General features: G+C 41.0%; 2 protein-coding genes across 2 annotated transcripts in view; both read left to right on the forward strand.

The window, feature by feature from the left end:
• Positions 1 to 9,729: 9,729 nt before the first annotated feature.
• On the forward strand, positions 9,730 to 40,873 carry LOC308406947 (suppressor of tumorigenicity 14 protein homolog; the record flags this gene model as incomplete). The annotated part of the gene is made up of 21 exons (XM_080898278.1): positions 9,730 to 9,792; positions 11,146 to 11,245; positions 12,326 to 12,456; positions 13,372 to 13,442; positions 14,211 to 14,404; positions 15,562 to 15,597; positions 15,803 to 16,031; positions 16,558 to 16,691; positions 17,093 to 17,190; positions 17,365 to 17,465; positions 19,434 to 19,567; positions 19,659 to 19,763; positions 19,938 to 20,045; positions 21,530 to 21,634; positions 34,058 to 34,162; positions 35,546 to 35,662; positions 35,748 to 35,931; positions 37,597 to 37,868; positions 38,094 to 38,230; positions 39,119 to 39,290; positions 40,061 to 40,873. 20 exons carry the CDS (start codon positions 9,730 to 9,732, stop codon positions 39,278 to 39,280), a joined length of 2,586 nt encoding a protein of 861 aa, XP_080754404.1. The 3' UTR covers positions 39,281 to 39,290; positions 40,061 to 40,873.
• An 18,779-nt stretch (positions 40,874 to 59,652) lies between these two features.
• Positions 59,653 to 72,089, forward strand: part of LOC308406948 (suppressor of tumorigenicity 14 protein homolog) — a gene marked incomplete at its 5' end in the record, with an annotated part of 23,436 nt that continues 10,999 nt past the window's right edge. Inside the window, 11 exons of the mRNA XM_080898279.1 lie at positions 59,653 to 59,737; positions 60,764 to 60,894; positions 61,969 to 62,039; positions 63,399 to 63,592; positions 66,388 to 66,423; positions 66,612 to 66,840; positions 68,142 to 68,278; positions 69,151 to 69,255; positions 69,583 to 69,687; positions 70,532 to 70,636; positions 71,891 to 71,995. Of these exons, the coding sequence (XP_080754405.1) occupies positions 59,653 to 59,737; positions 60,764 to 60,894; positions 61,969 to 62,039; positions 63,399 to 63,592; positions 66,388 to 66,423; positions 66,612 to 66,840; positions 68,142 to 68,278; positions 69,151 to 69,255; positions 69,583 to 69,687; positions 70,532 to 70,636; positions 71,891 to 71,995 (1,303 nt within the window). The remainder of the gene's footprint in view (positions 59,738 to 60,763; positions 60,895 to 61,968; positions 62,040 to 63,398; positions 63,593 to 66,387; positions 66,424 to 66,611; positions 66,841 to 68,141; positions 68,279 to 69,150; positions 69,256 to 69,582; positions 69,688 to 70,531; positions 70,637 to 71,890; positions 71,996 to 72,089) is intronic.

The following is a 72,089-nucleotide window of genomic DNA, read 5'->3' on the forward strand; positions in this document are numbered from 1 at the left end:
AAAATTCAGCTGTCTTTGTGTGTGTTAGCTACATTTAGGAAATGATACTGTTACATGGGGATTCTAATTCCACATTGCATCCAAATATTACACTACATTTGACCTCTGACCTCACTTTTACATTTGACATTTGCCTTTCTTTCAACTTAACGCCAAAAAGCATTTCGAGTATGTTTAAAGATTTTACTGTGTGATGAGCTGTGTGATGATTTAGAAATATCCCGTACTGTACTGTAATATAATAAGCTCAGCTTAGTCATGTCCAATTATTTACAAATCAATAATAAGCAATAATAATGAAATAGTAGAAATAGTCATCTGGCACTGATGTCAAAATTCATTTAAAATTATTTTTAAATTATCTGTACGTGTGTGAGTAGACGTGGGGAAAGAGGCATCCGTCAGTATGAGTGTGTGACAGGACTAACTTGTTTTACTTGAAAACTTTACTGTGTTAAAGTTACAATTTTACTGTGTAAAACTGTAACCTGGAAAATTTCCCTAGTATCAGTTTTGTTCCTCTTTGATTTGATGTGGTTTGACACTTTGACCTGGTGGGAGAGTCCCAACTTTTGCACCAATTAGCACCAGAACTGCAGAGGAAAGTTCAACAGGAAACAGTTCTTTTAACAGTTTAGCAGTTTAACCTCGTTGCAGCTCTCTTGCCCTTTTTTATTCTTTTATCTTCCATATTCAGCTATGACGAACCACTAGAAAATAGTTTCTTTGCACAATGACATTAAATAATCTGTCTATACCACATAGTTTAAAGCTTTGATTACTTATTATTTTACAGAATTCAAAATATAAAGCTACTCATATACAGTGCTGTAATATTATAGATCAGACTTAAATGATTAAAGCCATCTCCAGCTGCAGCTTTACAGTGAAATTCATATTAACAACCTACAATAAACAGTCACAATTTAAAAAATTAATATTATTGATATATTATACTAATAATCGATGCCTTTACTGTACTTTAGCTACTTTAAGGATATTTTAATGCCAATTTTTATTTCTCTCATTGCCTGAGCACAATTATTACTTTTATTTCAGAGTCCTTAAACTTGTTTCAGTACTTTGTGAAGCAGTTTTTCAATTAAAAAAAACATAAACTACATAATGAGTGATTCTATTGGAGCATCTTAAAAGAAATGCAAAGTTTGTCGAGTATTTGGAAGGTGCTGGTGTGGTTCTCACAGGTTCGGGTGTAGACAAATGATGTGCAGCTAAAACCACATGCAACTGGAATGGAAATTCAAAACGCAAACAAACCCCAAAAAGTTTCCTGTTGAAACCACGATTGTTCACAGGTGCCAGGCTGCAGGCTATTTGCTTCCTCAGCAAACTGACACCTTCGACCAAAACATACAGTCTAAAAGTCACAATGAATAATGCAGTGATACAGTCTGTTAAAACAGCCAGCATTGTTGCTTTATTCACTGCTTTATTTCTTACTACGTTCTATTTGAAAAGGACTTTGTGTGGATGCAAAGAAAAAAAGCTGTGACTGGTGGTTACAGTATATATGACTCTGCCTGCATGTATAGTGGTTGTCTTACTGTTCTGTGGTCCAAATCTTTCAGAGGTTCTGGAAACAGACATGCTTATACTGTTCAAAAAGATATGATGGATGAATCTTTGTCTTAATCTTTGTTTTTTGCAGAATGTGGTATGGTGGAATAATTAAGATTTATTCTGTAATTCAGCTCTGTAATTATGAGGTGACCAACTGAGTGAAATCACCTAAGACCCAGAGAGGAAGCGCTTAGGAGTCCATCTGCGCTCTCCCTAAGAGATGAGGGGGAGGAGCTTGGTCATTTGGGAGGGCTTCAGAATACAGCTGCTATTACGCCACATAAAAAGGAGCCAGGTGAAGTGGTCTGGGCACCTCTATGCCCTACAAGAAGGAAGCCCAGGATATACTCAGGACTCTCTAGAAAGATTACATCTTTTAGGTGGGTTGAGAAAACCTCAGCGTGGAGAGGAAAGATTTTATTTTGAGCCGTGTAACCATATTTAAAAAGGGAAAAAATGGATGGATCGAGATATCATGGAACATTAGTTAATTCACTCTAAGAATGATGATTTAATTTGTAATTTTCACTTTTTAATGTTATTCTGTTAGTTTTAGTTTCCTGTTATTATTACTTTTGTTCTTACAGATTTTTTTCCTTTGTCATGAAGATCTGAGCTGATCACGAGGAGTTGCCGTGCACCGACTCTTATCTGCATGCATCTTGCATGTCTCGTGTTGCTCGTTTTCTAGGCCGTGCTTTGGTTCAGAGTCGCTCGCGGTATTTCCACTTAAAAACCACTGGATGTGGTCCGGCTTCCGTCATGTTTGAGAAGTTGAACCTGGTCAGGTGTTTTCAAAAACCCGAGTACAGATCCCTCCAGGTCTAAAGAATATACAAACATGGCAGCAGAATGTATCCGACAAAAAAATAAAACAACGAATAATCCAAGACTCTTCTCCTCAGTAACGAGTCATGAGCTCCTTCTTTATGTACTCATTACCACAAAACTACATCCTCGTCATTAGCTGATTGAAGCGGGCTGCTACTGGATAATTCCTTTTAAGTTGGTGAATTAAACTTTTATGTTTAATTTGCTTTTTTTTTAAGTCCTTTTGCAAATGGAAATTACTGGTGGTTTCTTCCAGTGTTTTTAAATGAATGATGAACCAGTACTCAACATAATGTTTTATACAAGTATAAAATCGTCATATCAGTAGTAGATACCATTGTTTCCATCTTCTCATGTGTAAATTGACAGAAAATTGAAGTTTTTAGTCTTTGCTTTGGAAGCCTTATGAATGTTTTATCTGCAAAACAATGTTTCTATTACTTTCAGTATCTGATTATTATGATGTGGTTTTGAGGGTTTGAACATTAATTGAATTGTGTCTGATTGTCTCACACCAGTTACCATCAGTAGGGGAGACCGGGGATAGTTGTAATATTTTTGACATTTCTGTCTGTAAATTGGAGCTCTTTTAAGGTAGTGGATTCAAAATGTAATGCAAAGTATTTACATGTCTCTGCTATTAAATAGTGCAGCTATTTTCTCTGCAGCACAATTACCCATTGCATGGTATGGCCTCAAACACAAAGAGTGAAATGTTACAATTAACCCCATAGTCTGGGTTAGTTGTAACATATCCTGGGGTAAAATGTAACACAATGAAATAAGGGTACTAACAAAACATTAACATGTAATCTTTGTTTATTCAACACATGAATGCACTTACAGCCATTTATGTAGCTGTGTGTGTGTGTGACAGAATGCAGAAATCTAGCTTTTGAACATATTCCAACCCCCCAAAAAAGACAAATTATGGAATTTTCTGCAACTGAATATTTCATTAATTTTGGTTGGTCTTCCTTGAGTTTGGCCTCATTGGCTCAGTGGGCATTATAACCTACAACTCTTGCACCAATTTTGAACATAACAATGAAGCTGAAAAAATGTAGTTGTTCACCAGCATCGCAATTCCATTACTTTTATCATGGCTTACCTTGGTGTGGTTTGCAGAGTGCTTCAGAAAGATGAGGAAATCTGTTTCTTGCACCCATCTGATTTATTTCCACTACCAGTACTTCCTACTGGTCCATCTCTGACACAGTGGTCTGCATAATGTGTGTGTGGGAACACAAACAGTGGAGGAATTGTGTTGCCAATGGCATTAACCACATATACAAATGCGACCAGTGAACCTCTCTCTGCTGATGTCGTTGCCCCAACTTGTTTAATATAAGTTAAAGTAATAGTGTGGTAAGTTGTAACATCTGCATTATTGTTACAACTAACCCAGACTGTTGCTGTTACAACTGACCCAGACTCCTATAGCCATGGACTAGCTAACATTACAGCCAACGGCTAAAACATTAGCACTAAAGACCTACACAGAATATATCCCCATAGACATACAAATAACACAATTTAAGTTTGATGAGTTTAACTGCAAAGCAGATAATGCTATTAGAAATTGAAATAAAGTAGAAAAACTTACTTTTTGGCATACAAATTACTTTTTTTCATGTTAAATTGTCTGTGTTTGACGAAATGTGCTGATTTTTCACATGTGATAGCAGAACTGAATTGGGCATGCACAGGATGAGTCACATCATTTGAAACTTAGCCCTGATTGGAGAAATTGGAAGTGTTACAACTGACCCATGTTACAACTACCCCCGGTCTCCCCTACTACAGAAAACTGTAGCTGAATATTGCTTTACTAAAGTAGTTTCACATTCACTTGTTTTTTTGTGGGTTCTTTTAACACTGGCAGCTACTGGTGGGTGGTGAGAACTGGTTTCAACGTTAGTCACTCCCTAAATAAATACTTAGTTTCCTATTGGTTCAAATGTCAAATGTGGACAGTTTTAAACATCTGCTGAAGTTTGCTAAAACAACCGACTGCGTGTGCAGCTGAAAACCACGTAAACACCTCTGAGCTGAAAAATAAGTCAAAGGTGAGTGTTTTCTGTCTTCATACAAACTATTCTAATCGTTTTTGTACATGCAGTTGAATAATCTGGCGTTTAACATGATTACATCTGTTGTTCAGCATTAAGGAGCAATATTAATTATTATATACTGTCCTGGTCAAATATGCCATGTCTGTGCAAAGTTTCATGGATCAGTGGTGAATTGAATTAAGTTAAATAAATTTTTGAATTCAAGGAGAACCTTGCCCATGTCCCAAGAAATGTTCCCACCACCTTAATCCAGATTCCCAGGTTCAAGGGTTCCTGCTGCTTTTTGCCGATCATGGAGGAATCTCAATAGTAAGCTGTGATCACGTATAGCGCAAAAGTACATTGTGTCTTGTGTCTTGTACATTGTGTCTTGAGGCACAAGATGTGCTACAGTAGTTAGCACTGTCACCTCACAGGATGTGATATAGATCAACTTTTTGAAATTTAGAATAAAGTGCTGCAAGGATGTAACTGGTCAGTGAAACTACGCATTACTATATAAATGTCAGTACGGTAAATGTGGATCTGCAAGCATAACATAACTAAATCATCAGAAAATGAACAAATCAGAATCTCTTTATGCTAACTGAAGTTAAACTAACTGAGATTAAACCACATCAAAACACACACACACACACACACACACACACACACACACACACACACACACACACACACACACACACACACACACACACACACACGCACAGCTTTGAATGAACAGATTAGTCTGCAATAAACAGGTTTTGTCTTCAAGTGTCAATTCAACTTGAATTAATTCTTTTCTAATGATATAGCAGTGAGAACAGTGTTTCACTGATGTAATGGTTTTACATTTTTATATAATGAATCCACTTTTCATTTTCCTTTAAAACAATATTTATTATTATTTAACAACCTTCATGTCTGTTATGTTGTTTGATAGTCAAAGGTGGCAAAAGTGTTCATTACTTAAGTAGAAGTGTTCATGCTCTGAGGCAGTTCTCTGTGAGCGGTAGGACTGTGTGTATTTGCCGTCCTGGCTCCTGGTTTTCAGCTCAAGGTTTCTGAAAATCTAGTGAATTCGATAACTAGTTGATATCATAGGTGTATCTAGTAGGAGGCTGCAGGGTATCACTGGTGGTCGCCAGTATTTTTAAACGTTTGAAGAGAAGAAGGTGTGCAGGTGGAGCAGGTACAACTTAGCAGCTGAGTTGCAGCTGCGCACTCAATATTATTATGTCGTTTATTTTTTGTCCCGCCGGCTGAATTGAAGGAAAATTTTTTTTTTAACTTTAAAAGAGGTGGTGAAAAATTGCTGCGGTGTGCTCAGCCCTGCTGCCTTTTGTGAATACTGGTGTATCATTGTGACATATTGGGATACTTAAATTAGCTGAGCCAAAAGTTCTATTTTCCCACAGACGGTAAAATAAACTAAATTGTTAAGTTATTCTGACACATAAAACTACTGTGGTTGTTTAAATCACTTTTGCTGAAGTTGCACTCAGACACAACATTAAAGACTCTGTGCTGCTGGTCCCACACTGACAGAAGCAACGGACAAGTAGGATATTTAAAGCTTTCAAAAGAAGAAAAAAATCAGATCTTCAGTTAAACGAGTTCTTCTCAAATACAAATATGATCTCACAGCGTTACTACATTTATCTCTTATATTTGGATTAATATGCATTATTGTTGTTTTAATTTTTAATGAAATTCAGCTTCTGTTAGTTTCCAGAATCATTTTGTTGTTTATCATCTTTTTTTAAAAAGAATTGATTTTCTTTTCTCAAGTGCAAAATCTCTGCTAACAATCAGATATGAGTTTCCATGATGCGCTCTGGTTTAGAAAGGATTATGGTGTGAGGTAAAATAGTGATGACATTTAGAAAATAGATATATATCTGGTCATGTCAGCATTCTTAGAAAAATGTTTTTAAATTACAGTTTTTTCTGATTGCTTAAGCACATTTTTTGTAACTATTGGCTAATTTTGCAAAACTCTTCACACAAATAAGAAAACCTGTCACCCAATAATCAAAACATTGTAGTTCTCTTGCAAAAGCAAACACAGCTAGATTAACTCTTCACACCTTCGTAAAAATGGTGTTTCCGTATCAAACAGTACACACAAGCCATCATCTACTAAGCACACAATGCGCCAACTGCACACTGATGGTATGAATACAAAACACATCTGGCTTTTGCTTTCTCTGTGCACAAGGTAGGCTATGTCAGTTTGAGCTCATACTTCTGTCATAGATCCATAAGCATAGAGGGATCCAAACTTCAAGTACTGGTGTTTATTCAAACACATCAAAACAAACACAAGTGTTTATTTCCAAGTATAGGATTATTTGCAATCGCCATAATGACTATATGGGTTACTTGGTCTGCAGTGAACATGCTTCCTCTGCCCCAGCATCTGGTCATCTAGCAATTCTGTAAAGTAACAATTTCAGTATTTTTACATCAATGGTATTGGTGTGTTTCTCATTGGCATATGGCAGTGCTACAAATCTTTGTGCAAAGTGACTGTACTAACCGATTCTCATTTCAAGATGTCCTTATGATGCTTGCTACAGTGTAGCGGCTCGAGTTAGGCTGGACCCGTTGGCCAGCTACCCTCAGGGTCATTCCACGGTTGATTACATTGTCCACTATTGTAGCTCTGATGTCATCAGCAATTCTATTTCTTACTCTTCCTACCCTTCCTCTCCTCCTCATCTTCCTCTCCCCCCTCCTCGTCTTCCTCTTGCTCCTTGTCCTTGTCGTCCTCTTCATCCTACTTCTTCACCTCCACGTCCTCTTCCTCGGCCTCCTCTACTTCTCACTCTTTCTGCTCCCTCCATTGTACTCCGCACACACAGCTTACCTGGATTATAGTGCTTAGGCTGATTGCAAAGTGAACTAATTATCTAAAAAAGTTTTCACATGTGAAAGTGTGCCAGACAGTTGGCAAATTAGTGTTAATGATAGCCATACATGTGTATACTTTTGCTAGGAGTGTGTTGGAAATTTGGTAATTGAGTGTTGTGCAGTGAATTGTGCCTACAGTTTTGCAAAGTGTGTGTTACAAAATTGCAAACTGAGTGCAAAGCAGTTTTTGTGCTTTTAGTTTTGCAAACTCAGTGAGTGGTTTTGCTATAAGTCTGAATAGTTTTAGAAATTGTGCTACAGGAATCACAGTTAGGGTTTAAGCATTCAGAAAAAACTGTAATATGTTTTCTTTTAGTTCTTTTTGAACAGACCACACACATCCTGTGGGGGCGGGGCATCAGCAGAAATGAGTGTGAGCGTCAGTCAGAGGTTTTGGTCGCGGCACCAATGACAAATATTTATTTATTTGCAAATAACACTTTTTGAAACTCATGAAGTCCCTGTGATTGTTCTTTACTACATCATAGCAACATGTAAAAACAAAAACCAAACTAAAGTGTCAAAGTGCATGAAAGACAAACTTTGTACAAAAAGGAGAAAACTGTTGCTGCTGTACTGTTTTCTATAAAACCACTTAAAAAAAAAAGGTACTTGTTGTCTTTTGCCCAAACATGGGTCTGACTTATGTATCAACCATCTGGTACTCAGACTTTTTTAGTGCAACTGTCCCAAATTAAACAGATTTATTTAGAAAAGGACGAGCAGTGAAAATGTGATCTTTTTAGAGAGTTTTTGAGATATTACAGTTTTTTCTGAATGCTTAAACCCTAACTGTGATTCCTGTAGCACAATCTCTAAAACTATTCAGACTTATAGCAAAACCACTCACTGAGTTTGCAAAACTAAAAGCACAAAAACTGCTTTGCACTCAGTTTGCAATTTTGTAACACACACTTTGCAAAACTGTAGGCACAATTCACTGCACAACACTCAATTACCAAATTTCCAACACACTCCTAGCAAAAGTATACACATGTATGGCTATCATTAACACTAATTTGCCAACTGTCTGGCACACTTTCACATGTGAAAACTTTTTTAGATAATTAGTTCACTTTGCAATCAGCCTAAGCACTATAATCCAGGTAAGCTGTGTGTGCGGAGTACAATGGTGGGAGCAGAAAGAGTGAGAAGTAGAGGAGGCCGAGGAAGAGGACGTGGAGGTGAAGAAATAGGATGAAGAGGACAACAAGGACAAGGAGGAGCAAGAGGAAGACGAGGAGGGGGGAGAGGAAGATGAGGAGGGGGGAGAGGAAGGGTAGGAAGAGTAAGAAATAGAATTGCTGATGACATCAGAGCTACAATAGTGGACCATGTAATCAACCGTGGAATGACCCTGAGGGTAGCTGGCCAACGGGTCCAGCCTAACTCGAGCCGCTACACTGTAGCAGGCATCATAAGGACATCTTGAAATGAGAATCGGTTAGTACAGTCACTTCGCACTAAGATTTGTAGCACTGGCATATGCCAGTGAGAAACACACCAATACCATTGATGTAAAAATACTGAAATTGTTACTTTACAGAATTGCTAGATGACCAGATGCTGGGGCAGAGGAAGCATGTTCACTGCAGACCAAGTAACCCATAGAGTCATTATGGCGATTGCAAATAATCCTATACTTGGAAATGAACACTTGTGTTTTTTTTGATGTGTTTGAATAAACAGCAGTACTTGAAGTTTGGATCCCTCTATGCTTATGGATCTATGACAGAAGTATGAGCCCAAACTGACATAGCCTACCTTGTGCACAGAGAAAGCAAAAGCCAGATGTGTTTTGTATTCATACCATCAGTGTGCAGTTGGCGCATTGTGTGCTTAGTAGATGATGGCTTGTGTGTACTGTTTGATACGGAAACACCATTTTTACGAAGGTGTGAAGAGTTAATCTAGCTGTGTTTGCTTTTGCAAGAGAATTACAATGTTTTGATTATTGGGTGACAGGTTTTCTTATTTGTGTGAAGAGTTTTGCAAAATTAGCCAAAAGTTACAAAAAATGTGCTTAAGCAATCAGAAAAAACTGTAATGTTCAGATTGGATCAGACTTTTCTGTCTTAATAATTTGATGTGATTAAAATTAGGATGATTCATACATATATCAGAATCTGAATACGGTTTAAAGAACAGGCCACCAATCTCATCTTTCATCTCTGTACTCAGTCTTTTTCCAGAACTGAGCTTCGAATAAGAACCAACACAAACCCGTCGGTTTCTACCCAGAGAGGGAGAGAGAGACCTGCTGATCTTTAAATAAAGAAAAATAAAAAAAAATAAAGAGGACAATAAACCACACTGAATCTTTTTTTAGGGCCCCCTGGGAACCATGAGTTGGGACACTGACACTGTGGATTTACTGGGTTCACAGGAGAGTTTAAGTACCAGACAGGTGAGTCCAGTATCTGTAATGTTAACCTGCCCATTATGTCACATCAGGAACAGGTTTGTTGGTTTCAGCTTAGATTAAAAAACAGAGATGTTCTTGTTTTATATTAATATGTTGTTAATGGTTCCAAATTCTGTGCACCGCTAAATAATCTGTGCACACAGTCTTGTAGTCTTTCTCTCACCACTGTTTTCTCTTTAGAAGAGACAGAATCTCATTAATCATTTTTCATATTTTCACCCTAACGCTAATCACAAAAAGTAAAAAAAAAAAAAAAAGAGAAGGAAACGGTTGAATTTCTGCCTTTTGAGAAACCGCCCACTTATAGCGAGAAGTTGGGGTAATTTCTCAGGCTGTCATCAGAAGGCTGCCTAAAAATAGCATTAATGAAAACAGTGACTAATCCAGATGGTGGACATGAGTCGCAGTAACTGGTTTTATTTCATAAAAATAACCCTAACCATTTTTAGACCACTTGTTGGTTTGGATACTCTTAAGGCTTGAAGCTGGGAGTGTGGCTGTAGCTACAGCTGCTAACTGAAGTCACTGAACTGGGAGAAATCGGACATAACGAGACTCAAGGGAAGCGAAACTCAATACATTCACGTAGGACACAGACCTTCAAAGTAAAACAGGAAATGTAACACAGACGCAGACTTGACTAGGGGAGACAGAGCAACTAAGAAACACAGAGAACAATAACAGGGAGACACAGAGGGCGGCTAAATACTCAGAAAACTAAAGAGAATACAAGAAAGCCAAACTAAGACACTAAAGAATAAACTGGGGCAACAAAGAACTAAGATCCTAATACAAAAACTCAGAGACACAAGAAACTCAAAGCACTGGGTCACCCACCCAGGACCGAGACATGTTGAAATGTATTAACAACAATGAGCAGCTGTCTGTATGTGTGTAATTCAGCTGTACACTTTATGGATGCAGGTGCTAGCAAACCTTAACTAATCTAGTGTTTCCCAGTAACTTAGCACTCCACCTTCTCCTCTTCAATATTTTTACTTCTGACTTGACAAAAATATATAAAATAAAATGTTCCTTAAGTGTCGATTACAATTCACTTTCTCTGCCCTTGTCTCATTGCCAGCAGCCAAAAGCTTCCTCTTATAGTTCATATTTTCCATAGCTTAAATGTTTGTCATAGAGAATCCTTGTTTGTGTGTTTCTTTTAATGCATCCTTGCAGGACTTTGTTACTGACTGAGTCAATTTGTGCTGACTCCAGTCCTAAGATGTTTCTTGATCAATGTCATTGTCTTCCTTATAATATATTGTTTGATTCTTTAAGTGACCAAATCTGCATCTTGAGCAAACTCTAACAACAGTCTCCTGTCTGCAGTATGGTGACCGTTGCACAAACTGCAGTCTGTCCAAGAAGAGGTTGTCGATAGGAGTCGGTCTGCTGATAGTATCCTTTCTGGCTTTAGTGACGCTTAATCGTAAGTAGACTTTATTAAACTTTACTCCTTTGTAAAGGTGTGCAGTTCGTTCAGCTCAGTGGAGTAACAGCAGGTATCCTTCAAAGACCCAGCAATTCTTTATGAGTTGGAGACCTCTGCATTCACCATTTATACAATCTATATCAGTCCTACTGTGCTGTCAAGAGGACATTCTGTCAATGCCACAGTCATGGTTGGGCTAACAGAGCACATGAACTTTCTTTTCAGAATGATGGGAGTTGTTGCTTCTATTTTTTACAGTTACAAGGATTAGGGTTAAGTGATGTTTTTTTTTTTGCAGATTTAGTGATTGTACTGCCAAAATTCCAACTGGGTCTTCAATCTGAGAGTCTGAACTTTGATTTAGTAGGATTACAGAAATGTAGTGGACAGTGAAATTGCTTTTCTACTAATACTACTACTTTGTGCACTGAGATACACCATTTCTATTTCACACACACATTTATATGAGTGCTTTTTTGCTTCTAAGTGCTTTCTGTCTAACATTCACACCCTGATGAACAGCAACCCAGGGTTCAGTGTGTTGCCCAAAGATATTTTGGTATGTAGACAGTAGCAGCCAGGAATCAAAGCACCAAACATTTAAGTCATTAGCAAATGACCTGCTCAACCTGCTGAGTCACAGCCACAAACTATAAGGAACTTTATATATTTTTTTAGTTAATTTTATAATATTGCTTTTTTTGTTTTCCCCAAGTACTGAAAAAGTTTACTTCTTTCACCTGTTCATCCTGCTTCATCCATGAAGTGAAAACATGCAGACACTTGTTTTGATAACACATCAGCTTCTTTATTTGATAATATAATATAATATAATATAATATAATATAATATAATATAATATAATATAATATAATATAATATAATATAATATAATATAATATAATATAATATAATATAAAAATAAACAGAAACTTGGTTTGGAGTAATTGGTATAACACCAGGTGACTTTTCTGAATTGGACTTTCACAGCTAGTTATGGCTTTTTCTATGCAAACAGTTGTTTGAAAATTTTGGTAATTATATATTCAATATTGAAACATCCATATGTGTCATCAGTACACAACGATGACACGGTGCAGAGAATTTACATCGGCTCCATGGGAATCAGCAACCAGCGATTCCTGCCAGAGCATGAAGATCCCAGCAGCTCAGAGTTTACTCAGCTGGCTGCTCAAGTCAGCCAACAGGTGAGACCTAACAGACTCACAGCATGATGGGTGTTCTCCATGTATGCTGTATCGCATGTATCACTTTAACCACTGGTTACAACCAAGGTTTGCAGAACAGCATCTCTGAATCCACTTTGGGTACGTCTCCTGTCGGCTGGGAACAGGAAACTGTGGCTGTTCAGTAACATCAAAAGAACTGTACAATATAGGACTGCAATGATTTGTACATTTCATAAACCAATATTTTATTCACAATAGAAGACAGAAAACATCTCACATTTTTAAACTAAGACTTTTTTCTATGTTATGAATTTTTTTTTCCATTGCCCAGTTTTAAGCGTCTTGACTTCTGCTACATTTGTATGGTAGGGTCAGTATTTGCAGGAAACCATGGCCCTATCCTGCTTTGTGTCAACAGTTCATCCTGGTAGTGGTGGTGTAGTGGTGTAGGGAATATTTTGTTGGTACACTTTGGGCCTCTTTGGGCTCGATGATGATACTCAACTGCTCGTGGCTGCACCATGTCACTGGTTTCTTGAACATGACATTGACTTCACAGTAGTCAACTGGTCTCAACTGGTCTTTGTCACATGCACAGTCTCACATGTCACTGTGCATGTGACAAATCTCCAGCGACTGTGTGATGCCATCCTGTCGAGATGGATCAAGATCTTGTTGTTTAATCTGTGCCACAAAGAATTAAAGCAGTTCATGCATATATCCACACAATGAGACCTGATTAAATTGCAGGGTTAACTGCTTAATGATTCAGTTACAACATGGTTCATTTTGCTAAATGACTGCTTGCTATGAATCTGTATTGTAATCTTGATGTTATCACAAACCTGTGGCTTCCTCTGTTGTGTGTTTCTGTCTTTGTTGAGGCAATTAAAGGAAGTCGCTGCAATGATGTGTGACTTTTTTCTCTTTCAGCTGAAACTGATTTACTTCAAAAACTCAATGCTGGCTAAATACTTCAACTGCAACACCGTCCAGGCTTTCAGGTACTGTGAAATAGAAACTTGACTGCCTGTCAGGGGCCATGGTGTCATGCTGACTGTTAAATGTTGTGTGTTTGTCATTTGTTCACTGTGATCAGCTTATCTAGTTGAAGATGTTAAGGTGCTGAATCAACAGTCAGTTCATTAGAGTCGGTGCAACTGTGACATGGATCAAGATGCAATGGCCTCCCGGGGTGGTCAGAAGGCAGCCATGCCCAGCCATGCGCACACGCACGCGCATGCGCATATCAGGTGTTGCTATCCTAGGGGGGACCTGTCTTTGACACAATGCTTTCCTTAGCCGCTTACCTTAACCATCAGAAATGAATGCCTAATCATAAACCTCAGCCTAAACATAACCTTGTGACCCTGACACTAAAACCACATGTGTAAGACTGGGAGGTATGAAAAAAGAAGGGGTATTCAAAATTGGGTCCATATTTACCAGCAATGCACATATTAATATTTTGAATACATAAATTAGGTTTTATAAATATGGCCAGTTTGGTTTTGAGGATGTCTGGGATTATGATGTTAAACGCTGAGCTGTAGCCCTTTTCTGTGCTGATTTTTATGTCACAGGAGGTCTGAACCTGATTATTGATTCAATTTTTTTGGACTATGTGCAAAACTTGCTAACTCTGTACATCTGTAGAGTATTCAATGGTTGGTTTTAATATGGTGGGTTGGTTTGTACCTAAAATACTGAACTCTCTTGTTCAGTGGGGCACATAAAGTCTGTATAAATCCTTTCTGTGTCTTGTGGAGCAGTGAGGGTGACAGCGGTGACGACAGCATTGTGGTGTATTATGAGTCGAAGTTTGATGTCCCCGTCCCTCAGCAAACCACTGTGGATGAAGCCATTGAATCTCTGGAGCCTCCAGCAGAAAGTGAATGGAGCCAACAGGGACAAGGGCTGCTGAAACCCAGTGACACCCTGAACATCAGCAGCATCATCTCACAAGGTTTGACAGCTCATAGATCCATGCAATTTACACTCTTTTACAGGTTTGTTTGTGGTTTGTTACCCAATCAATTGCCATTGTAAATGAGTTCCTGGAGTAAATGTTGCTTTCTGGTCAAGCGGTCGTTCTGGCCAAGGAAGTAGTTCAGACTTCCAACAGGTATATGACTCGGCAGTGACTAACAGATGGCAGCATGAGACAGGAAGATGCACATAGTCCATAAGAGGACACATTTCTTCAACCATCTCAAAAGTTCTGAAAAGTGCAGGAATGATCTAAGTTAGGTTAATATATGAGCCTTTGAACTCAAAGCACCATATTTACTTTTTTTAAAAAATATTAAGTTAACATATATCTGAGATCTTCTGGTATCCACTTCCCTCACAGCGGGATTTTAGTTGATTTAAATGATTCAGAATATAACAGGGATTCCTAAGTGGTTGCACGACTGCTGAAAATGGCTTATAGTGTGTGGTACATGCAACACTGATGTTTGCTGGAGACCACTTAGAATAACATATCTACTTCTGTATCACTGTTGTCTCCCAGTGGTGAGAAACTTTGAAGTCTTTGAAACACTGGATTTGCTCTAGTGGCTGCTAGACTGCTGCGTTGTATCTAATAAGGCAATGGGGACTCAGGCTACGTCCACACAAGCCCGGATAGATTTGAAAACATGCGTTTTTTGAGAGCGTTTTCCATCAGTGAAAACACCGTCTCAGTGTGGACGGGAGGCCAAAACGGAGAGAAAACAATTAGTGTGGACGTAGCCTCAGTGTGTGCTGCTACTATTGCAAAAAAGTTTCAGGTGTCATGCTCGACAGCTGATGTGGCAAAAAAGCTCACAAAAGTGCTTTTATCTGAAAATGCAAAAAGTACACTATTTGGGACTTTATGAGACTGTTAAAGAAGTGTGTGATACAACAAGATATCATTATTGTCATAGTTATGTGAGTTTTGATGTGTTTAACTGAACAAATGCTAACCAGAGTGACCTTGAATAATAAATAATTACATTACAGCAAAATAAAATCATACATGATTAAAAAAGAAAATTCCACCAGTATTTATCTGAACATTTTCAGCATCATGACATTTGAGTTAGTAGTGAAGAACTGATATGTGGTGTCTTAATAAATGTATTTTTGTGTTCACAGCTATAGATCAACGCTTGGCCAGGACCCCATTAACTGGTGAGAACTGGTTTACCTGCAAGCATTTGTGTAGTAAAGTATATAACTTTATTAAAATTAAAATGTAAAGAAGTCTGTTTATGGAGGTAAATAGGTTACAAAATATAAAAGCTTGTATCTTCATATCCTGTTGGGGAAAAAAAGTGATGCATTCATGGGAGTGCTGGTGTGGGTCAAACAAGAACTTTTTTCAATGTATTTTCAGAGAGGATGTTCTTCGACATCCACGTCAGAAACCCTGGATTTGTTCATTCTCCAGGGTTTCCCTATTATCTTTATCCTCCAAATCTCAACTTGCAGTGGAGGCTTCGTGCGGACCCGGGCCACCGAGTTAGGCTCGACTTCCACAGTCTGATCTTGGAGGACGACTGTCAGCACGACTTCATCAAAGCCTATGATTCGCTGGCTCCCATAGAGAAACGTGCTCTGACAGAGTGAGACAAATAATCCCTCTCCCAGAATTTAAACTGTCATCTACCTCTGTGTGTTTGAGATTTTAGCTTATTACAGTGATGGGCAGATATACTTCAGGGGTGGATGCATGAATTTTTGCAAATTCACAGCTAAAGCTATGTGTATGGGAAAAGGCAGAAAAGTGTATGAGTGTATACACTCGTTCTTTTTATTGTTGGATTTGTTTGCAAAGAAGTTTTTGAACGCTAAGTTTGTAATAATGTAGATAGATGTTTTAGTTTGGTAAGCTACCTTAATTCCTGCCTAACTTAAAAACCAAACTGTGTAGATCTGGTCTGAGCTATATGGGAGAGCTGTGTATTTTTATGACACATTCTTCCTTTATAAATGCTTGGGATGTTTTTTCTTTTTTTCTTTTTCACATCTTTACATGCATCCAGCCCCAGGACTGTGGTATCACTGCTCTGTGTTATCAGAAATAAAACAGGCCTTTCAGGCTTCTTTAAAGTTCCTCTGTAAAAGTTAATATATCCGTTCTTTTCTCAGACAGTGTGGTCATCCTCAAAAATCATTATCCTTCATCTCTGGAAACGTCATGTTACTGACGCTGGTCACAAATGAGGAGAACAACTTCCCTGGCTTCAAAGCAAGCTACTTCCAGATTCCTGTGACTAAACTAAGTAAATGCAGACACATTGTGAACAGTTATCACTTCTTCATGTTTTTTTAAGGAAAAAAAGAAACAATTGTTTTCACTGGGTCTCAAAGAATTTCATGAAAATAATATTGCACTTATATACATAGATTAATGTGTAATTTTGTCTTCCAAGAAACTGATGCATTCTCAGAAATGTATAATTATTCAATAAAAAAAACCCCATAAGTTTGAGCACACTGGCAAAAACATGTCACTGTAACTGGGATTATGCACTTGAATGTGTACGGAAATAGAATTCAGTTGACCTGCAGGATTATGTTGTGTCAGTGTAAACGCCATCTCCTGACATTTCTGCTGATTCTTGTGACATTAGAAACTTAATAAATGGAAGCTGAGTATAGTGATGAACTATCTGTTGTTCAGATTGTGGTGGCACAATGACTGAAGACAAAGGCTTGTTCTCTTCACCATTTTTCCCCTCCAATTACCCTCCAAGCACATCATGTGTGTGGAACATCGAGGTAAGTCCTCAAGATCCTATTTTAATTTCATTTAAATTAAAAATTAAAAAATTAAGAATAAAAAAATGAATAAGGGGTTGCTATCATCTACATCAGATTTGTGATGACCTTGACATCCATTTTCACAACATTTTCTCAGTTAATAATCACATTTGAGCTGTATTTGATTTTCAGGTTGCAAAGGAAAAATTTGTGAAGGTTGACTTCAAAAAGTTCTTTGTGGGAAATCAAAGTGAGCATTGCCCCCATGATTATGTTGACATCAACGGTGAAAGGTAAGTAAGCATCAGTTTATGCCTCCTTTTACTGACTTTGTACATCATCCGTGTCAGTGGTGGGATTGCATGAGTCCAAAATTAAGACTGCAGAGTTCTGAGTCAGCAAGTCCCAAATAAAGACCACAAGTCAATGTGTCAGAAGAGTTTTATGACTTGATCACTCAAATTGTGAATATTGCCTTAAATTTGATTTATTCTGCTCATTTTCATCTCAATTTTTTGTTATTGGACTGGACTAGAGTAGCTTTGCATGATTCACTGTTCATATAATAATAATATATCTGATAATGGGCTTTTGATGTAGCCTCTAAGCGCAGTCTGAAACAAGCTCCTCTCTAAAAAGCCAACTTTTTACTAATGAACTGATGCTCACAAACAGAATGTTGGAACAGCAGGTGGATGGAGGTTGTGTGCTCACAGGCACAGCTGTGTGCACACGGTGACCATATAAAGGATTTTCCTAATATTTAAGATCATACAGACCCAGGTGTAGAAAAACTCCTATTTTAGAATTGACAGCATGCTTAAAACAAAAAAAAAATTGTCTTACTGCATTTGTGCTGACCATTGGCACACTGGGTGATGACCACAGAATCAGAATTAATGTAGAATTACTGTAGTTGGTTATGTGTTGGCACAACATTGCCCCATCCCTTTTTTATACTTGAATGGTTCATGGGTCATTGTTCTTCATGCCTGCAAAGCTTTCGCTCAAGGCCACTTGAAAAATTACTTGAAAGTTACATCAACAATTTTGAAATTCATCCCCATACATGCTAATGTGAAGCCAACTGCTACAATCTAAAGGGGGTAAAATGAGACTCAGTTCTAACCTTTGAGCCACACATCAGTAAGTTGTGCAGTCATGCTTTGCATGAAAAAGTCACATATTCTTTTGTTTTTTCTTGGCTACATTACTGGAGCGGTGTTCTTTCTGGTACAAATAAGAAGTTACTCTCTCACATCCAACTAGTTCAACATGTAGAATAGACTAGAATAGAATAGAATAGAATAGCTTTTTATTGCCATTGTTACAAAAACAATGAAAGGCAGTTTGGCATCTCTCCATGTGTGTGAAGTACACAAAAGCATACGTATTTACACAATAACACAGACAAATGTACACAAGAAAGATATGTACAAGTTACACATACACCTGCATGGATGCACCCATAAATACATGCATACACACACATACATACATGCATGCGTACATATGTACACACACATATTTCCACATACACGTTTACATATATATACATACACATACATGCCCTCTGAGGAGCAGGTGCATTGTGAGGTGGAGTGTGATCAGTGATATTGCACACTGAGTGGGTGGGGTGGGGGGATTTAAGTACCTGAGCTTATGACTGATTGGATCTATTTGAGGAGTCTGTAGCTCAGATTTCTGGCTCAAATTTACATTTCAGGAACAAACTTGAGTTTATACATTTGGCTGTTTGGTCATGAAGCTTCTCTGTAGCTGGACGAGTATTGTTCTGTGTTATTCAACAGAATCACACTGTATGGGTGACCGTGGCTCAGGGGGTTGGGAATCGCATCTGTAACCAGAAGGTCGCCGGTTCGATCCCCGGGCTCTCTGTCCTGGCCGTTGTGTCCCTGGGCAAGACACTTTACCCTACTTGCCTACTGGTGTTGGCCAGAGGGGCCGATGGCGCGATATGGCAGCCTCGCTTCTGTCAGTCTGCCCCAGGGCAGCTGTGGCTACAACCGTAGCTGCCTCCACCAGTGTGTGAATGTGAGAGTGAATGAATAGTGGCATTGTAAAGCGCTTTGGGTGCCTTGAAAAGCGCTATATAAATGCAATCCATTATTATGTACTGAAAGTATTAGTTACTAGACTGTGTTGAAAACACTATTTTAGGACTTGTATGTATGTCTGTTTAGATGGACAGACTGACAGACAGCTCAGTGTGTGTCTGTCTATCTCTTTTTTTGTTGTAGGTTGTGTGGCAATGGCTTAAACAGCAGAGTGATCACCATCAAAAGCAACAAGGTGACCATTACGTTTAACTCGGACTCCTCCTATGTTGACCAGGGTTTCACTGCTGAGTATGAGGCCTTCATCCCAACTGACTGTAAAGAGGACTTTTAAAAAACATTTTCATAAAAGGATTTCAGCATTTTCCAACCCAGGCAAATAGATGAAGGGACTTTTTGTTTTATCAGCTTGTCCGGGAAGGTTCCAGTGCAACAACTCCCTGTGCATCAGCAAGATTTCTCAGTGTGATGGCTGGAACGACTGTGGAGATAACAGCGATGAGATCAACTGCAGTGAGTCCAAACCATCAAACATCTCTTTGTATGAAGTCTAAAAAGAATAAAAGAAGGTTTAGCAAAAAAAAATCCAGATTAAATATCAACTGGAATTGACCTCAAAAAAACTGTAAATCACTCTCAGTCTGTAGCATTTTATTGTTGTTGTGTTCAATTTGTTTCTCTGCTTAGCATGTGACGCATCTCAGATACAATGCAAAAATGGTCACTGTAAACCCAAATCTTGGCTGTGTGATGGGATTGATGATTGTGGAGACAACACAGATGAACAAAACTGCAGTGAGTAAAGCAGAAATTTAATTTCTACATATTTCATTTCATCAAATCAAATCAAAACATTTTTATATACCACAATTAAAAACAACAATGGCAATCAAAGTGCTTCACAAGTTAGGAGCCAATAAAAATAGACACATTTACCAACAGCAAAACAACAGCAACACAAGAAAAACATAGAAACCAGCCAAATGATAGTCAAACTAACCTAAGTCAGAGCCAAAGTAAAAAAACGAATCTTTAAGTGAGATTTAGAAGACTGAATAGACTCAGCAGTGCAATAACATTCTTTGATCAAGGTTAGATCAAGTAGTTGGTCTTAAAGCCAGACTGGAACTTTTCACTAATACCACTGGTATCTAAGAAGTTGTTTACATACTACTTTTCCAGGATTTTTGACAAAGAGGGAAGTTTAGAAATTGGCCTCTAAATTGAAAGAACACTAGAATCAAGATTAGTCTTCTTAATAACAGGTTGTACAACAGCATGCTCGAAGGCAGACGGTACACAACCTGAAGACAGTCAGGCATTCAATATACATAAAATCCAGGGCCCAATAGTGTTCAGCGCTTCCTTGAAATTACGGGCAGGAAGAATATCATATGGGGAATGGAGATTGTTAAGTGATCAATTATTTCCTCTACATCCGAAAGAGATACAGGCTCAAACTGCTGAAAGACAGCAAAGCATTTAGGACTGGGACTTGATGTGAGAGTACCGATAAAAGCTGGGCCCTTGAAGTTGTAATTTTATCAATAAAATACCTTAAAAAAATTCACAAAGGGAGCGAGGCTTGTGGCAATTGGTCAAAATAAGACCAGACAAGAAGGCGGATTTAGCAGCTTTCATAGACTTCTGATATTTTGATAAACAGTTTTGAAGGATTTTCAGTGGCACTTGAAGCTTCAGAGCACAGGTATTTTCATTCAGCCAGAGTTGATGTAAAGTGTGTGTGTGTGTGTGTGTGTGTGTGTGTGTGTGTGTGTGTGTGTGTGTGTGTGTGTGTGTGTGTGTGTGTGTGTGTGTGTGTGTGTGAATGAGGACCCCAAATGCAGACTGTCAGGCAGGGATTAAATTAAATTAACTCTTTATTGAAGGCAATCCAAACCCAAAAGGTAACAAAGGAAAGTATTGAAAACATTGAAAAACCAGGAAACACGAGGGAACCCAGCTGAAACTAATCAGGGAAACAAGACAAAATAAAACAGAACACTAAACACAGGTGACTAGGGTTGGCAAAATAAAGAAGAAAGCGATTAAACAAGGAAAAATCACAGAAAGAAGACTTCATAATACATGGTTCTTACTGGAGAAGCAGTGTTACTGAAAGACAGACTATCATAATCACAACTGGAGCCAAAGCAGAAACCTTGATAACAACTAAGAAGAAAACTAAAGATAACCCTGCAAAAAATAGAATGCAGAAGTCTAAAATTCTGGTACCATGACATAAATAGATGACATGATTTTTGTTTTTGTCTTATCAGCTTGTCCAGGAAGGTTCCAGTGCAACAACACCCTGTGCATCAGCAAGATTTCTCAATGTGATGGCTGGAACGACTGTGGAGATAAGAGCGATGAGATCAACTGCAGTGAGTCCAGACACAAACACGGGTTTTCTTTGTGACTGTGCTTTGTGTGTGACGTGTCTTGGATACTAACAAAAAAAAGAAAAAGAAATCACTCGCAGTAAACCAAAATCATGGCTTTGTAATAGGTCGAGCATCTGTGGAGTATGGCGTTATTTCTGTGCCACTATTCAGAGCGTATATAAAAAAAATTTTTAAAAAAAATTGTATAAGTGTTGCACTTTGAACAGACATTTATTTTGAGTGAAGAAATGAACACAGTTTATGTTGTGACCCAGAAAGAGTAATATTTCAAACTCCGCCACTCTGCGTTCCTCCACAACTGCCTCGTTTGAGCTTTGGACAAAATGCATTCTGGGATATTTGCCTGGGTTTAGCTACAGTGGCTAGTGAGCTGACTGGAGACCAAAACAGCCAATCAGAATTTTTTGCATCCAAGTCTGTGATTGGTTGGTTTTGTGGCACAAATATAACTGTCAGCCACTAGGTTGTGGCATTTCATGTATGCCCTGCCTGCTAACGTAGGGTCTTCCCTGTTGTGGTAGACCCCAGTCTCTATCGATCTTGTGCTTAAAGCTTGTTCTTGTGCTGTGATCAGTGTCTCTGTGCTGTCGTTAGGTCCAGCTGTTGGGAAGATTTCTCAGCCACTTCTTCTGCTGTTGCTACATGCCATGCAGGGGCCCGTCCTTTCACGATGGTTCACTTTCTTGCTCCTCTTCTTTCTTGGGTTTCTGCTGCCTGCGTTATTCATTAAGCACACGGGCAGTTGTGGCCACCAATGTGTGACACATTAATTCATAGGCTTTCTTCGTCAATCCAGGCAGTGCACAGGTTGAAAGGAAGTGAATGTGCTATCTGCAGATGGTGTTTTGCCCCTCTGGTGTTTCAGCCAATTCCTTTCTGGGCACTGCTCATTTTTGAGCCATGTGCTTGTTTATCCTAGCCAAATGGACAGGACCTTCCACATGGTGCTGCCAGAGGGGGATTGTCTGTAATGCAGTATTCAGATATTCTAGTAGAAGACCTCATAGAAAGTAATAGCAGTTGCTTCTTATGGACTCTTACAGATGTTGGAACAGTGAGCAACTATATGTTTGAGTGTAAGTGTAAATTGTGGCGTTAAATAATTCATAGGTCCCAAATCCTCATGTAATCTCTTTCATAGGGGTAACTGGTGTAGTAGCATTCTGATAATACCCTTTCTCATAGCTTGTCCACTGGAACCATAACCTGGTTCCAGTGGCCACTCATTAACATGCCGTGCCCCTCAACACCTGATGTGGATCTTGTTAATATAGGCAACGTCCGAGCGGGCATTGCTTCATTTATATATTTCTTTCTCATATACTGAAGTAGGCTTTGGATAGCTTTGGTATATGTAGCCTGGGGGCCTTAGCCTCTGACCACCACCTTAGACTGGTGGTGGTCAGAGGGCCCGGTGGCGCCAGTGTCCGGCAGCCTCGCCTCTGTCAGTGCGCCCCAGGGTGGCTGTGGCTACAATGTAGCTGCCATCACCAGTGTGTGAATGTGTGCGTGAATGGGTGGATGACTGGATATGTAAAGCGCTTTGGGGTCCTTAGGGACTAGTAAAAAAGCGCTATATAAATACAGGCCATTAGTGGTTGGGATTTAAACTCCTGATGTACTGCTCTGAAGACAATTAGTGTTACCACTGAACAGCACAAGATTTTGTCCCATGCTTATGTGACCTCTGTGTAGTGTCTTCTCTGGTCTGCATTCACAACAAAAAGGCAACAAGTTAGAATGCTTTCTTTTATTGTCGTGGACAATCAGCGTAAGATCTCGCAGGAATCCTCCATTATTCTGAGGATTACGTTTCCACTTGCAGTGTGCCCATATAGTGGTAAAATTATACAAACAAAATAGAAGAACCTCAACACAATTAATCCATCTTAAATTTCCCAAATGAAAGGAATACAGAAATATATTTCAGAACTGTGCATAAAACAATGTGTACTCTAAACAGTGTGGCACAGTCACATACCTGCATTCACAACAAAAAGGCAACAAGTTAGAATGCTTTCTTTTATTGTCGTGGACAATCAGCGTAAGATCTAAATGGAAAGGCAACAACAGAGTTAGCTAACTGTGCTCCCATTTTGTTTCCTCTCCTCCCAATAAAGAAATCTCACATAAACGTGCACTCAGTTCAACATAAAGACTGGAGAAATGACCCGCAACAAATGATATATAAACAACAAAAATAATCGGGTCAGACTGTATTACTTTAACAGCCTGCGATATGATTTTTCCTCCCCACGACATTTGCGCATTCCTTACCTCGCAGGAATCCTCCATTATTCTGAGGATTACCCAGAATCCCTTGCCCTTTGTGAATATTGCAGGGTCACTTTTTCGACAGTAGGTGGCGCCAATGTCCCATTTAGCGGGATTTAACTTCAACTCTATTTAACTATGTTACACACACCCCCCTTAAATCCTGCTAAATTGGGGCATGACAACAGAAAAACAGAAACTTCCAATGCATAAAACATAACAGTGTGACCGTGGGAGCACAAGATAGTTCAAGTCAGTTAAAAAAACTTTCCATATGGAATAAGGCAAGCAAGAGAGCGGCCAATTCCCCTGCCAACCCAGATATGAAAGATGCCGTATACACCTCCCATGATGTGAACATTGCTCTACGCAGGTATTACCCAAAACGTTCTGAGTAACAGCACATTTGCAAAACGGCTAGTAATCTATCCTGAAAACATATTTCGCACAAATGAAAACAAGGAGTCAACTGTCGACACTGAATCATCAACCTGTTGTTCATTGATCTCACAAATGAGACGTGTTGGAGGTTTCACAGGTCTACCTGATCTAGTACAAAGAGGTGGTGGCTGTGTACGCACTACACGGTCCCCTGTACTCAGTCGTGTGTCAGTCACAAGCTCAGGGGAAAGGACATGTGGAGCATCTCCCGCCAGAAGCTGCGAGGAGGCACTCTGGGACACAACAGATTCAATAGAGGGGGCAGGGGAGGGCAACCGGGAAACCAACGGGTCACACCCAGCAGGCGGGGCCACAGTCGATTCTGCCTCAGAGGTTGGGACGCTGAAAGCCGCACCAAGAGAACAACCAGGTTGACCAACCGCAGAGTCCCTGTCACTTGCTTGGTCCATCTGCATGAGCCAGCGAACCGTCTTCGTCTCACCATCCTGCACATCACCTGGAAGTTCTGGTTCACCTTGTCCACTATCCGCAACCGAGGGGCAGGTTGACACTGGTATGCACTCGTTTCCTGCAGGAATGAAACTCACAGGAAGTAGTAGGTTTCGGTGAACAACTTTTTCCCTGAGAGTCACAGGGTCTCTGATGTGGTACACATTGATGTCAGGTTTCACAGACACCACCTCAAAAACTGTGGATTCCCATTTGTCAGCGATCTTCCTCTTTCCTCTCTCACCACGATTAGCAAGCAAGACTCTGTCACCGACTGAGAGGGGCGCACCCTTAGCCTTGCGGTCATAATTCCTCGCCTGGCGAGCCTGGGCAATACGGCTGTTCTGCCTGGCAATGCGGGCAGCCTCAGACAGGTCACGCTTCAAATGGGCGACAAATTCACCGTGGTCAACAACGGCACCATCAGGGAGAACATGCTGGAAAACAACATCAACAGGCAGACGAGGAATTCTCCCAAATACGAGAAAAAAAGGTGCGAAACCTGTTGTTTCATGTTCAGTGCAATTGTAGCAGAACGTCAACATCTGAAGCATTTGCGGCCACCTGGCTTTGGATTGAGGGGGCAAAGCCCGTATCATATTTCCCAAGGTCCTGTTGTATCGCTCGACAATACCATTCCCCATTGGGTGGTAAGGAGTGGTGTGTGATTTCTGGATGCCAGCCATGTCCAGGAGCTCCTTAATGAGTTGACTCTCAAAGTTGGCTCCTTGATCAGAGTGTATACGTCTGGGAAAGCCGTACACACAGAAAAAGTCATTCCACAGGCGGCGAGCAACCTGCTTGGCAGACTGATTCTTACAAGGGAATGCATGCGCTAATTTGGAAAAATGGTCCGTGACAACCAAAACATCAACGCACTTCTTGTCAGTCTGTTCAGCAGTCCAGAAGTCGATGCAGACTAGCTCCATCGGTTCAGTGGTACAAATGCTCTCCAGTGTGGCACGGTCATTCGGCTCTGGGGTTTTCCCAACCACACAACGAAAACAGCCTTTCACATGATTGATGATGTCACGCTCCATCCCTGTCCAAAAGAATCTCTGCCTTGCAAGAGACAGGGTGCGGACTTGGCCCTGATGACCCGCCGTATCATGGATGCCTCGGAGAACTTCAGTCTTCAGAGTGTCTGGGACAACAAACTGGTAAATCGTCACGTTCATGTTCCTGTCTCTCTTCACCTTATACAACATACCATCTTTAATCAAGAGTCTGGACCAATGTCTGAGTAATTTCATTACACCACGGGACTCGCTAGCACGTTCATGCCTGGTGGGCCTCTTGTGACGCCGGACATAAAAGAAAACTCTGCCCAAAACCTCATCTTGTTCCTGCAGGTTAGCGAGTTCACTTCTCGGCGTACAGGCTGGACGGGCAATAGTTGGGACCTGAGGGATATCAGATCCCACACCTCTCACATGGCTGATACCACCAGTGTCATGTGCAGCCAACACAGCAGAAACATCCTGTGACGAGAGAGAACCTTGAGGGTTAGCTAGGATAGTTGTAGCTCCTTCCTCAGACTGATCCACAACCAACTGGCAGTTTGCAGCACACCGAAACATATCCTGCACAGTCCCATCCACCAGACCGTGCATTTGGTTCAATAGGGCAGCATAAGGTTCAGTGACTAGCCTGTGGCCTATGCACGACTGGACAAATGGCTCTCTACTCAATGCATCCGCGACAACATTTTTGGTGCCAGGGACATACTTCAGTTCAAAACTGTATGCTGCAAGCTTTGAAACCCATCGTTGCTCACATGCATCTAACCTAGGCTTGGTTAAGATGTATGTCAGCGGGTTATTGTCCGTCCACACTGTGAAGTGGCTCCCTTTCAGCCAATGGCTAAACTTGTCACAGACTGCCCATTTCAGAGCAAGAAACTCCAAACGATGCGCTGGATAGTTTAGCTGAGAGTGTGACAGGGTCTTACTGGCGAATGCCACTGGTCTGGCGATGCTACCATCAGGGGGCAACTGTGAGAGGACGGCTCCCAGGCCGTCAAAGGAAGCATCAACTGCAAGGAGAAAGGGCGCAGTAAAATCTGGATGGGCTAATGTGACACTATGCACAAGTTCATGTTTTAGGGCCTTGAATGCTTCCCTGCACTCATCAGTCCAGTCAGCCGGAGACAGCTTCACGTGGCCCCTTTTAAATTTAGGCTTACGGCCTCTACCTCTCTTGCATAGCGCAGCTGGTTCAGCCACAAGATCAAACAGTGGCTTAGCTTTTGCAGAGCACCGCTCGATAAAATGATGGTAGTAGAGAACCATCCCCAGGAAGGATCTGATTTTCCTTGCACATGGTGTCACCCCGTCAGACTCCATCAGGTCTGCTTCCTCCACATTGTCTATAGCCTGCACTTTACTTGGGTCTGTTTTCACACCCTCACCACATATGATGTGTCCCAGGAACTTCACAGACCGCTGAAGAAAGTGGCATTTCTTTGGTGCGAGCTTCAGGTTGTTGGCAGAAAGTCGTGAGAAAACCATCTGCAGACGTTCAAGAGCCACCTGTTCGGATGGGGCATAGACCATAAGGTCATCCAGATAACACAACAAACTTGTGAAGTTCTCATCACCAAGAATGGACATCATCATCCGCATAAAAGTAGCAGGACTATTTGTCAGGCCTTGAGGCATCCTGTTATATTCATGAAGGCCAAATGGGGAGGAGAATGCCGTGTATCTTTTGTCGTCCTCGTGGAGTCTGACATTGTAAAACCCCGATGTGAGGTCCATTGTAGAAAAAAAAACATTCCCACCAAGTGCTGCGAGGGCGTCTGACTGATGAGGCAATGGATGTGCATCTTTAACTGTTCTTGCATTTAACCATCTAAAGTCATTGCATATGCGCAGGTCACCATTTGGCTTAACAACTAAGACAAGGGGGGATGAGAATTCACTCTGGGACTTACGGATTATCCCTGACTCCTCCATCTCATCTAGGGCAGTGCGAAGCTTCTCGTAATGGCATGGTGGGACCCGTCTGTATGGCAGTCTGAAGGGCTTGTCATCCACCAGGCGGATTCTGTGGACAAAGTCAGCAGCCTCACCGCAGTCCATTTTGTGCCTTGAAAAGATGGACTCATACTGCTCAATGAGTCGCAGCAGCCTATCTCTCCATTCTGGGGAAACTTCACAGGACGAGAGGTCCAGGTCCTGCAGGCCCAAATCACACAAGCGCTGTGACATCTCCGCTTCTGATCTCGGTGCGGGCGACGAGTTCTGTGTGTATTGTGTACTGGATCGAATTTGAACAGGTTCAGGTAAGTCCTGCACAGAAAGACAGGGGGACACATCAGCAACCTTAGCATTTCTCCTGAGAGTGAGGGGCTTGTCGGAGGGATTCACCACTTTAACAGGGACCCAACCATCCCCAAACAAGGAAGTGACAACTCGCCCCACTAGGATCTGTGCAGGTTTGGATCGAGACTGAGTGGGTTCAATAATGACAGCACTTCCCACCGCTGAGGCATCAGGAGCAGGCAGCTTAGCCCACACTAAATGTTCAGACAAGGGCTGCAAGGTGATGCGTCTCTTAAGCTTTGCAGTGCCGAAACTTGGGGGCATTGCTCTGCCACCACAGTCATCAGAATAGGACAGCAAAGTTGCCAAATGAGGGAAAGCATCATCCTGGGTACCAACAGTCATTTTTAACTGTGAAATAAGCCACTTTATCGCATTGCTGCCCAGAATCATGTCATCAGCCTGGCCCGGAACCACCAGAACAGGAATCACCACCTTAAAGCCATATATTGACACTGTAAGATCATACATAGCAGAAGGCGTAACGAGGTGACCCCCACAACCAACAATGACAACATCTTCAGCTGAACGTCTCTCAATATCAGGTATCGATTGTGAAAGTTTCTCATCAACTGTCTCACTTATGGTGCACGCCATAGAGCCACTGTCCACTAATGCTTTAAGAACTTGTCCACCACTAGTAGTCACTGCAGAGTAGAATAAACTATCAGTGTTTGAGAGCCTATGCAAGCCCTGTGCAATCAGTGTTTTATTTGGCGGGACAATGCCACTGTAAGTAGAATACAAAGTGTCATAATCATTAATATCAGTCACATCCAAGATGGGAGGCTTACTTGCTGGATCTGCGCTGTCCTCCCCTCCACGCAGATCGTTCAGTTTCCCTGATGACCACTGGAAGGAGTACACTTGCCCTCTGGGCAGTTACGTCTCGAATGACCAGGTAGGTGACACATGAAGCACAATCTGTTTTCCCGACAGTGCGTGAGTGTGGAGTGGGAGCTATCTCTGCAGATGGAACATGGTGTGTCATCTAAGCCCGGTATTCTCGGCAGTCGGGCACTCTGTCGCCTGGCATTAGCTCGAGCATAGCCTGGGCCTTGAAGCAGCACCTTCTCTAGCATGCTGATCAACCTCTCAATAGCAGAGCCATCCTGACTCACAGCTGGCCTCTGCTCATGGTCAGCCAAACAAGGAGTACCATTTGTGCTAACCTCTGCCTTATTCACATAGACACAGTTGCCCGTCTGTGGAGGAGACTGGAACCCCTTACCCAGGTGATACTCATCCAGTACCTCCTGAACTTCACGAGCTGACCATTTATCACATGGTTTGGTTCTAAAAATAAGAGCCAAGTCTCTGCAGGGGCAGTGTCTGATGAACATGCGTGCAACCTCCACACCAGAGTTCTCAAAAGATTTCCCCTGCTCCTTAAGACAGTTGCCAACAACATCAGCAGCCTTGTTCAGCCTCAGCCAGTACTCATATGGATCCTCTCGGTCCTTCGGCAGGGTGGAATAAAAGTCAGCCAGGGGCACAGACGAGCACTGGGTGGAACTAAAATGTTTGTGCAGAAGTCTGTAGATAGCTTGTGGATTATGCTGGACATCAATTCCACCATTCCTCACACCAAATTTCACAACATCTTTTGCCCTGCCTCTCAGATGCATCAAAATCTCCTCAGCTTGGTTTTCTGGAAGAATGGCACTCTTCTTTATGTAACTCTGCATGGCTTCCTGCCACTCATCAACAGACAATGAGTCCGAACTCTCCCCCCGAAACACAGGTGGGTCTTTAACCTGTCGTGGAGCCACCAGCTGGACTTGAGAGAGATCTAGTGAGCAGCTGGAGGGGAGATCTGTTGTTTCATGCGCCACCTCAGGACATGTATATGTAGCAGATGCAGGGCTCGAAGTGTGTGGCGTAGTCAGGTGTGACAGAATGCTATCAGCCAGGCGTTGCCCAATTTGCTGCACAATGTCGCTCATTTGGTCGACTAGACTCACATCAGTTATTGGGGGGTCTGAGGTAGATGACTTAGTGCACTGTACTGACTGCGACTCAGCCACCAGCTCACAAGAACTATCTGCTGCTCCATGCCTCACCCGACAGTCACCCAGTGAAAAAGGAACAGTTGTGAACCCTCTGCCCCTACCCACAACAAGGGGAGTCACATTTGGGGTGTCATCAGAGTCACTTAGATCCATATCTAGCAGAATATTAATAGAGCTAAGGTGGACTTAATACAATATGGCAATATACAAAGCCAATATAAAAGTATGTCCAACAGTCCTCAAAGTTTGATTCCGTTACCCAACAGACTAAACAATAAGGAAGCTGATGCTCCACGATGATGCTGCGACGAGAGGACACCAGCCCGATTCAGCAGCGTCACGAACGAGTCACGGCACCAATGTGACCTCTGTGTAGTGTCTTCTCTGGTCTGCATTCACAACAAAAAGGCAACAAGTTAGAATGCTTTCTTTTATTGTCGTGGACAATCAGCGTAAGATCTCGCAGGAATCCTCCATTATTCTGAGGATTACGTTTCCACTTGCAGTGTGCCCATATAGTGGTAAAATTATACAAACAAAATAGAAGAACCTCAACACAATTAATCCATCTTAAATTTCCCAAATGAAAGGAATACAGAAATATATTTCAGAACTGTGCATAAAACAATGTGTACTCTAAACAGTGTGGCACAGTCACATACCTGCATTCACAACAAAAAGGCAACAAGTTAGAATGCTTTCTTTTATTGTCGTGGACAATCAGCGTAAGATCTAAATGGAAAGGCAACAACAGAGTTAGCTAACTGTGCTCCCATTTTGTTTCCTCTCCTCCCAATAAAGAAATCTCACATAAACGTGCACTCAGTTCAACATAAAGACTGGAGAAATGACCCGCAACAAATGATATATAAACAACAAAAATAATCGGGTCAGACTGTATTACTTTAACAGCCTGCGATATGATTTTTCCTCCCCACGACATTTGCGCATTCCTTACCTCGCAGGAATCCTCCATTATTCTGAGGATTACCCAGAATCCCTTGCCCTTTGTGAATATTGCAGGGTCACTTTTTCGACAGTAGGTGGCGCCAATGTCCCATTTAGCGGGATTTAACTTCAACTCTATTTAACTATGTTACACTTATTAGGAATTCCTCATTCATGGCAAAAACAAAACAGGAGCACCAGAAGGTCAAAAGACAAAAAGAAAAACAAAACACGAGTCCAAAACCAAAAGAAAAGAAGCACACCAGAGCACAGGAAAACAGAGTCCAAAACAGAAGATGTCAGGGGGCCGGCCAGCACAGGAGTCAGTTCAGGGGGCCGACCATGTGGAAGGCAACGGTGACGACGACAGCACTGGTCCGGGGGCCGGCCGTGCGGAAGGCAACGGCGGCCACTCAGGCGATGGCGGACCGGGGGCCGGCCGTGCGGAAGGCAACGGCGGCCACTCAGGCGAAGAGGGTCTGGGGGCCGCCCACGACGGCGATGGCGCCTGGCCAGTGGCCTAGAAAGTGGCCGGTTAGCTGCAGACTCAAACGAGGCAGGACCAGGCGACGCTGAAGGCGAAGACACGGAGGCAGGACCAGGCGAGGCTGAAGACACGGAGGCTGGGCCAGACGAGGATGAAGACACAGAGGCTGGGCCAGACGACGCTGAAGCAGAGGCTGCAGCTGGCGCGGATGATGAGGCTGCAGCTGGCGAGGCTGACGGCTCTGAAGCTGGACCAGACGAGGCTGACGGCTCTGAAGCTGGACCAGACGAGGCTGCAGGCGGCGGCGTGGAAGCCGGGGGCACTGCAGGCGGTGGCGTGGAAGCCGGAGGCGCTGCAGACTGGACGGATCCCTTGGACCCTCCAGCGACGACAGGAGACGAAGGCCGGACGGGCCCCTCGGACCCTCCAGCGGAGACTGGAGACGAAGGCCGGAGCGGTCCTACGGACCCTCCAGCAGAAGTCACTACTAAGCCAGCAGTCATGGAGGCCACTAGCTGACACAAAGGCGACTAGCAATGCACTGAGCACTGGCTCTGCCCAGGCAACGCTGACATGGTGCAGTTCTCAGGTGGCTGCTTAAACTTCAGGGGTCCAGAATGAGCTGGGGACTGAGACCTAGCCTCTGGGGAAGCCCTGGAGCGGCAAACTGTGCCAATGGCGGCTAAACTATGAAAAGCACCTTGAGTTGAAATTAGACTTTCTCCCTGCATGGAGTGAATGAGTGAAACTGGTAATACTGGAGCCTGAACTACAGGTGACACTGGAGGCGCAGGGGCCTGAACTGAAGGTGACACTGGTGACACTGGAGACAGAACTGAGAGTGGCTGCAGGGCAGCTAACTGAGCTGAGAGTGGCTGCTGAGCAGGTGATATGCTGTTCACAATATCATCTGCCACACAGAACACCGCCCCTGAATGAACAGTCACACAGTCCGAAAACGGAAAAGAGTCCTCACTCACCACAGCCGGCGAATTAGAAGCCCGAACGTCCGGCTGTGGGGTGGCGCGCCGGCGGCGCGATCGGCGTTTCCTCCCTGCAGACGGCTCCGACGGGCCGGGCAAGATCACATCCGGCGAGTTGGGCAGCGAAGCAGGAGTGGCTGAGAGAAGGTGAGGTGTGTGCCGGAGAAAAGCCTGCATGGTCAGAGGAAGCGATTTTAGAAGCAATGGCAGGCCGGAAAAGAGCCGTTGTAGCCGGTTTTCAACAGTGCGGCGAAGCTCGTACGGAGGATTCTCCAGCCACAGCCCGAGGAGGATCTCCACATTGTAGCTGATGTCATCCTGGAGCTCCTCGGACGGATTGAGTGCTGCAGGGTCCATGCTGGCTGGTTCGTACTGTCACGACCGCGGTGTGGCAGACGTGTGGAGTTGTAGAAATGACCCAAAAGGTGGCAGCTCTGGTGCAGGTGAGTATTTATTTGGGCGATCGTGGCTCAAGAGTTGGGAGTTCGCCTTGTAATCGGAAGGTTGCCGGTTCGAGCCCCGGCTTGGACAGTTTCGGTCGTTGTGTCCTTGGGCAAGACACTTCACCCGTTGCCTACTGGTGGTGGTCAGAGGGCCCGGTGGCGCCAGTGTCCGGCAGCCTCGCCTCTGTCAGTGCGCTCCAGGGTGGCTGTGGTTACAATGTAGCCTGCCATCACCAGTGTGTGAATGTGTGGATATGTAAAGCGCTTTGGGGTCCTTAGGGACTAGTAAAGCGCTATATAAATACAGGCCATTTATTTAACAAAAGAAAATACAAACAGCAATGGCGTGGGTGAAGGTGAAACAGGAAAACCTAAACTGGGTAAAACTAACAAAACAAACCAGAAACGAAGATGCAGGGAGGTCTGGGGAAATACATACGGAGAGACCCAGGGAGACCGAGGGGAAACAACACAGACGAACCAGCAACTACTATGACAGAAGACACAACTTAAATACACTCAGAGAACACTGAGAAGCGCCTTGAGGCGACTTTTGTTGTGATTTGGCGCTATATAAATAAAATTGAATTGAATTGAATTGAACACAGGGAGATTACACACAGGTGGGGAACACAGCTGGGAGTGATTAACGTGACGAGACTAGGGAGGCAAACTGAAAACACTCACATAAGACGCAGACCTTCACAATAAAACAGGAAACACATACACGCAATGACATAACACACCAACTTAACACAGACTGGGGGACACAGAACATAGGAACATGAACCATGAAACAGAAGAGTACAACTACCCAAGGTAACCAAAACCACAGAATACTAATAAACTAAACATAAACACGGAGTCACAGACTCTGGACCATGACATGAGCAGAGAGGTGGAGATGCCAGGAGGAGGCCTGAACCCAAATCATTTTAAATAGAATTATTTATTTATTTTATAAATGTTTAATTACAGGATTGCAGCATTCTCTGAACTAGGCAAATAGATGAAGGGATTTTTTTTCTGTCTTGTCAGCTTGTCCGGGAAAGTTCAAGTGCAGCAACAACCGGTGCATCAAGAAGACTCTGCAGTGTAACGGCAGGGATGACTGTGGAGACAACAGTGATGAGCTCAACTGCAGTGAGTCCAAACCATCAAAGATCTCTTTGTGTAAAAGGAGTTAAAGAAGGTTTAGCAAAAAATGTGGATTAAATCTCAACTTGAATTGGTCTCAGAAGAGCTAAAAGCTACACAAAGCCTGTTTAAAAGAAGATGAAGTAAATATTCTGATAGAATCCTTCCCACCCCCTCAACTTTATCTATAGAACAGTTTTTTCTTTTCTTTATACAAAAGTCCCAGACATACAACTGATAGTTCATTTCACAAGCAACAACTGCATGTCAACACCCCGCCCACCTCCCTACCCCGCCAATTACCTACCTACCTCCCCATGTCAGGTTCAGGGCACGAACAGGACCCAAATGCAGGACTTTGTGGTTAGTGACAGTTAGTTTGTTTACTCACTATTCATTATAAATAATGTAACAGTTTCCAAAGACGTGACTTCTTCATGGTACTCCCGACTCCCGCACAGTGCTCGTGGTCCATGGTGTGAAAGATGAAAACCCAACACTCGATATTTACAATAATGCTCTTCTCCTGTGACACACTCCTTTTCAGGTTCCTAATAAAACAGGATATGATGATCAATTTAGCGTTCACACAGACAAGAGCAAAAGGCAGGTTCATATCAGAGCCAGGGCTGTACTGACTAGGTCACTCAAAGATCCAGTGTCGATTGAAGCTCAGCCACACACTGTTAAGTTGTGGACCACTGACGAGGGTAATCATCAGGACCCGGCAAAGTTTGTAGACGACAGTTGTGCGTGTCTTCAGCGCAGGAATTCCTTCCGACTATACATACATTACACAAACATCACATGGGGAAGACAGGTCAGAGAGTTATAACAATGGAAAATGCACAACATGAAGAAAGACGAGGAGAAAAAAAAGAACTCCCCCAGACTGAGCTCCAACAGGGAGATCAGTTTGAGAATAGAAAAAAAATCAACTCGGCACATGAATCATCACACAATATAGAAGACATAAGCTTAAGATCCCTTCCCAGACCCCTTAACGCCCACTCACACCCTGGGCCATATGACCTCAGGAAATCACATGATAGGGTGGGGCCAGGTTTCACAATGAGCTCACTCGAAACCCTGGCTGATTGTGACCCACACCCGTTTTCACACCTTGGCTCATGTGATTAGCTACAGGATCATCAGGGGGTCCTTTGTCCCTCTTTGGGGGAAACTCCCACTGGGTTTAAATCTGGGACTCTCCACCATTTGACCCTTAGAACTGAAGAAGCTTCTCAGATGAGAGGTGAAACATCTTCAAGCAACTTTTCTTTCCAAGCTCCTTAGACTATGATGACCTGGATGACTGAGAACCTTCACAGACATGTTAGATTAGAGTTTTCTTAGGGACTGATATCATGTGTGTCTCCTTTCATTTAGCTTCAGTGTGCTCAGCGTTCACCTTCCACTGCAGTAATGGACTCTGCATCAGTAAACTGAACCCAGAGTGTGATGGAGTGCAGGACTGTGAGGACGGCTCTGACGAGGCTAACTGTGGTACGTTTACCACACACTCACCCACAGATGGTTGCAGTGTGACTTTTCTAGTTACTTGGACATTGAGATCTGTGTTTGCTTTCAGATTGCGGGACGAATCTGTACAGTAGCACTCGTATCGTGGGAGGTCAGTCAGCTAGTGTGGGTGAGTGGCCCTGGCAAGTGAGCCTCCACTTCAAGGGGCTAGGACACGTGTGTGGAGCCTCTGTGCTGAGTGACCGCTGGCTGCTGACTGCTGCCCACTGCGTCCAAGACACTACAGTTTACAAGTAGGAGCTCCTCCATCTGAAGTACTGAGTGTTTAGTAGTGTTCAGATGTTTGATCATTGATTGTACTTGGATCCATGATCAGACATCTAAAATTTTAAAACCTTGCCTGAGTCTCTCGTTCATAGTCATCTACTCTGGAATTTCTAGACAGCTTCCAGTGCAATGCTAGTTTTCTCTACCTGGGATTCCAGTTCTCACTCTTTGGTTGTGTCGTCTGAAATTCCATCTCAGACCCAAAATTTTAACCCCGAGCATCCAATGTGCCTCACTTTGGATGCTTTTTTTTCACAAAAACAAAAATGTTTTTTAATGATTGCCATTTAGACACACTGAACGAGATTCAGAAGATGACCTTGAATGACAGATCAGCTTAATTTATTTCAGGTAAGGTTTCAGTCTGTAGTCTGAGGCCAGTCACAGATCCTTTTATAACAATTCATGTGTGACAGACACTGTTAATATGGCCTTGAAAAGGGCTTTCACTGCCAATAAGTAGTGGACTATATTAAATAATATGTGGAGGTTATGTAACTCTATCCTAAGAACCCCATTATGTTTTTGAATTATTAGTTATTATTGTATACTTTCTCTAAATGGCATTCCTATGGCTTCCTGTGAGGAATCTTGGAATTTTTCACCACCATGTGTACTTCAATGTGTATGTTAAACAGAAATGTAGGAGTGCTTTCTTGCAGTAGTAGCTCTACAATTAGAAATATCCTGCCTGAGAGTGATGCTAAAAAAAATAGCCTATGCATTTATTAATTCTAGGCTGGACTACTCTAGGTCGTTATTATCTGGCGGTACTAAAAACTTCCTGTAAAGCCTTCAGTTGATCATAAAAACTGCAGCAAGAGCACTGACAGGGAGTAGAGAGCATCTCTTTCTTGTACTGGCTTCTCCTTATTGGCTCCCTGTTAAATCCAAAATCAAAATTAAAACCCTTCTAATCACACACAAGGTCAATTCAACTTTCATTTCAATTTCATTTTATTTATATAGCGGGGAAATAGAACAACAATTGCCTAAAGTCTTGAACAATCAGGTACCTAAGTCTTGTACTCCTGGCTTACCTTTGTTCCCAGGATATTTAAAAGTAGAATGGGAGTCAGAGCCTTTTAGGCACCTCTTATGTGGGAACCAACTCCCAATTTGGATTCAGGAGACAAACTCTGTACTTTTAAGACAGTAAAAAACCAAACAAACAAACAAATTTACTCTGAGTTTGGAACAGTTCAAAACATTGTTTTAACGTTTGCATACTTTGACAGTTTTACAGTGTCAACAGAATTCGGAGAGTATTTAAACTAATTATACAAAAGTGACTTATTACAGGCAAAAGGTAGTTTATTGTGCCATCATTAAATACTAAGAAAAACAAGAGGCTATGCAAGTCTCTCCTCAATCCTTTTAATGCTTTGTTTAAAACCACGTAAAAGTAAAGATGCCTTTAAATATAAGTAGAAATAAATTTAAAATGATCTATTTATTAATTTACATGATTAGCCATTCAGTAAAAGGACTAGCTGTTAGAATCCCTGACAGTTAGTCTTTTCACTGAATGGCTAATAATCATTGATCTAATTCAGTATTTTATTTTAAATTCAATTCCAGATTTGAGGTTAAAGAAGTTGTTTACAGCCTTGTCTGTTTTATTGATACAGGCTCTCTCACGCTGACCAATGGGAGGCCTTTTTAGGCCTCCATGTGCAGAACCAGACCAATGAGTGGACAGTAAAGAGGGGTGTGAAGCAGATCATCGCTCACAGGTACTACAACAGATACACTGAAGACAATGACATCGCTCTGATGGAGCTGGACACCAGAGTCAGCCTAACCCAGCACATCAGACCCATCTGCCTGCCTTCCTCCACCTACTACTTCCACTCAGACCAAGAGGCTTGGATCACCGGCTGGGGGACTACCCTGCAGGGAGGTGAGCTGATAATAAAGAAGTACTGAAACACTGCCCGTCTCAAAGCTCTTTCCACACTGGAAGTGATGAGTTTGAATAAAATAATGAGAAAGACAAACATTTGAGTAGTTAGTGGGAGCAGATCTGTGGAGGTAGTTTGGTTTAATATAAACTTTTACAAACAGAATCTATTTTTTTTGTTATTCATCCACAAGCTCTACATGATTTGATCTTGTTGTCTCTCAGGTGTCTCAGCGAGTGTCCTCCAGATGGCGGAAATTCTGATCTTCAGCAGTCGGTTGTGTAATCTCCTCCTGTATTACAGGGTCACAGATAACATGTTATGTGCCGGATTCCTTTCAGGAGGCGTGGATACCTGTCAGGTACAAACCATTCACACATGCTTGCAATCTGGTTGTTAGCACCTTTTCTTTAGTGCCTACTCTGATCGACTGGCCACGACTCGACTCGACTCAGATCGACTGATTTGATTGTAGAAATTATTGTAGTTGATTTGTAGAAATTTCCTTTGTTGCCAGTGTTGTGCCAAAAAGTGATTTCCAATGGTTGTCTGTGGGTTTTTCTTTTTTACGTCTGATATATTTACTTATATCAGTAAAAAGACTGTCGTGAAAAAGATTTATGACAGGGTTACATATAAAACAAAGAAATTGTCTGTTTTTGAAATATCTTCATAATATTCATAATATTCTTCAAATATCTTCTCTTTTTATTTGTACCCATATTCTCATCAATCCAGGTCTTTTTTGATCACTTCAAGTAAGCTTAAAATACATTTTTAATGTCAATGTTAATTTTACCTGGATAATTAAAGCATATATAAAAGTCACTTTCTGGCTAATTGATATTCTTCATGAGAGATGTGATTGACCTATTTTTGACAGATTTTAGGTCAACAAGTTATTTATAAGACCTTAAATTCCTGCAAACACCAGAAATCACTTTTTGGCAAAGACAGCAGTAAAGCTGTCGTACACATTGCAAGGCAGTTTGAGCTCTTGTTGGCAGCTTCATCTGATTTCCAAAATCAGCGATATGATTATTCGGATCAGAAAATCGAGCCTGGTTCAAGAAAAGAAATTCCACAAATCCTTCCAGCAAAATAACATCAGTTTTTAGTGTGTAAAAGCCTTCAGAAATTCACATGGTTTGTATTGTGATGCTTGTTGGGATTCAGTCGGAGATATTTCTCAGTAAATTAAGTGAGCTGAATGTCAAGTTCTGCTGTGACTCTTCTTTCTAACTCTCAGGGTGACTCTGGCGGGCCCCTGTCTGTCGCCAACTCCCATGGGCGTTTTTTCCTGGCAGGCGTGACGAGCTGGGGCAAAGGCTGTGCTCTAAGTTTCAGACCTGGTGTCTACACCCGAGTTACCAAATACCGCAGCTGGATAAAAGAGAAAAGTGGAGTGTAGCAGCAGGAAGGTGAACAGTTCTCCGGATTATGGATATTTTTGTTGGAAATCGAACCAGATGTTGACATTTTGAACCAGCTTTGTTTATTGCTTGCATGAAAAGTGCTAAGGAGCAATCACAAAGACGTAAAAGAGAGCTCAGTAAAATCAGCCTTTCAATTATCTATTGAAAACTAAAACACATTATTATAAAACCCCAAGTTGAAATGTTTTATTCTGCCATTTACTTCAAAGTTTACTATGTAAATACTCTGCATTTTCATTAGTTTGGAAGTTTAACCTAACCTAACCCTGATCCAAGTTTAGCCAGGAATTTAATAAATAGATCCAGTAAACTTTTTGTTATTCAATATGAAACTAAATCATCATAATACACCATGTACTGCCTGAAACTAAATTGCTTTTAGCAGGAAACCACAATTTGTTCACAGGTTTACATTAGCAAGTGAACTTAGATAGACTATAGATTAATAAGTGTTCTATACTGGTCAATCATACGTGTGTGTGTGTGTGGGTGGGGGGGGCTCCAGATATTCCCTTGCTCTCAGTGTACAGAACACAGTTGACAGCAACAGTACTGACAACCTGACATCAAAATGTCACAGACAATAAAAACACATATAGCACATTTATGGTGCAGAGATTCTCGATTATTTATCGAATACGTATGCCTAAATGCAAATCTAAAATATGCATAACTAGTTCATATATATACAGTATGTGTAAGGTATGTATGTATGGATGCTTGTGAACTTTCTGTTTTATTTTATGCCATGTCAGCTCAGTCCCTGCTGCCACCTCCTCTCCTATCAGCTGCTCCGATCGGCCATCCTGGCGTGCACTGCTCTGTAGCAGGGAGGAGCTGGATCAGGCTGTGAGGAGGGCGTGATGGCTCTGCAGTGATATTTCCTGCTTCCTGATACTGGATTTGTAAAAATCTTGAATCGAGAGCGAGTCAGCACAAATTATTTTTTCTGCAGACATCACAGTGCATTGCAGTCTTTTTTTTCCTGCTTGGTGGCTGATCTAAAGTATACAGTGATAGATGAGCACACTGGGTTACTGCATAAAAACTCCTGAGGCAGCTGGCACAAGAAGTACTGCTGGGCCTTTGAGATTCTGCATCTCAGAAGTCTGAACGTTTTCCAGAATTATATTTTTTAAAATTATATGAAACAGCAACATAGTTTTAGCTTGCTCAAAAAATGTATTGTACTTAGTTTGTTTTCTTTACATGAGATAAAATGTCAAAGTGTTGTTTGATGCCATCACTGTTCCTTTTAATGAAGTTAAAATATGTTTAATATATGTTCACTCTTGTTACTAAGACTTGAATCATGCTGTTTGGTCAGTTTGTCATTTATCATGATTTTAATTACTTGTGACGACTTAAAGATTTCATATTTTGCTTATTGATTAATTATTGTTCTACGCTTGCTAACTTGCTAAGCTGATTAAGTGGTTGATTGAATATCTTAAATAAGCAACAACAAACTTGCAGATGATGTATTGTGAATGTCTTTGAAACATGTCATCTTAATCAATCATAATGTGTTTACACTGTTTCAATAAAAATCTTTACCAGTCAAACTATTTTCAGCTGAAACTGTCAGAAGGTTTTTTTATTTACTTTAAAAGGATTTTAGTGGGCGCAGAATCAAATAATAGACACGGACATGAATATTGTAAACTCAAGCTCTTTTAATTTATGGAAAAAAACAACAACATTTAAACTACATTCCGATTCAAAACAGGGAAACAAAAATAATATCCCTGGACAAAACTGGGCAGACTTAAAAATTAAGTGTTATTTTAAGTACTTTAAGTACATTTTTTGTTACTATGTGACCTCCAAGTGAGAACAGTCACTCACATGGGACAGAAGTGGTGGGACTAATCAAATACTTGCGGGCCAGTACAGACAGCTGTGGGTGGGTCCCTGCTCACCTGGACCCTCACTGCAGCAGGCAGTCGTCTAGCTGATGGTGGATTCTGCTCTGCACAAGCTCGGGGCCCAGTTATACAGGGCTTCCTCATCTGAATCAGAGAGGATGAGGCTCCTTGTCTTTGGCTCCTTTGTGGTGCCATCTTTACACTGTACCTGCAGCAGGGCCTCAAGGCTGGTATAAACCTCTTTTCACTCTCCCCTTGCAAGACACTTAATATAAGGGGCTACGGCTCCTTCAAATCTGTTTCGGTCTTTCCTATACAACTTACCATTCATTTCAGATTCATTATTCTCAAAGGCAGCTTCTAAATGTGTCTCAGAAATATTAACATGAGCTACTGAAAAATCTGTTCTGGAGAATCTGGGAGTAGTATAGTATATAGAAGTATAGAGTCGGCCATTTACAAACAGACAATCATAAAAGCTACAAATGACAAAATTACTGACGTCTGACGGTTTGACAATTAATTTATCATATTTAAGGACGGCAATATCACCTCTGCCTCTGGCCACTCTCAGCTGTGGTAACAGTAATTTTCTCTTCTTCCTGATGGACTCTGAAACATCTTCATTGATGTAAAGACTGTAAAGCTTTCTTTCGAATGAGAGGATTAATTGTCTCTTTTTACATCTGTCCACAGTCTGCCAGCTCGTCCATTCTACTTGTATGGACCGACTCTGTGAGCGCGTTCAATTTCAGTGCTGTCACTGGCCAGGCCCAGCTTCTTCTTCTGCAAGTGTCGGACTTTATCCTCCGATGTTTCCCAAGTTTCTGCTTTTTCTTCTATTAATCCTCCGCTACGTCCTCCATCCATCCTCCTCAACTGATTTTCTAAACAATCCATCTTGGTTGTTAACTCTTTGTGAGTCAGATCCTCACGTTGCTGTTCCAGCATAGCTTTTAGCGTGCAAACACTGACATAGCTGTCATCCTCTACCGTTAGCCCCTTAGCGGTGTGGAGCAGGGAAATTATTTTACTGCTATTGTTAAATAATCATCATCATTACCATTGTATTAATAATATAATCTGCAGCATTGATATTGTATTCAGAGGTTTAAACAGTGTGTCTTTCAGAAAGACTAAGTTGCAGGCAGGAGTTGACAGGAAGTTGCAGAGAGTTTGTAGAACTGAAAGCAGAGTCTAAGTTATTCTGAGTAGCAGGTTAGACGAGGCTATTTGAATTACAAGCTTATTCAAATTGTCTGTTATACTTTTATATTCTTTTACTAAGCTTTTAGTAGAGGTTCTTGATTAAAACATTTATTCAACATAGTACATGTAGTTTCAGTTAGGTTATTACACATAAGGATGAGCCTCTGGTCTGGTAAAAGGTCAGAAGTGCAACGGGTGAGATGAGAGAGCATGTAGTAGACTCATTTATAGGTGAGAGGTTGGTCATGTTTGTCTCTGGAAAGAGGAACAGCGTCTGGCAGGATGTGGGGCTCGTGTTCCAGACGAGACGAAGACATCCATCCATCCATCCATCCATCCATCCATCTTCATCCGCTTTGTCCGGGGCCGGGTAGCGGGGGCAGCAGCCTAAGCAAAGAGGCCCAGACCTCCCTCTCCCCAGCCACCTCCTCCAGCTTATCCGGGGGAACACCAAGGCGTTCCCAGGCCAGCCGAGAGATATAATCTCTCCAGCGTGTCCTGGGTCTGCCCCGGGGCCTCCTCCCGGTGGGACATGCCTGGAACACCTCACCCAGGAGGCGCCCAGGGGGCATCCTTGTCAGATGCCCGAACCACCTCAGCTGGCTCCTTTCGATGTGGAGCAGCAGCTGCTCTACTCTGAGCCCCTCCCGGATGGCCGAACTTCTCACCCTATCTCTAAGGGAGAGGCCAGCCACCCTTCGGAGGAAGCTCATTTCTGCCGCTTGTATCCGCGATCTCGTTCTTTCGGTCACTACCCACAGCTCGTGGCCATAGGTGAGGGTAGGGACGTAGATCGACCGGTAAATTGAGAGCTTCGCTTTTACACTCAGCTCCCTCTTCACCACGACGGACCGGTGCAGCGTCCGCATTACTGCAGCTGCAGCCCCAATCCGTCTGTCGATCTCCGGCTCCCTTCTCCCATCACTCGCGAACAAGACCCCGAGATACTTGAACTCCTCCACTTGGGGCAGGAACTCATCCCCGACCCGGAGTGGGCACTCCACCCTTTTCCGGCTGAGAACCATGGCCTCAGATTTGGAGGTGCTGATCCTCATTCCCGCTGCTTCACACTCGGCTGCGAACCGTTCCAGTGCGAGCTGGAGGCCCTCACCCGATGAAGCCAACAGAACCACATCATCTGCAAAAATCAGAGACGAAGACAACGTTCCTTTAAACTGTGTTAAAAGTCATTGTGGTTTTGATTTGACGTGTGTATATATTCTGTCTGTGACATATGAAGGGGCGTCGTTAATTTAAACCCTGATGCTATAAAAATCTGTGTATGCTTTGATTAAGTCGAAGATCAAGTGCTGTCTGCGTACAGAATGGTCTTCCCACGCGTGTATTCATTAAAATCAATTGTTTGACCAAGATCTTCTGGACCATGGTTGTTTGTACTCTCCTTCCTCAATATTTGAACCTTAACAGCGGCCTTCGGGGGCATAGTTGTTAGACAGTTTCGCCTCCCTACCAAGATCTCTGTTTCAATCCCAAATTGTGGAATGCTGCAACGTGTTTTGTATTTAGATGGTACTGTAAGGTTGAAGTGCTTCGGTTGTATGCAAGCTCCATTTTGCACAATTTGCACAAAACCACGCTTTTATCAAGGCTTTGGTCAGGTAGTCTTTTGAAATGAAATTGCCTCAGATCAGTTCAAGCAACATGCTTTCTCCTGATTCTTTGTAGCTCTGATGTGTGCATCAGTGTAATCAGTATACCAGGAAATCTTGCATTGACAAAAGTTCCCCTTTGCTTGGAATGCAAAGTGCGATTAAATTTTTTCAAATTAATTAATCGCAATTAACGCATTAAATTCCCAACCCTAGTATTTAATAAAAATAAGATTAAAACAAAAATTGTATTGTTCATACATAAAAGTGATTGTTCAGTTTCAGTATTTCTTTTTCTTTAAAAAATTGAAAATGTCTCATTTTGATGAAAATTAATTCAAAATTTAATTCAATTTTTCAATTTTATTTATAAACATTATAACATAAAATGAATTCGTCGTTCATTTAAATTGTCTTCAGTGATTTTAATGTATGCGGTTGTCAGAATGAGGACACTGCATACTTCCTGTGGGAGCAGAGGATTCAGCTGAAATGAGTGTAAGAAAGTACTACTTTGTTTTGCTTTCAGTTAACTCTCCTTCTTTGGTTTCATGTGGTTAGGCAGTGGACTCACAACCACTGTTGGGTGAGTTACTTTAAATTAGTAACTTAGTTACATTACCAGTTACTTCCATCAAAAGTAACTCAGTTACTTCAAGTTACTCGTTACTTTCAAAGTAACTAGTTACTAGGGAAAGTAACTTTGGTTTTACTCAGACTTCTCTTGTTAATGTGTTGCTTCCATAACTTTTCCAGTCTTCTAGCTTACTTGCCACAGTGCACTGTGCCACCTACCAATAGAAAGGAAAAGATAATGTGCATATTTCCACGAGAGAAATCCCACGCCTGGACCGTCGTTGACCGCCGCCATGATTCTAGCCTACGTCACAGCGTCATGTGCGCTTTTTACATCCAACACAAAGACTGCAGTCGTGGTGCTTTGATTGTACTCAGAACTCTGAAATTCTGCCTTCTGAATAGGAAGATGTAGGTAACACCAGACTGCAGATGAGCTGCATACAGGGCTGGACTGGGACAAAAATCATCCCGGGCGTTTTGACTGACCGGCCGCCATTATAGGAAAAATCATAAAGCCTTTGAATGAAAACAAACACTGTTGTGACAGTGATGTTCACTGTTCTGATGGTATATATGCATCAATCTATCAATCGTTTGTTGTAAGATTCAGATAATTATTTATTAAAAGTGAGACATTTTAAATGAGAATAAGTAAGAAAAGTATGTCTTTGTGCCCCCCTTTCCCTGTTAATGTCCTACCTGCCCCCTGGCAACACTTTGCTAGACCCGCCCCTGCACAGTTACCAGCTGTCAGCTACTTAGAAAAGGATCCTGGTGTTATTTGTCTCTCAGAAACAGTTCATAACTTCCCTTCAACTCATTCATGTCACCTAAAAGGTAAACCTGTTTCTCCACCTGTTCAGCTCTGATGATTCAGTAAGGACATCTCCTGGTTTCATCTTCATGTTTCCCTCTCACCAGATAACCAAACCATATCATGACCAGCAGCTTTACAGCTGTGGCTCCATCAAACATCAGCTGATACTAGAAGTTAATATTAAATAAATTCTAACAACAGCTGATCAAGCTTAAACGTGCTGCTGTTGTTTAGTGCGACATCCACTGGGCGATAAACAAACAAGAGAGAAAAGCCGATCAGCTGATCATTGATCAGTTTTCATGATTGAAGTAGAAACGGGAGAGGGAGGGGAGAGGATGAGAGAAGAAGAGGCAGCTGTGCAGCAAAGATGCAGAATAACTCCAGCTTTGTGTCTTTTTCATTGTAGCTGAAGTCCGGGACAAACTGTGTTCCTTTTCACCTCAATATGAAACGAAAATATTTTCTCTGAATACGAGACGACTCAGTTTTTTAGGGGACGGTTGGAAACTCTAATAATTAACCTTATGAACAAAATAAAGTTTAACATCAGTAACATAGCACCCACCCAGCTGTATAGAAACTCCGTCATGCTAGCTAGCACGCAGTACGAAAAAGTCAGCACAAGGAAAATAAACTCCACCTAAACTTGGTTTATATCTGACCCAGATAGACTGCAGGTCATAACTTCTTACCTGAAGTTCAGTTCACCTGACACTCGGACCGGCGGCCGCTTCGGGTCTCTCCTCCTGCCTCCCCTTTCCCTCATCCACCTGCTGGCCTCCACCACTTGCTAATGTTACTGAATCTGTGGAAGCTCCGCGATAGCCACCACACGAAGCAACGAATAACGAGCCTATCTAAATCCCAGTAACGACTAACGCGTTCCTGATTTTGGCATAATAACTAGTTACTGTGCTCGTTACCACAATAATAACGTAGTTACTGTAACGCGTTACTTAATAACGCGTTAGTCCCAACACAGCTCACAACAGTAACCATCATCACTGCAGAAGACGCCAGCTCAAGAGGAAGACAAGCACGTGAATAGCTTAAGTGCTTTCATAAACCATAGTAATATTAACATAAAGTGTAGTATGATAATATTACTAATGAAATGTTATAATAAAGATAACCTCACATTCACATAAACAGTTTAACCTGCTAGTAAGTGGTGTCAGTGTCTTCATCACAGTATGTGGGACACAGTTGGTGACAGAGAGCGGTACAGTACATGCTTCCTGTCTCGTGGTTGCACTGCACTACAGACTAGTCAAAAGTCATCAGTGTCTGAACATGGCCAGTAAACAGTTTAGTAATGCTGGTATCATTTACAAACTGGGAGGGGAAGTTTGTAGTGACCAACATCACTGTCTCCTCCAGTGGTGATAGGCCGAGTGTTCAGATGTAATTTAATACTATTACTTGAGTACTTTCCTGTGCAAAATGAATATGTTTGTATTTTAAGCATCTCTGTGTTGTTCTACTTTTAACTTGTACTCTGGATGGCTGTACTGTATTTGGAGGCCAGTATTTTACTTTGCTTTAGTTCAAAGCTTTGATTACTTACTATTTTACATATTTCATAATGGGTAAAATTATTGAAATCATCTCTAGCTGATAGACATAAAAATCTATTGCATAATATTCTGCCTTTTCTTATTGCTTAAAGTGAATTATGACTTTTAATAAATACTTAGCAGGTAATAAATAAATTATTTAATAAATAAAAGCAGGTAAAATTAGTTATTCAATTAAAAAACATGTTTAAACTCTTGTTCAACCCATTTTAATTCATCTACATAAAAGAACAAATCTTCACTTGATCCTGAAAATCATGTTGGTGTTTCTACATAAATGGTCCACACTGTTTCCACACTGCTTTATTCTTTTCTTTTTTCTTTCTTTTTTTCTTTTTTTAATTCGGATGGCCCATTTAAAAAAAACAAAACATTGATATATCTCTGACCTACATAATGAGTGAGTCACTTTGATGGATTTAGCAGAAATGACAAATGTGTCAAGTACTGGTAAGGTGCTGGTGTGGTTCCCACGAGTTTGGTTGAAGGCAAATGAGCTATAATGCAGATCAAACCACAAGCAACTGCAATGGAAATTCAAAGAAAAAGAAAACTGGTTTCATGCTGGAAACCACAGTTGTTCACAGGTGTCAGGCTGCAGGCTATTTGTTTCCTCAGTAAATTCTCACCTTTTATCAAACATGCAGTCACAACGAATCATGTAGTGATCCAGTCTGTTAAAATACCGCCATCTATTCTCTGCATCATGTCCCATCATGTCTTATTTGAAAATGATTTTGTGTGGATGTGCAGACCACCGTTCCCTGTTTATATATGACTCGGCCTGCGGTTGTCCTATTTCTCTGCATGGGATGAATCTATCAGAGGTTCTGGAATTACACATGTTTAGAATTTTCAAGTCTCTCTATTTTCTTTTTATTATATATTATATCGTGGCTCAAGAGTTGGGAGTTCGCCTTGTAATCGGAAGGTTGCCGGTTCCAGCCCCGGCTTGGACAGTCTCGGTCGTTGTGTCCTTGGGCAAGACACTTCACCCGTTGCCTACTGGTGGTGGTCAGAGGGCCCGGTGGCGCCAGTGTCCGGCAGCCTCGCCTCTGTCAGTGCGCCCCAGGGTGGCTGTGGCTACAATGTAGCTGCCATCACCAGTGTGTGAATGTGTGGATGACTGGATGTGTAAAGCGCTTTGGGGTCCTTTGGGACTAGTAAAGCGCTATATAAATACAGGCCATTTACCATATGAAATTTTATCGGTCTGCTGTGGTCTGTATCTAAGGTAATCAATGGACACAGTTGATGAGGTAACATTTACTTCTCAAACTCTGTTTGATAATGAGGATGACGACCATTATAGATATAATTAGGCAAAGAAAAGGGAAATTAACTTTTTCAGTTATATACATAGATATATAAAACAAATACCAAAAATTCAGTAGATGTAAAAGCCAAATCTTTGTCTCGGTCAATGTAACAGTGAGAGCTGGGGGTGTGTGACTGGGAGGAACTGCTGGGCCAATCTAAACCCAAGTGGTGTTCTGTTATTAGATTTGTTAGACTGTGCTAATCATGATTTATGCAAATGTCAGCATAAATGCACTTGGCTACAGGACATCAAAGGTTGTAGTGAGGCTTTACTTTGAGCAGAGGCTCAGTCCAACAAACAGCATTCCAACACTAAGTGTGAGCGGGTCATGTTCTTCATCTCCATTTCTCTGGCTGCTGTACTGAGTTGTGGCCATTTCTACTTTAGTGAGTTGGAATGTTTTTGGATGTTTTATACCTCATGAAGGTGAGTTGGAACAAAACACTGAGACTCATAAAATAGTGATAAGTAAGTCAATGTGCAGAGTTTTTTTCTTCCTATGCATCTCTCACACATTCAGGAGTGCAGAGATTTTGAATCGGTTGTCCTCTTCACTTATTTAAATAGTTAAGACAAATTCACAACAACAGTCAACTGATGTGTTTTATATTGTAAGGCAAAGACCAACGATAATGCAGAGAAAACCACAACAATCAGTCGACCCCATGAGCAAACACTTGGTGACAGTGTCAGTAAAAATCATCCATTTTAACAGAAGGAACCTTCGGCGAAACCAGGCTCAGAGAGGCGCAACCATCTGCTCTGATGGGTGAGGGGTGAGGGGAGGAAGAAAGGACAAAAGCAACACACCCAGAGATCAAAATTATTTTTAATCATTATCAATGATTAATTATTTAATACAAACTGCATCATAGTAAGCCACCAGCAGCCTAGGTCTATTGCAGCAGAACTAAGAGAGGGTTAATGGACACCTGATCCAGGCCTGACTATAAGATTTATCAAAAAGGAAAGTTTGAAGCCTAATTTTAAATGTAGAGATCCAAGGTCTCCCGAATCCAAACTGGAAGCTGGTTCCACAGAAGAGGGGCCTGAAAACTGAAGGCTCTCCCTCCCACTCTACTTTTAAATACTCTAGGAACAACAAGTTCAACAAGATAATACAGGAGATATAATAATGGATTGGATTTATACAGCGCTTTTCAAGGCACCCAAAGCGCTTTACAATTCCACTATTCATTCACTCTCGCATTTACACACTGGTGGAGGAAAGCTACGGTTGTAGCCACAGCTACCCTGGGGCAGACTGACAGAAGCGGCCCCTTTCAGCCCGCCAGTAGGCGGTAGGGTAAAGTGTCTTGCCCAAGGACACAACGACCAGGACAGAGAGCCTCTGTTGGGAAGCGCATCTGTAACCTTCCGGTTACAGATGCGCTTCCCAACCCCCTGAGCCACGGTCGCCCACATATGGGATATATGCTCTCTCTCTGTGGTCCCTGTCAGGACTCTTGCTGCAGCATTTTGGATCAGACTTTACTGTATCTGGACGGTTTCACTGATATTTGCATTGATTTGTTTCTTTCTCCCTTCATGTAGTAATTTTTATTTTCTCTCTTCCACACCAAACATGAACACCAAGTCTTAAGTCTCACACCGGTACTACAGACAACAGTAAATGAATGCACATCTCACTACGATTCATGTTTCGTGTTTTGTTTTTTTTGTTTGTTAGTTTTTTACACTAGCAGTGGTGGGTGGTGAGAATGTGTCAACTGAAGTCACACCCCGAAGAAAGACTTGGTTTCCTGTTGGTTCAGATGTATCAGGATCAAAGTGACTTAGTTCTGTAGATTACAACCTGCCATATGTGCAGAGTTTTAAACATCTCCTGAAGTTTTCTAAAACAAGGAGCTACATCTACACCTGTCAGCCACACAAACACCTCTGAGCTGTAAAATAAGTCAAAGGTGAGTTGTTGATGTTTTTGTCTCAATGCATACAATTATATTCATTTTGTACATGCAGTCAACTAATCTGATGTTTAACATGATTAAACCTGCTAATGTTCTTCAGCAATCTATTCTGACTCTCTCTGAATGGTACAGTTACCTTTAAAGTATTTTCATGACTTGGTGCCTCTTGTACCTTTGACTGATGGTTCTAATGTACCTGTTGGTCTTTGAATGATGTGTCAAAACAGTAAAACAGTATATGGTGCACAAATGAAACTGAAGCGCTACAGAGGTCAGAGATGCAACAGGCACAAGATTTGAAAAAAAGGTGTTATGGTGGTGCAGTGGTTAGCACCGCTGCCTCATATTAACAAGGTTACTAGTTAAACTAGTGATTCTAAATCAGCTTTGGCTGTAAAATGTTCTAGAAGCATAAACATAAAAGAGCTTCATGAAGGTATTGTTAAAACTGCTCTGAGTGGGCAGTAAAGCTAGAGAAATATTCTGTATTTATGCTATATATACAAATGAGTATATTAAAGTTTCACCTGCATGGACAATCACCCACAATGTAGCTCATTCTGAGATTAAAACTAGACCATTCAACAGGGGGAAATTATGACGACCGCCGAGCAGCCATTTGCCCCCCTCCCCCAGTTTGTGATTTGAAAGCACAAACTAGTTTTCAAAGTGTTAATTAATACTGAACTTATATTTATTGTTATAAATGGAAAGTAATAGGATGTTTTTGACGATACAGCAGTGAGAGGTTCAGAACGTTCATGCCACTTTTCATTTTTGATAAAAATATATTTAAATCATTGTGGCTGCTATGTTGTCATGTCTTTAGTAAAACAGGACTTGATGTGGTCTTTTTCCAATAACAAGTGTTGTAAATTCTAAAAGATAGACGTTCCCTCCTCTGAAACATTAAGGACTCACATTAACATCCTTTTAATAATGTCAGATAGCTTGTTCTAAATGTATCCACAGTCCTAAATTTGCTATAGATACTTATGAGGGAATTCTTGGCACAGGTCAGAATTGACCTAAACTGTGCAATATTGTGTATAGGCAGAAAATATGAACTGTATGTAAGTTTCAAACAAAAGCTTTGTGAGCCTCTGCACCATGCATGCCTTCATTCCCTCAAATCCTAAATTCGGACATCCAATTAAGGCGAGCAGCATGTTCTATTCAAATAAATTGCTACAGGTATAAAACGAAGTGTAATTTAGTGCAGTAATTACTCCTGGCTCATAATTTTTTGTATGACAGATTTATACGAAATTATGTTAACTCTGGTTTACTGTATAATACTTTCCTGCTTTGTTTATTGTACATTTAAAATGCTGTAAAAAATATAAAAAAGCCGAAATTATTGGCTTTTTTGACATGCCTGTATTTAGAATCTTTTATGAAACAGTTCCTACGTGTATACAGGAAGGCTCATAATGTGTTGAATTAAGACACTAATTTTGTAGTTTTGCCTCTGTACACCACCTCAGCAGATTTTAAATGAAGCAGTTAAGATGTGATTAAAGTAAAAATAAGCTTAAATTCAAAAGCTTTTAATAAATACAAGTTCTTAGTCAATTATAAGGAATAACAACCGTTTTTATAAACAGAGTAACAAAATTAACAAACATAGTTTTTAAATATAAGCATTGTTTTTAATACTTGGATGAATATCATTTGCAGTCGATGACTTCCCGAAGTCTAGAAGCCATGAATATCACAAAACAGGCCTACGCCTTGATTTAAAAATGAGGATAATATATTATTAAAAAAACAAACAACAATAGTAGCTGAATTAAAAGGTTTGAGCACCACGGTCAACTGCCAATATCTAGAGTATCAATGTAAATATTACAAAACGCATTAAACTTTCTAAATTCAGTCAGTTATGGGATGTTTCATACATGCTACCCTGAAAATGGTGTAACCGGCACCTGCTCAACTTCCCTGTTTGATTAAACCACACAGCAGGAGTGGGCATCCTCTCTAATCAAGGCTTTCCACGTCAATGTGCAAAAGGATTGAAACACTTCGTAATACAGAACACTACCCAGCTAACAGGGGAGCACTGAGGGAACATTGTCCCACGTTACATTCAGGTAAATTTTCAATTAAAAAAACAGACGTTCTGAGAAATTTCACCGTTTACAGCGCTTCTCCCACTCACAGCCACCTTCCAGCTGTTTCTGCTCCCAGGAAATTTAGCTGTGTTAAGTTACCAGGATCACCATTACAGACTAAATGCCTTATCCAGGGGCGGATCTAGAGAAATTTTCTTAGGGTGGCATGAGGGTGCCAGCATCATGAGGGAAGTCAAATAGGGTGTCTTTTTTTTTCAAACACATATGCAGGTGGTTGCATATGGTTAAAATGATTCAATTACAGTAAGTATACACGTTTTTCTTATAAATATAGTCTATAACTGAATTATTTTCTGTAGCCCATATAATTAAACACTTTAGTTACATAACACATGCAAATTTTGATTTTATGTACTGTATAGCCCAGCGGTCCCCAACCTTTTTCGCGCCACGGACCGGTTCATGCCCGACAATATTTTCACGGACCAGCCTTTAAGGTGTCGCGGATAAATACAACAAAATAAAACTAGTTCCGGTACCGTAAAAAAGAAGATTTATTCACACGTGAAAAGACCCAGGAAAACCGAGTAAACGATAAAAACGATAACAAAATAACGCTGAAAACCGATAAAAACCCTGAAAACTATACATTTCACACCTGAGCCTCAACTCTCGCGGCCCGGTACCAAACGACTCACAGACCGGTACCGGTCCGAGGCCCGGGGGTTGGGGACCGCTGGTATAGCCTATATAATAAATGACTAAATATGTAGCCCAATAAGTATAAAATCCAGAAAGCAACAGAACATGGGGTGGTTGCTTTACAAACACAATTCTAACTTCAGTTTCACACTGTTTTTGTTAGAAAAAAAAACAAATTGTACATGCTTAAATTTACACAAAATGTCAGAAATCTGCAGCGTCATGAACAAAAATCTAAACCTAACTTTTCATGACTAACTTTGTTAGGTTAACCCTCTGAGATACAAAATAACAAAATATAAATGGACATTTTTGACTCCTTTTGATTTTACATTTGTATTTCACCCTCAAATTGTTTCATTGTATTTATTTTTTTCCTGCCTTTTTTTCCTGCATCATTCTTTTCAGCTCAACCTCTTGTGTCTGAATTTAGTTGTTTTTTTCATTGACATACTGTATTAACACAACTGATCTGAAATCACACAAAAAACATAAAATCCTAGTAGTTATTTTTTTACTGTCAAAACCACAGACATGTTGAGTAAATATTTTTTATAACTTGAAATGCAAATATAAATTGTACATTTTGAAAACTTGTGCACACATTTTGTAAACATATACAACTTTATCTGAAAATGCAGCCAATACAGCTGGCATTTTTAAAATTTGGCACAACCATTTAAAAATACTACTAAAACTAAAATGAGAGAACAATCAGGTGTCACAATAAGATGCCCCACAAACTACTTGTGCCAGTAAAAAAAATTGTCCGCCACAAGACAGAGGAGAACAGCACAAGGACAAACCTAACACTATGCAATAAATTCAGTTTTAGAATTTAGATTCACTGTAAACTGTAACTGCACTCAAAGTGTTAATGCTATCTTATTTTAACAAACAACACTGTCATATGCAAAACTAGGGTGGCACCCCATGCCACCCTTCTAGATCCGCCCCTGCCCTTATCTAATACCTTAAAAACACGTGGTTTCACACATCTTGCTACATTTTTACAATTAATTTGTCATCATTAAGCACTCTCAGCACACTACTCGCTTAACAAGTATGCTTCTCAGAAGTGGAAGAGAAGCTTAATTACAAAGAAAGAAAAGAAAGAAAACGGGATTTCCAACACTGTTCATACCAAATCAAAAACACTGCAGTTTCCTGCCTTCATGACACATTTACACAGTGAAATTTGTACTTCTGTGGTTCCTCTACATTGACTGGAGGAAGAACCTGAGCCGGGACAAATGATGGCAAAAGATGGCACAAAAAGTAATGACGTCACAGTTACCTACAGTCACCTTGTGGTTAGCCAGAGAACCAACGTCATCTATAAGAAAGACAAAGGGAAATTTGTTGAAACAAAACATTTTTACAGAAAAGTAGTTTTACTATTTTCAGGTCATTAAAGTCTGTGGTTGAAACAGATATTTCTAATGTTTGTCAGTGACTCAATCCCAGCAGATTCATAAACCCTTTCTTAATAATATAGCTGCTTTATCCTGACTACCAGGAAAAAAAATGTTGTCCAATCAAAAAAATTTTTAAATCCCCCAATGTTTGTAAGGTAATTAGAAGACTGAAAAAAATTTTTGGGAAAAAAAAGTTTACATTTTTTAGATATCACACGTCCACTGCAGAGGACATTGGAAGGCCGAACGTGTAAAAATGAACTTTGATGGCAAACATTTTCTTCAACTCTTCACCAAGGAGAAGTTTGAACTCAAGGAACTGTAGTGGTTTCTTCCCCCAAAACTGCAAGTCACTGCTATACTGAAGCCACGAGTTGGTGATTGCCAGATCAAAAAGTAGAAAACTGCACATACTGTCAATTTCTGAGTGTGAGAGACCATCCTGTAGAATCTCAACATTCAATATGGTCCACGTCACCTATATTGGTAGTGTACTCAGCAATTGCCAGTGGACTTGGCACATGGACAAACCTTTTGTTTTTCTTAGACCATCTTGTGCATCTGTCCTGAGGTTGATTGCCATAGGCAGAGGATGCCATGACAACTGTCCAACCACTTAATGACAGCAAGTTCAGGTCTGAGTACCATCCCTGATGCTCCTCCTTCTTTCTTCTTCAGGGGCTTATTCCCTATGATCTTCTTCATCAGACAACTCAAGATCTGGGTTTCCCTCATCAAACTGCAATAAGTTTCTTTCTGCTTCTAAAAAGGACTCCTTTTCTGGTCATTTAAAAAAACAGAACAAAATGGAAGAAATGACTACAAATGTCCACTATGGAGGCCATTTTTTAAACACTTCAATACTATACTAAAATGAAGTTAGAATTAAGCATACTATGTTTTAATGTGTTATTAAGAGACTTGTTTAAAATATGCTAACAACATTTATAGCTAAAAATTGCTCAATAAGAAGTTTTATGCACTTACTTTTCTTCTTCCCATAAAATGTGCTTGCAGCGATGGCTGCCATGTTCCTTAATGGAAAAACTAAAGTTCCCAAAGCTCCACCCCTTCACATTTGGTATCATTGGAAAGCCCTAAATGTCCTCTGTAGATACCAAAAGGAGGCAATTCTGTAGTATGCAGTGCATGGGAGATATTCAGGTTTAGAAAGGTGCTCTACAGAGGACAAATTTGCATTGCTGGTAGTCAGGAGAGGTTGGATGGTTTCCAGAGACGTGTCCCAATTCTATCCAACCGAACACAAACTCTAAATAAATGCAGGTGCAGTATTTTTATAGAATAAAGGAATGTATTTGTCAGTATCATATGTAGCACTGATCACATGACTAATCAGCCTATAATAGTTATTACGCAAAAACTATTTAAATGCACATGTCAGTAGCATAGTGTTGCTGTGACAATGAGGAAGAAGAGTAGCCCTTTATTTTCATTGTACATGTAAAACAAATTTATGGGTGCTCCGAGGGAACTGTGCAGGAATAAAACATAAATAGTAAGACAGAAATATATACAATCAAGACCAGTATATACAAACTAGAGCCTGCTGCTTAACTCAAAGAATGATTGAAATTTCCTACTCCAGGGTGGGTAGGAAGATATATTAAACACAGCAAACTATATCGCACAACATCCAGGTGCGAGTGGTTGCTGGATGAGAATGGTTGTAGCTGGATCTCTGCAGTGCTGCTCCCACACTGACAGAAGTAATGGACAAGTAGGATGTTCTGTGCTTCAAACGAAGAAATATTGAAATCTTTCAATCAAATGAGCTATTTTAAAACACAAGATTATTTCGTAGCATTATTACATTTATCTCTTATATTTGCATATTTATTTATTATTTTTTCTCTTTCAGTAAGTTTCCAGAATCATTTCAGTTTTTATTATTAAAAACATTTGACTTTAGTTTGCTTTTAGTTTTAGTTATATTTTTCATACGTTTTGTTTTTTGTCAGAAGCAAATATCTGAGCTGATCTTGAGTAGTGGCCGTGCGCGGTCTCTTATCTGCATCTCTTTTTGGACCTCAGCTTCTTTCAGATCATCTGGCTCATTCTCAAACCCTCATAAACCGCATGCACTTATGCATGTGTTGTACTGCTCGCTTTCCATGCTGTACTTTGTTTAGAAATTATTCTGGTGTTTCCACTTTGACTGTTTGTGGTTTACTGATATGCGTCACATTTTGTGAAATGCTTGAATTCAGATGCTGAGGTTTTGTGTGTTTCAGTTCAGTTGGTTTCTTGAGTTGGTCAGGTGTTTTCCAAAAACCTGATTACAGATTTATCCAGGTCTGTTGGTATGGATAGCAGTGGCCCTCTTTATTGAATGCAAAATTGATATTAAAAATCCACCGTATTACCAGGTGGACATACTAGCCTGTATTAGAGGTTCTGTACAAAGGACTTTTAGGTGACTGTTAAGATTTAGTGCTGTATGAATAACATTGAACCGAATATAACTGCACAGGCATTTAAAGGATGCATGTGGTTCCTCCTCTCAGCTGTTTATACACCAGGAAATAGTCTGTGCACAGTCTTATAGTCTTTCTCATAAAGGATTCCAATGAGTTGCCTGTTGTTGGCAGTCACCGATGAATATCACTATAGTTTACTTTAAAAATGACAATTTCCCAAATAGTTGTTAAACTTTTCCCCCATCTTGCTTAGCTGTAACAATTTTTTAGAATAGGTAAAAGAAAAATGGCTCATTTCTTCTACTTTCCATTCAAAAATGTGCAAATGATGGTTATGACATGAACCTTTCCTCTCTTGCTTCACAGGATTAAACAAAGGAGGTAAACTAATCCCTGTGTGTCACCATCCTGGGTTACTTGACCCAGTGTTTTGAGTTTTCTTGTTTTTTGATGTCATTTTGTATTATGTTTCATGTTTAAGTCCTCTTTGGTAGTCTTAAGTTCATTCTCTAGTGTCTAGGTCTCTAGTGCAGAGGGGGGAGGGGCCGTGGTTACGCTCGCAGTAGCACAGGAACAGAGTGGGAGTTAAAGAGAGAGAAAGAGAGCAGGGACAACAACGTCACATCAGAAGAGTATAGTAATCATCCACAACTATTTTCATTTGTGGATGATAAAGGATTCAGAAAGTTTATTCATGCAGTGAATCCTATGTATGTAATTCCAAGCAGGAAAACACTCTCCCAAAAAATCATCCCAGGCCTATGTGACAGAGAATGTGCATCTTCTTTGCATCTTTTCATTTATATTTTATTGTGTTGTGGTTTGCAGTGTTTTGTGTTGTTTTGAAGTTTGTACGTGCTTTGTCTGTAGGGGCCACCGTAAATATACTTGTATTTATTCACTCCACATAAAATGTAATAAATAAATTATAAAATACAAAAACCAAGTATTTACATTTCAACTTTTAACTATTTAAATTTTCAGCTTTTTCCTTTTAAACAAATTTAAAGTGAAACAACACAAAACACTGCAAACCACAACACAATTAAATATAAATTAAAGTGTGAGAGTGTTTTCCTGCTTGGAATTGCATACATAGGATTCACTGCATGAATAAACCTTCTGAATTCTTTATCATTTGCAACTGAAAATAATTGTGGATGATCAACACGGACGATTACTATACCTTTCTAATGTGACTATGTTGTCTCTGGTTGTTGTCCCTGGCTCTCTTTCTCTCTGTGCTTTGTCTCCAGGGGCCACCGTTTAGATTTATATGTTTGTTTTTACATTAGTAATAATAATGGATTGTATTCATAAAGCGCTTTTCGAGACCCTCAAAGTGCTTTACAATGCCACTATTCATTCACTCTCACATTCACACACTGGTGGAGGCAGCTACAGTTGCAGCCACAGCTGCCCTGGGGCAGACTGACAGAAGCGAGGCTGCCATATCGCGCCATCGGCCCCTCTGGCAAACACCAGTAGGCGGCAGATAAAGTGTCTTGCCCAAGGACACAATGACCAAGACAGACAGAGCTGGGGATCGAACCAGCAACCTTCTGGTTACAAGATAAGCTTCCCAACCCGGAATTCCTTTTGTGCATAATTTCATATTGTTGTTGATAATAAATTAATTAAAGCAACAAAACAACCTGAAGAGCCAGTTGGGAGCCGAAAGAGCCGGCTCTCTAAAAAGAGCCTGAGTTCCCATCACTAGTTGTGTGTAATTTGCCCCAACTGTGTTCCCCATGAGTTTCCTGTTCCCTCGTCATTCCCTGTGTATTAAGGTCTTTTGTTTTCTTCTGTCCAGCGTTGCGATCTCCCTCATTCATGGCTGTGTGTTTCCCAGTGTGCCTCTTCATTTACTAGTTCACAGACATGCCCCAGTATAGTTTGGTATCATTTCCCTTGTGTCAGCAATAAAGCTGCTTTTGAGTTTACATTTCGCCTCCGTGAAGTCTGTGTTTGGGTCCTTTCCTGCCTGCGCACAGCCGTTCTGTGACACTGTGCTACTTGTGATGTCACATAAAACTGAATTACATTTCACTTCCTTTTCATAAAAGGTGTGATACCTCCTAATAAAGAATTGTTCAGCTGAAGGTTAATCCTTTTTGCTAAGCACAATATGAATATAAATCATATTAAAGGCAGAACTACAGTCAGTGGCATATGCAGACACTTTAGAACAAAGTGCATCGTTGTGGAGATGGCACCACCTGTGCTGTGATTTCTTCTACAGGCGTTATAAAGCACAGCACAGTGTCTCAGTCAACAAAGAACTAAATGCATCTGTGCTGGGCTGCAGTGGGTTCCTCTGCAAATGTTCTGAAAAGAAATGCAGACATGCAGCCCGACCCTATAGCTGTGTTAGACAGATATGTGTGCATAGTCTTGAAAACCTGTTAACATTCTGTCATCATTGATGCTACACTTTACTTCATCTAAAATTTCAAGGCACTCCTCAAATATCTTTTTCTTGTTGTTGTTGTGGTCAGTGTCCCTTTAAAGGCTTCCTTTCGTAGTTCATATTTGTCATAGCTTAAATGTTTTAATAGCCAAATCTTGTATGTGTTCCTTTAAATATCCTTGCAGCACTCTGTGGCTGATAAAGTCCTTGTGTGCCGTCTTCAGTTCTGCAGTGTCTGCGTGTCATTGTCTTCCTCATAATACCATTTTTTGTATTTCAGTGGAATATTTTTTAGTCTGTAACAACTGATAAACTCTAACAGTGGTCTCCCTCTCTGTCTACAGTTACATAAACTGTAACTGTTTACGTAACTTCATCTCTGCAGGATGAAGGTGTGGATAGGAGTCACCCTGCTGATAGCAGTCGCTATTCTGCTTGTGATGAGTCAACTGCTGCCCTGGCCCTTTCACTGTAAGCTGCCTTTATACAACATAATACAATACAACTTTATTTATATAGCACATTTAAAAAACCAACAGTACACCAACGCCCTTTACAATAGAAACAGGGAAATTAAGACATGATTAAATAAAATGCTCTTTAACAAAGTACCACATATCTCAGCAGGTTGAAGGCACTAATTACACTACAATAAAAGGGAATATAAGAACAAACTTACTAAGAACAGATATATATATATATAACTAAAAGATAAGTAAATAGATAAAAATGGAGCCAAATATAAAATAAGGACACTAACTAGAATTTGAACTTTGCTGTTGTGTGCAGTCCTTTCAGATTCATTTTGCAGAGCTGGCATTTGTGACCCCATAACTAAAAAGTGACAGCAGTCAAGTCAGGTTAAGACCCAGCAATTCATTTTTGTCTTCTGTGTAGGACATGAATCCGAGACCTCTATGTCATTCACCTTTTACACAATCTATTTCAGTCCTATCGTACTGTCAAGAGGACATGCTGGGTTTTCTATCAATGCCACATTTGTGGGGGTTACAGAGAACATGAACCTTCTTTCCAGGATGATGGGAGAACTGTAAATAAAGGATGGCTCGTTCTGTAATCAGTCTACTGCTGACTATAAGCTAATGGCAAAACAATTCCCCACTGCAGCCAGTTTTGATAACACATTCATTTCTCTATTTGCTATATAATTGCAGTTCTTCAAACTATCACAAGTCATGATGGAGGCTGTGTTTCAATATTAAGTATTCTAATATTTGTGTATGTGCTGTATTATGGTCTGTGTGTTACTTTCCCACAAATATTTTGTATTAGTTCCTGTTAATATAAAGTGAAACTTGCTGCAGTTGAAGGTTTTGGTATAACTCGGGTAACTTTTCTGAAAAACATGCTTTCACAGCTAACTGTGACATTTTTTATCTAAGTGTTCAAAAATGAACTTTTTCAATTTAGTTGAGTAAATTTTGAAAAAATTCCAGGTTGTGTATAAAATATTTTAAACATTTTGTGTGTCTTTAGTACACAACAATGACACGGTGCAGAGAATTTACATCGGCTCCATGGGAATCAGCAACCAGCGATTCCTGCCAGAGCATGAAGACCCCAGCAGCTCAGAGTTTACTCAGCTGGCCGCTCAAGTCAGCCAACAGGTGAGACCTAACAGACTCACAGCATATATGCTTTATGACACGTTATGGACTTTATGATGATTCCAGTTTTTATCTTGTGAAGAAAGAATTATTCAGGAAACAAAGAAGAGTAGTATGAAATATACACACCTGTCATAAAAGTGAGAAAGAGCAGCATCACAAAGTGCTTTAATGCAGACGGTTTCCTTTTCAGTGAGTTCTTTATATTTGACCATTTTGAACAACAGTGAGGAATTTCCAACTGAATTGACATTTTTATACCCAAATTTGAGGCAGCACACTGTCACAAGTCAGAAATTAATCAAGCATAACATTCAACCACTAAAACACCAACAAAAGTAAATAACAGTAATTTAGCATCTCAATGACATAAAAAATGGCATTAAGATGAAAAAATATAGAATTTTTGTCACAGAGCCTGCTGATACTGGTTGACTAACCATGGGGGAAACATAAAAAATAATTTGGGTAATTACCGATGCTGCTAATTCGGGGCAACTGCGGCATAAACCTTAGGGTGGATGGTGGCCGAATAAATTTGTTAAGCACTATAAAAGCATTTATTGTGAGATTACAACAATCCTAAAGTTCTATTCGCATACAGTTTCATAAATTGGCCTGTAAAATCAACTCTAAGAAATTCAAAAAGTCTTGAGTTCTAAGTCTCTGTTGTGACATTTGGGTCAGAATTTGGTGTAAAACAACAGGAAACCATGACTCCATCATCCCTTCTGTCAACACTTCAGGCTGCTGGTGCTATAATGATGTGGGGGATATTTTCTTGATACATTTTGGACCACTTCGTACCAACTGGACATCATTTAAACACCACAGCCTGTCTGAGGATTGTTACAGTCTCTTTATGACTACAGTGTACCTACCTTCTGATGCTTCCATAAAGATAACGCGCCATGCCATCCTGTCGATTTGGATCAAAATGACTGCTTGCTATGAATCTGTATTGTAATCTTGATGTTATCACAAACCTGTGGCTTCCTCTGTTGTGTGTTTCTGTCTTTGTTGAGGCAATTAAAGGAAGTCACTGCAATGATGTGTGACTTTTTTCTCTTTCAGCTCAAACTGATTTACTCCAAAAACTCAGTGCTGGCCAAATACTTCAACCGCAACTCCGTCCAGGCCTTCAGGTACTGTGAAACAGGAACTTGACTGTGCCTGTCAGTTGGCCATGGTGTCATGCTGACTGCTAAGTGTTGTGTGTTTGTCATTTGTTCACTGTGATCAGCTTATCTAGTTAAAGATGTTAGGGTGCTGAACTGTCAGTTCTTGAAGGTAATGTTTCCTAAGATGGATTAGAGTCAGTGCAACTCTGACATGTATCAAGATGTAATGGTTATGACTGCGCTTCCAGAACAGCTGGTCTGTTGCTTGCTCCTGATATCCAGTAGTTCGTTCTGACCAAAAGGTCAAAGGAAGGACAATCACTGCTGTGTGCCCGGGGCTCAGTAATGCTCAGAGGCATGCGTAGATACATTATACACAAAAGTATTGAGACATCAATACATTGCAGCTACAGGAGTGCCTTGGCCATGGAAACCTATGCCATGTAGCCCCACCCAGTTTCTGTGCTGGTTATACATGCAAAAGTTTATGAATCTGCAGATGATTTGATCTTCTTCCTCCTAGCATTATTGCCACTCTGCCGGATCCGCTTTTCTGCAAAGCCGCCTCCATTCAGCACGATCAAGGGCATCGTTCAGGTTGGCACCTATCTTCTTCACGTCATCTTTGATTCTATCCATCCATCACCTTTTTAGTCTGCCCCTTGATCGCCGGCCTTGGGGGCTGAGTCGCAGTGCTGTTCTTGCCACTGAGTTTTTATCACTTCTGACCATGTGCCCATACCATTGCAGTCGCGCTCCTTGCATCTTCTCTGTGATCGGTGTGATGCCCAGCCGCTTTCGGATGCTGATGTTCATGATGTGGTCCCATCGTGTCAGGCCCAGGCACCATCGCAGCAACCGCATTTCCATTGTGGGAAGGGCCTGTTCGTGCGTTGCGGTTGCCGGCCAACATTCGGATCCATCAAGGGCCACAGGGCGCACTACACTCTTGTAGATATTTCACTTGAGGCAGTCGGGGATTCGTCGGTCACACAGAACACCAGTGACTTAGCGCCACTTCATCCAGGCCGCATTAATCCTGGCTTGTACTTCTGGCAGGATGCTGCCATCGTTGCTGATCATCGATCCGAGGTACTTGAAGTGAGACACCTTCGCCAGATCTTTTCCATCAACGCTGATGTTCCGGTTGGTTTGGGGGCCGGCTTCTAAGTACTCAGTCTTGTTGGTGTTCAACCTCAGCCCGTCACTCAAGTGTGTCTTCCATTGCTAAGTTTGGCATTGCAGCTCCATTCGGGATTCTGCAGAGTATGATTGGTTTTAATATGGTGGATTGGTTTGTACCTAAAATACTGAACTCTCTTGTTCAGTGGGGCACTTTAAAAATAAAGTCTGTATAAATCCTCTCTGTGTTTTGTGGAGCAGTGAGGGTGACAGCGGGGACAACAGCATTGTGGTGTATTATGAGTCAGAGTTTGATGTCCCCGTCCCTGAACGGACCACTGTGGATGAAGCCATTGAATCTCTGGAGCCTCCAGCAGAAAGTGAATGGAGCCAACAGGGACAAGGGCTGCTGAAACCCAGTGACACCCTGAACATCAGCAGCATCATCTCACAAGGTTTGACAGCTCACAGATTTATTAAGTTCAGTTTTCCACAGGTTTTTTCATCGTTTGTTACCAACTTTATTGCCAAACAAATCCTACATCTAGTGACTGAAAGAACAAGATCATACAAAGTGAGCTTCCTTCGAAGGGTGGCTGGCCTCTCCCTTGGTGATAGGGTGAGAAGTTCAGCCATCCGGGAGGGGCTCAGAGTAGAGCCGCTGCTCCTCCACATTGAAAGGAGCCAGCTGAGGTGGTTTAGGCATCTGACAAGGATGCCTCCTGGGCGAGGTGCCCCGAACATGTCCGACGTGAAGGATGCCCCAGGGCAGACCCAGGACACGCTGGAGAGATTATATCTCTCGGCTGGCCTAGGAACGCCTTGGTGTTCCCCCGGATAAGTTGGAGGAGGTGGCTGGGGAGAGGGAGGTCTGGACTTCTCTGCTTAGGCTCCTGCCTCCACAACCCATTCCCGGATAAGCGGAAGAAGATGGATGGATGGATCCTACATCTTTTCAATAAATTTGCCATAATTGAGATAATGTGAAATCATTGAGAAATCCAAAACTGAGTAAGAAAGAATGCAATTGTTAAGAGAAAAAATGATCAAACACGATAATTGTTGTGCTTGTAATGCTTCATAAATATGAATCATAAGTATTATACTTACAAGCATCATTGGTATCTTTTGATAAGGAGAGTCTCAATGTAAGCACGGCAACCTACATCCATAGACCTTGAACAACAATACAGTCTTGTGTGCAAGATAGTGCTGTTCAATGTTGTTTTGGCTATTAAACTGTTTGGCACTGCATGTTTGAATGCAAAAGTGAGTTACTTCTCACAGCGTGCTCAGATCTGACAAGTGAAAATACACCAGGGAAGCTACATTCAGCATATGCAGTCCATATATTTTGATGACGATGAGCTGGGAAGCAAAATTCGCTTTCTTGCAAGAACAATAATGGCCTACTAATGCCTCCTAGTAAATTAGTAAAACTACTAAATTTGATAGATGTAAAGTTTGACGCAAGCAACTACGTGGAAAAAAAAGGAGACTGTGTACACTTTGCATGAAGCATGCTATATACTCAGTAAACTGCAATGTTTGTTTTGCACTTACAGCACTTAGGCAGTATGTGTGCCTTGAAGTTAATTGTGTTTAGTGGAGCCTCAGACAAGAGCACTCAGCGAGGACACTGTATTAACTTAATGGGGTGAGGTGGAAAGTTCTCACGCCTTGCATGGTTGTGAGAGTCAAGAAGGTTGTATGCAGTATATTAGCAGGTGAAATACTCGCAGTGTCACATGGACTAGACAGCGCCATCTTTCCATCCACATTAGACTGTGATTTTACTACTTACACTTATAACTTCTGTCACAGTCAATGTCATCTGCCTCCCATTCTACTTTTAAATACTCTAGGAACAACAAGTAAGCCTGCAGAGCGAGAGCGAAGTGCTCTAATAGGGTGATATGGTACTACAAGGTCATTAAGATAAGATGGGGCCTGATTATTTAAGAGAGGATTTTCAATTTTATTCTAGATTTAACAAGGAGCTAATATAGGAGAAATCTGCTCTCTCTTTCTAGTCCCTGTCAGGACTCTTGCTGCAGCATTTTGGATTAGCTGAAGGCTTTTCAGGGAGTTTTTAGGACTTTCTGATTATAAGATGAAATCATCTGGCCTAGAAATAATAAATGCATGAACTAGTTTTTCAGTGTAACTTTGAGATTTAATGAATTAATAATAGAGATATTGTGCAAATAAAGGAGGCTTAGATATTTTTTGATATGCACATTGAAGGACATGTCCTGGTCAAAAAAGGTTCCTCACAGTGCTACTGGAGGCCAAAGTAATAGCATCCAGAGTAAGAATCTGGTTAGATACCATATTTCTAAGCTTTTCAGGGCCGAGTACAATAACCTCAGTTTGATCTGAATTAAGAAGCAGAAAGTTAGCGGCCATCCAGGTCTTTATGTCTTTAAGACATTCCTGCAGTTTAACTCATTGGTGTGTGTTATCTGGCTTCATGGACAGACAGAGCTGGGTGTCATCTGCATAGCAGTGTAAATGTATGCTATGTCTTCTAATGATGCTGCCTAAGGGAAGCATGTATAATGTAAACAGAATTGGTCCTAGCACTGAACCTTGTGGAACTCCATAATTAATTCAATTCAATTCAATTTTATTTATATAGCGCCAAATCACAACATAAGTCGCCTCAAGGCGCTTCATTAACCTCAGTGTGTGAAGAGGACTCTCCATTTACATGCACAAACTGGAGTCTATTAGATAGATATGATTCAAACCACTGCAGCACAGTACCTGTAATACCTACAGCATGTTCTAATCACGGTAATAATATTTTATGGTTAACAGTATTGAATGCTTCACTGAGGTCTAGCACAACCACACAGATGAGTCCACTGTCAGAGGCCATAAGAGGATGATTTGTAACCTTCACTAAAGCTGTTTCTGTGCTGTGATGAGCTCTGAAACCTGAAACTTTTCATTAACATTAATTAATGGTAGGACTTCCCTGAGCAGTCTTGTAGGAATGGGTATTGGAGGAAGTAATTACTGAAGTTAACTCAGAAAGATCAATTGAATAAAAAGACTCTAAATAATTACCAATGGTAGTGAAATTAGCTGTAGATAATGTTACATCTGTAAAATGGTTACAAGTTATTTATTTTTTCAAATGGCCACAATTTTAACAGGAGGAGAGAAGAAGCAGAGAGGTGTTTAGGACTGCAAAGTTTATTATCTATGTGATTTACTAATACATTTATCTTTGTGTTTACAGTTATAGATCCACGCTTGACCAGGTCCAAATTAACTAGTGAGTACTCGGTTTTCTTCAAGCATTTCTAAATGTAAAGCTTAAATTTTCTTAAAATAATTTAAAACAGTTGCCTCAAAATGTAAAAGAGTCTATTTATTTAGGTGAATACGTTACAAAGCATAAGACCTTCATATCCTGTTGCACAATAACAATGATGCAATGTTACTTTGTTAACATATTTTTAGAGAGGAAGTTCTTCAACATCCATGTCAGGAATCGTGGAATTGTGCATTCTCCGGGGTTTCCAGACTATCCTTATCCTCCAAATGCCAACTTCCAGTGGAGGCTTCGGGCGGAACCCGGCCACCGAGTTAGGCTCGACTTTCACACTCTGATCTTGGAGGACGACTGTCAGCGCGACTTCATCAAAGCCTATGATTCGCTGGCTCCCATAGAGAAACGTGCTCTGACAGAGTGAGACAAATAATCCCTCTCCCAGAATTTAAACTGTCAGTTATCTCAAAGTTTCTGTTTGTTGCCTGAGTAGACTGAATGTTTGGGTTTTTAGGTCAGAAAAAATAAGACATCCATCCATCCATCTTCATCCGCTTTGTCCGGGGCCGGGTCGCGGGGGCAGCAGCCTAAGCAAAGAGGCCCAGACCTCCCTCTCCCCAGCCACCTCCTCCAGCTTATCCGGGGGAATACCAAGGCGTTCCCAGGCCAGCCGAGAGATATAATCTCTCCAGCGTGTCCTGGGTCTGCCCCGGGGCCTCCTCCCGGTGGGACATGCCTGGAACACCTCACCAAGGAGGCGCCCAGGAGGCATCCTTGTCAGATGCCCGAACCACCTCAGCTGGCTCCTTTCGATGTGGAGCAGCAGCGGCTCTACTCTGAGCCCCTCCAGGATGGCCGAACTTCTCACCCTATCTCTAAGGGAGAGGCCAGCCACCCTTCGGAGGAAGCTCATTTCTGCCGCTTGTATCCACGATCTCGTTCTTTCGGTCACTACCCACAGCTCGTGGCCATAGGTGAGGGTAGGGACGTAGATCGACCGGTAAATTGAGAGCTTCGCTTTTACACTCAGCTCCCTCTTCACCACGACGGACCGGTGCAGCGTCCGCATTACTGCAGCTGCAGCCCCAATCCGTCTGTCGATCTCCGGCTCCCTTCTCCCATCACTCGCGAACAAGACCCCGAGATACTTGAACTCCTCCACTTGGGGCAGGAACTCATCCCCGACCCGGAGTGGGCACTCCACCCTTTTCCGGCTAAATAAGACATTTAAAGATTTATGTATGTCCATCTTAACTGAAGGTCTTGCGTTTGGTGACCTCTGTGTGTTTGACGTTTCACCTTATTATAGGGATGCACAGATGTACCATGCAGGCCAGATGCATGAAACATGCACAAATTTTTTAATTGATGGAATTATAACATTCACAATGAAGTAGATGTGTTTGGAAATTAAATGCAAACTTCTTTAATTCCTGTTTAACTTACGTAAAAAGACAATTATAAAAAAACATAACAAAACCATGTATAAACCTTGTCTAAACTATATGGGATAGCTGTGTATTTTTAAAACACCAGTCTTTTACTATAAATTCCAGTGTATGTTCAAGAAGAGGAATTTTGTTCACACACATCCTTTATGCATCCTGCCCCAGGACTGTGGTATCTCTGCTGTGTGTTATCAGAAATAAAACAGGCTTTTCAGGCTTCTGTAAAGTTCCTCTTTAAAGGTTAACCTTTCTGTCTCTGTGTTCTTTTCTCAGACAGTGTGGGAATCCTCAAAAGTCATTGTCCTTCTTCTCTTCTGGAAATGTCATGTTACTGACGCTGGTCACAAATGAGAAGGAAAACTTCCCTGGTTTTGAAGCAAGCTACTCCCAGATTCCTTTGGCTAAACAAAGTAAATTCAGATACAATTTGTATTGTTTTGTTTGTTTTCTTTTTAAAAACAAATATTTTCACTGGGAATATGTGACGAAAATGCATATAACAACGGGTTCCATTTATATAGCGCTTTACAATTGCACTATTCATTCACACACCGGTGGAGGCAGCTACAGTTGTAGCCACAGCTGCCCTGGGGCAGACTGACAGAAGCCAGGCTGCCATATCGCACCATCGGCCCCTCTGGCCATCACCAGTAGGCGGTAGGTGAAGTGTCTTACCCAAGGACACAACGACTGAGACTGTCCGAGCCGGGGCTCGAACTGGCAACCTTCCAATCACAAGACGAGCTGCCAACTCTTGAGCCACGATCGCCTGTATGCCACATATGTGAAATGTGAAAAGTACAGACAGTAATTTTTTGAAGGTATTTAGCAGAGTCTATAAGGAAACTTAAAGAAATCCAGATGCTTTTCTTTCCAAGCTCCGTAGACCAGAGAAAAGCAGATATTCATTTGTATCTAACACTGATCTGAGGTCTAGAAGGACAAGCACAGAGATGAGTCCATTCTCAGAGGCCATAAGAGGATGAGTTGTAACCTTCTTGCATTTGCGCAATATCTCTACAGTTAAATGTCCAGTCTGCTCACCTTGTGCTGTAATGCTATATAATGATCTTCAACAAAATCAACAAGCAACATGCTGACCACTAAGTTTAACTCAAACTCCTCTTAGGTGTCACCCAGCATTTCATTGTGGACTTCAACCCAACTGATTGCTAAGATATTTTTGTCTTTAAAAAAAAAAGTTTGACTGAAGGACTGCAGCAATTTCTAAAGTAGGTAGAAACCAGGTAAATAGATTAACTGATTTTTTTTGTCTTATCAGCTTGTCCAGGAAGATTCCAGTGCAGCAATAACAAGTGCGTCAGCAAGAGTTTTCAATGTGACGGCTGGGACAATTGTGGTGACAACAGCGATGAAATCAACTGCAGTGAGTCCATCAAACTTCTCATCGTCTAAAGTCTAAAAAGAGTTAAAGAAGGTTTAGCACCAAATGTGGATTTGTTTTTTACTGAGATAAATGTGCATCTACAGTATAACGGTCACTGTCAAAAGCAAAAAACAACATAATGACTACTAAGTTTAAGTTTTGACTTGTTCCACATCTCAAGCAGGATTTCACTGATGAGTACTGACTTCAACCCAAGTGATCGCTAAGATGATTTTTTTTCTTTTTAAAATGAATGTTTACATGGAAAAAGTAACAGATTTTCTGAACCAGGTAAATAGATAAACTGATTTTTTTTTGTCTTTTTAGATTGTACAGGAATGTTCCAGTGCAGCAATAGCAGGTGCGTCAGCAAGACTTCTCAATGTGACGGCTGGGACAATTGTGGGGACAACAGTGATGAAATCAACTGCAGTGAGTCCATCAAACTTCTCCTTTTGTGAAGTCTAAAAGGAAGGTTTAGCAGCAAATGTGGACTAAATCTCAACTAGAAATTGTTTAAGAAGAACTGGCAGTCACACTCAGTCTATCTAAGTCCGTTCTTTACTATCCCATCTTTTGGAGTGTCAGCTTAGGGTGGGATACTTCTAAGATACAATATAAAAAAAAGTCCATATAAACCAAAATAATGCCTGTGTCATGGGTTGGATCTCTATGGTGACAACACAGATAAAGAAAACTGTATCAAGACCAGCAGAAATTGAAACTATTCTGCTTTGGGCGATCGTCGCTCAAGAGTTGGCAGTTCGTCTTGTAACCGGAAGGTTGCTGGTTCGAGCCCCGGCTCGGACAGTCTCAGTCATTGTGTCCTTGGGTAAGACACTTCACCTACCACCTACTGGTGATGGCCAGAGGGGCCGATGGCGCAGTATGGCAGCCTCGCTTCTGTCAGTCTGCCCCAGGGCAGCTGTGGCTACAACTGTAGCTGCCTCCACCAGTGTGTGAATGAATAGTGCAATTGTAAAGCGCTTTGAGGGCCCCGAAAAGCGCTATATAAATGCAATCCATTATTTGTACTTACTGAGATAAATATATATGTAAAGTATAGTGGTCACCATCAAAAGCAACAAACAACATAATCAACACTTAGCTTAACTCATTCTATGTATAAACCAGGGTTTCACTGATGAGTAACGACTTCAACCCAAACGATCACTAAGATGATTTTTTTTCTTTTTTAAATAAGTGATTACACGAAAGACTAACGCATTTTCTGAACCAGATAAATGGATAAACTGATTTTTGTTTGACTTTTCAGCTTGTACAGGAATGTTCCAGTGCAACAACAACAAGTGCGTCAGCAATACTTCTCACTGTAATGGCTGGGACGATTGTGGTGACAACAGTGATGAAATCAACTGCAGTGAGTTCATCAAACTTGTCTTTTTGTAAAGTTTAATCAATCAAGCCTTTTATTTGTTACATGCAATGTTTACACCTGCATCAAAATTGGATCCCACACACACACACACACGCACAGACCCGTGACCAGTGTTGGTCAAGTTACTTGAAAAAAGTAATCAGTAACTAATTACTGATTACTTCCCCAAAAAGGTAATCCCGTTACTTTACTGATTACTTATTTTCAAAATTAATTAATTACTTAGTTACTTTTTAAAAACACGATTTACAGCCTGAATAGGTGATAGAGCGATAGATCTTTCAGCCCAATTCTACTTTTTCTGCATAATCCATCATACAAAATGTAATCAAATGGAAAAGTCTCTTTTTAAAACTTGTTTTATTAGTTTTAATCTTTTTAAACTTTATGCATCAAGCAAAAATTAAATTATATGCAACATTCTCTGACTGGAAGAAATTTGTTTAATATTTAAACCTATTTTCTACACATTCCAGCACATAAAATAAAATATTTTTGTGTTCACACTCAGTCTTTCAAATAGATGCAAGTAAAACACAGCAGAAAATAAATAAAACCAAAGACTCAGTGGTCCTGTTGCTCTATTTTCACCTGTAAAGCAGGAGTGGGGTAGGCGGAGGTTTACCCTGGTGCAGGTGTGGAAGAATCCGCGAGTTTCTCTGTGAGTTTCCCATTACGTCGTAGCTACTCGGTGCTTGCTCGGAAGTTTAGGGGTTTTTTTCGCTGTAAAAAGAAGTTTTCTTCCCACACACAGCGGACACTAATGTTTTTGTCACGTTTTATGGAATCAAACTCAAAGTAAGGTCAGTACTTCCACGCTTTAAACGCTGCACGCTCACACTCTTTCCCACACTCGATATATGATCCATTGTTGATCTGCACACAGCTGTTGTCACGAACGTCGCACTCGCTTACGTCACTGTCACTGTTACAAGTAAGGCGTTACTGCCCATCTCTGCCCGTGACCATACATACATAGCAAAGACATGACGTGGGAAGACAGGTCAGAGACAGGTGGTAATTTGGAAAAAAAGATTGAAATGTACAATACAATGAGCAAGTGGAGGAGGGCAAAAAGAGACATCTACTCATACTGGGCTCCTTATGGGAGGTCAGCATGAGAGAGGAAAACAAAAACTTGATTTACTTGATCGACTTGATCTACATGTCTTGTAAGACTAACATATTTTCTGAATCAGGTAAATAGATGAACTGATTTTGTGTTTGTCTTATCAGCTTGTCCAGGAAAATTCCAGTGCAACAATAACAGGTGCGTCAGCAATACTTCTCAATGTGATAGCTGGGACGATTGTGGGGACAACAGCGATGAAATCAACTGCAGTAAGTCCATCAAACATCTCTTTGTCTAACGTTTAAAAAGAGTTAAAGTTAGCCCCTAATATTTAGTGCAAGAAATGACTGGTTTCACTGTAAC

The sequence above is a fragment of the Rhamphochromis sp. 'chilingali' genome, assembly GCF_963969265.1.
Source record: "Rhamphochromis sp. 'chilingali' genome assembly, chromosome: 12".
Classification (NCBI taxonomy): domain Eukaryota; kingdom Metazoa; phylum Chordata; class Actinopteri; order Cichliformes; family Cichlidae; genus Rhamphochromis; species Rhamphochromis sp. 'chilingali'.